Below are 72089 nucleotides of genomic sequence, written 5' to 3'. Positions count from 1 at the left end.
GTTAAACTGATAAAACCGCAAGAGGGAGAACTGAATCTCCACAGTGGCTTCCACAGTGATTTTCTGATCACTGCCTCACACTATCTGACTTGGGTTATCCACCCCTATCCTGCTATATTACTTGTTTTTTAAAAACAGGTTTTTTTAAGTTTATTTGCTTATTTTGAGAGAGAAAGAGTGAACAGGGGAGGGGCAGAAAGAGAGAGAGAGAGAGAGAGAGAAACCTAAGCAGGCTCCACTCTGTCAGCACAAAGCTCAAACTCACTAACTGTGAGATCATGATCTAAACCGAAATTAAGAGTCAGATGCTTAGCTGACTGAGTCCCACAGGCACCCCTAAATTACACATTTAAACACAGCTCTAAACTTGCCACTTTTCTCAAAAATGTCGAATGTGCCACCACTTCCCGCAGCCTAAAATCTTAACTCCTTACCTTGATATTTGCATCCTGGCTGCATCCCACTTCATCCAATTTCTCTTTCTCTGCAACTCCACCTCCCATGTACGAATGCCAGGTGGCCCAGTGTAAGACTGTCGTGATAAGGGAGCAATGCGCTGATTTACATTCAAGCCCAAGCTACTCTCATTGGTACACAGACCAGCTGCTTTGAATAGCACTGCCTCATACAGTTCTCTTTCCCTGGAATGACTTCCTCCACCAAAGGTAAGATCTTCCGTCCTTTAAAGCCCATGCTACCCCCTCCAGGAAGTCTTCCCTATTCATCCCCACTGAAAACAATCTGTCATTCATACTCCTTCTTATACTACTTTCTATCATGTCTTACATTAAAATGCTATATAGTCGTATCTTAACTCTTCCAATAGGCAACTTGATAGAGGGCTATGCCTTATATGCCTCTATTTCTGCCTCCCTCTCTCCCATAATCTGTACAGGTCCTGGCATACAGTAAGTGTCAATTAATGGCCTTAAGGCAAATTAATTGATAAATAAGTCAAATCTGATCATGAAACTCTCCTGTCTAATCTCCTTCTACTTCAATGGCTTCCACTGCACACAGATGAAATCCAAACTCCCTAACAGAAGCTATAAAGCTAGATATGTTTTGTCCCTGTTCACTTTTCCAGCCTCATGTGGCAGCACTTCTGCTTGCTGTCTATATACATATGTCTCCCCCATATGTCCCTTGAACACATAAAATTCTCTCTGCCCTTGGGGCCTTCATACATGCTCTTCCCTCCTTCTAAAACCCACTTCTTCCCATTAATCTTCCAGTCCACAATTTCTGACATTTCAGGTTTCAACGTAAGAGCCACATCCTCAAAAAGACCCTCCTGAGTATATTTTAGTCAGGTCCCTGGCAAGAAACAAATGTCACATATCAAGTGGGTGAAATGTTAATAAAGAGCCTATAAAACAAGGTATGGACAGGGTTTAGGGACCCCAAGAGATAGCACGGTTCTCCATGGCTAGTAACAGCAGCAAGCCATTACCTCACGTGGACCTGAAGCAGAAGGGGAGGGAACATGTACCAGAACCTGGAGACAGCAGGTGTAAGAAGAAGGCTACCTTACAGAAGTGGTGGTCTTCACTGGAGGCTCACTACTAAGCAGCGAGATCTGGTAGAAGAGGAATGAAGGAAGTAAATATCCCAGCCTCCTGCTTCTCCCACTATTCCAGTGACCAATCCCCAACTGGGAACAGAGGAGCCCTTTGAAAGCAGTCCAGCCCCAGGCCAGCCTCCCAGGTATGGTGGAGAAGTGTGGGAAGAAGGACGACAGAAGCTACCCAGCACACCAGCCATTCCCAGGTAGACCCTCCTGTTATTCTGCCTCAAAGCCACCTGTTCTTCTTCTCCTTAGTGTTCCATAAACGTTCACTCTCATATCTTTTTGCTGAAAGTCTACAAGCATTTTTCAAATTAGAGGTTCCATGGCTGTGAAAGGCATGAGTCTTGTTTGACGTGCTCACTGTAGCATTCCCAGAATCTAGCCTACCAGAGATGCCGGATAAACACTCGCTAGTAACTGTGTGAACATGCAGATCCGTCAGACATAGTGATACATGTAATTAGACACGTACACATCTCACTTTCAAAGGGAGAAACCTCCTCTACAGAATTAAGAAATGCCAGGAAATTTCACATCAAAGTCAATTCAATGAAAACAAAATGCTGCCTAGCATAGAAAATCAAACTCTAACTTCAAAAAGAAAAAAAGCTGATCATTTTCTAAGAAGAGAAGAAAAAAGTCTTTCCTATTAACCTGCTGTGAAAACACTCTGAACCAGACTAGATAAGCTATCGTTGTGTTATACCGAATTGTTCTCTTCCCCAGTCCACACTGCACATTTAAATAAGGTCAAGTGCAAGTATTCCTTCTTGAACTCTATTTCCGGCAAAACCATGGTGGCTCCCAAACCCAATTTATAGCTTCAAGAGAAGGAAAGTGCTAGTAACCTCTCTGTTCCCTCCTCCTGGTCTTAAGTTTTCATGCATCTCCCAAAAGCCTAGATTTCTCTGAGCTCTTGTGGTAACATTATGAAGAATACAAATACAAAACTTTAAATCAAATTTGACTTAAGTTTGTATTACATGGCAAGTGTATTTTATAGATGGCTGAATTTCATACCCAACCACAAATGTCTACAGTTGCCTCTCTCCTCTGTCCCCCAACACATTTGCACTTTGTTGAGGAGGGAGAAAGTCTTCTTCCTTACAGCATTTTACACAGTATGATTTCAAATACATCATTTTTCTTTCAGTTCCTCAAATGTGTCATGTGCCATGTTCTCCCCAGCCACAGGACTTTTGTGTTTGCTGCTCCCTTTCACTGGAAGATGCATCCCTCTTTTCTCCAACTAATTCTGCAAAAACAGGCTAATATTTAGACCTAGATTATAGAGTGGTTGTGAGGGCTCATCGAGATAATACTATAATTAAAATAGTACACATAAGACATGTAAAGCAACTCCCAACACATAGTATGATCTTGTTTGTTTGTTTGCTTGTGTTAGTAATCTCTACACTCAATGTGTGGCTCAAACTCTCCACCCTGAGATCAAGGGTCACATGTTCCTCCAGCTGAACCAGCCAGGTGCCCCATGAGCATGATAAATGTAATCATCATCAACATTAGAGATTACTTCCAAATTAATCTTCAGATCTGTTATCAAACTTTACTAGCTCAGGAAGATTTTATGTCCCCCAGATTAACTTGGGTATCTCAATCATGTCCATTCCTCTGACGGATATCTTATTACAACCCATAATTAGTTCAATTAAAATGCTCATAAAATAATATTTATATTCATGATAAGGCAGAAGAAAGAAATAAAGGAAGGAAGGAAGGAAGGAAGGAAGGAAGGAAGGAAGGGAAGAAGGAAGGAAGGAAGGAAGGAAGGAAGGAAGGAAAAGAAACTGTGAGAATCTATGCAGCAAGCAAATATATTGATCACCATTCTATCTCTAGTTTCGAGGAAAATGTTTCACACTTAGTGGTCAAAATACAAGTTAAATGAGATGAACAGACATCGTCTCCTTCTCTGACTATGGTACTATAATCACTGCATTTTTCCACACATTTCCTTCATATTCATTATTTCAAGAGCTTTAAAGGTAAGTATTTGAGGGAAATGCATGTGTCAAGAAGCCAAATGACCAGAGATAGAGTTCCAGAGTCACAGGTGGACCAAAACCCAAGTATCCATACTTCCAATCATATAACACACTGCATGCAAGTAGCAAATAGCAGAAGGTGTCTGTTATGGACTGAATGTTCATGTCCTCCCCAAATTCATATGTTGATGCTCCAACCCCTAAAGTGAAGGTCTTTGGAAATGAGACCTTAGAGATAATTAGGTTTAGATGAGATCATGAGGGTGGCATCGTCATGATGGGATTGATGCATTTATAAGAAGAGACCAGTGAGCTTGCTTTCCTTCTCTTGGTCATGTGAGATACAGTAAGGAGGCAGCCATCTGCAGCACAGGAAGGGAACTCTCACCAGAACCCAATTACGGTCGCACCCCGATCGTGGACTCCATAACCTTCAGGGCTGTAAGAAATAAACGTTGGCTGTTTAAGCCCCCTGGCCTATGGTATTTTGTTACAGCAGCCTGAGGAGACTAATACAGTCTCCTGTGGAGGACAGGAAGGTGTGGTGCTCTGCTGTAAGCAAGAGGCCCTCTTCTTTCTATAGTTTCCTATACAATTGTTAGAGCCAACTGTTAAAGATAGTTCTGAGAGAATGTGTGAAGAAAATGCTTATGTTTACCATACTATTTCTTCTTCCTGGACATACAGAAAGACTGCATTTTCCAGCCTCCCCTGTTCTTATATTGGGGTCATATGGCTACTTCTAGCCAATAGAATTCAGGCAGTTGTGGTATAAGCCATTCCCAGGCATGATCTATAGAATATTCCATGCACAATCTTCCACACTCTCTTTCCTCTCCATAGCCAACATGGAGGCCATAAAGCTTACCTGTACCCTGATAGACTTCACGTAAATGAGAAATACATTTTTGTTTTCTCAAGTACCTGATATTTCAGGACTAACTTGTTACCTCTGCATATCCTAGTAGTCTCCTGACTAATACAAAGAGGCAGAGTGGGGTGGGGGGTGGGGGAAAGGAAGGAAATGAAGAAACTAAGAGTTTGACATCAGCTTATAATATGATATTGGAAAGTTGTCTCTCTGGATTTGAATTTTTCATCCATGTTACAGAGAGATGAATGTATCACCATTGGATGGTCCTTAATATTGCAAATTACCTAGAGACTGGACTTAGTACTTCATATAAGCCTCTCTCCTACACATACACACACCTCTGAAACTGATGGGAATGCACACTGTTTTACTAAAGAATTGTTGGGCAATAAAATGAATTATACCTAGAGCGACCATATGTATCATGGTTTGGCTAGAACAGTGCCCAGTTAGACCCATTGTCCCAGTGTAATTCAGTGTAACTATTAATATAAGAGACCCTTTGACCTCTAAGGAGTCCTAGATTAGACAATAAATTATAAGTTAAGCTGGTTATATTACACACAACATATAGCAACTCTTACCTGACATCTGCACCCTGAAACTCTACCATCACCCACACAGCTCCCTGTAGTCCTTTCCTGGATCTTCTGCACCCAGCTCATTAGCTGATAAAGAGCTCAGAGAATTATACCAACTCAAAATTCCTCATCATATTTCATTGCTTCAAACTAGTCACATGGCTCCACCCTAACTGCAAGGGAGACAGATCATTATAGACTTCTTGGTCATCTTCTGTGCTCAGAAATAAAAACAAATAAGTAAGAATGAGTGAAAGTTTAACAAAATTCCTTTGCCTTCTCTTTAGGAAAATGACTATGGCTTAACCTCAAAGCACTATCCCCTAATAAAGGTGGGATGGTATGGCTAATGGGGAAAATGACCTCTGACTGATAAACGGCCTCTAGAGGGGCAAACTGTGCATGAACTATATATATCCAGTGGACAGCCATAGATCTTGGACTTGGAAGCTGTGAAAATAGATGCTGGTTCCAACAGTGCTTGGGGCTTTTAAAACAGAGTGGCCCATATACCCAATGGTATAGTCTGATTTTGAGGACTCCAGTGTTGGGGGGGGGAGCAGGGGGAGGAAAATAGACATTAGACTGTCATGAAGGTGCTTTCTTGGTGCTGTGGTCTTGGCCTGTTGTGTTTCCTCTGCTGTGTCCTTCAAAGGGAAGTCATGTGGGTTTGGTGATCTACTCTCTCTATGCAAAGTATGGTCCTTGGACAGACAACATCAGCATGACCTAAAACTTGTTAAAAACAATCAGCACCTACCCCCCCGCCCCAGACCTACTGAATTAGAATCAACATTTTCACAAGATCCCCAGGCAATTCCTCTGCATGAAGTTCAAGAGGCAGTAGTATAGATGAACCCAGGATCAGAACTGGTGGTCACTCAGAATGGGCAGAACAGTGGACACGTGCCACTTCTGCCGCTCTTACTCATTTCCATGTCAAATCAATATCCATGTATATTTTCCTCTTGGTGTTTCTAGGTTTTGCTTGTAATCACAAAATTACTGATTACAAGTAAGAGAGATTAGGTCCTGTTATTTTAATTTACAATTAATCAATTAGCCTTCGATCCCAATGCAGCCACAACAATAGCTTCCACAATGTTCTAAATGTATTAACTTTTAAGCATTATTTCCTCTCCCTCCAAAATGCCATCGCATTAAAGCAAGAGAAAGAGGAAAGAAAGGCAAAGCCATGTGGCCTCAGGGGTAGAAGCCAGTTTCGTTCAGCCCGTTCCTTTAAGGGACATTCACAGGGAAACCAAAGACAGGATCTCACAACAGGAGCTCAGTGCCAAGAGCACCTTGCCAAGCCATGTCTGAGTGCCAGTCCCCTAGGGCAGGGGACTCGTCTTCTAAGGTTTTACCAAATGGTGGCATGAGCCCCTTGGACTGAAACCTTACACTCTTTCAGTTCCCACTGAGGGTTTCCAGCTTGTCCAGCTATTCGTCAGCTATGCTCACATTTTCTGATGTGAAGGACAAAATGGGATATCCCAGAAAGCAACTTCACACAGCAAGGAGTAAAGGGCACACAGGGCTGTGTCAACCACTCTGTGGGCTGGTTTCAGATGGAGAGATTTAATTTTAATTCGTATATATTCCACATTCCCTGGAAAGAGGTAGTGAAAGGTAGTACATGATATTAAGACAAAGAAATAATAGATTTTCCTATGACCTATAGGAAACTACATATATTAAAATAGAAAACAACATTGCATGTGCAGTATCATCCCACAGTATTACTTGTGATCTCTCCTTTGGGTACAGATTCTAGGTTGTTTCTAGTCTCGTCTGTAGAAAAAGCAACACATATTCATTGTAAATAATTTGGGACAAACATAAACATATATAACATGAAAATAAAAGACTTAAATATGCTTACCGAGATTGTAGCTGGGAAGTCAACAGGAGGGGTTAGAAGAAGGAAGGTGGGAATAGGAATAAATGAGAAAAGATGGAGGGAAAGAGTTTAGGAGGGGAGACAGAGGGAGAATGGAAAGGTGTAATGAGGTCTTTGGTGAGTTGACCCCGGATGGAGGAGTTTGTTTGCCTAGATAAACTCAGTGGTTTATATATCTAGATCAGTGTACTAGCACTTCAAGGCAACAAAAGGAAGGGTCCCAATCCCTTCCACAAATGTAAACCAAGGGCTCACCATGCACCAGGAGGTGTTCTAAGGTGTTTTATTTTTTTTATTTTTTATTTTTTATTTTATTTCTAGGAGAGAGAGAGAGACAGCGTGAGCAGGGGAGGGTCAGAGAGAGAGAGAGAGAGATACAGACTCTGAAATTGGCTCCAGGCTCTGAGCTGGCAGTCAGCACAGAGCCCGACGCGGGGCTCGAACCCACGAACTGTGAGATCATGACCTAAGCAAAAGTCAGACGCTTAACCGACTAAGCCACCCAGGCACCCCTAAGGTGTTTTAAACACAATATCAACCCTTTGACCACCCTGAAAGGGAAAATGATTGCTGTCCCATTGCTGATGACAAACGAGATGGGGGGCCAAGCAGACCCCCTCCAAAAAGTTTCAAGCATTCACCTCACAGTAAGTGCTCAGCAAACATTTGCTTGAGCAGAAGGAAGAAGGAGGGATGTGAAGTCAGGTTTGTATTTCCAGGACACTGCTCTGAGCCCTTCTCCACCCGAGCATACTCTACTATGTCTTCACTGAGGGTATATTTCCCACCAAGGTGATCCACACATTTTTCCATTCATTAACACTGTTTGGGCTCCCTCTCATTGATTATCCCTCTTTGGACACTCACATCTTGGTCTTTCAGTCTCTCAATAAACCCCTTCTTTTGTACAGCTGAGAGTTTGATGTTAAGAAGGCAAGGTGAGATTGGGAATTTTTTGTTCTTCTTCCTAGTAAAAATAACAGCCACAGAAAGTGAATTGGTGCATTCTGTTGTGGTTGACATGTTTTCTCCTCTGCTTCGTGCTTCACAACTGCAAACATGTGGCATTGCACAGCTAACGCACCTGTTCAATTTGAGATGGTTTACTCCGGGAATAAATCAATTTTTACTTCAAAAGCAGGACCTATTGAGCTTCAAATTTCTTAGAAATAAAAAAGAAAGAAAGAAAAGAAAAGCTAGCCCACTTTAAACAGAAAAGAAAAGGTCATTTCCTGATATTGCTAACATCAGGAAACAACACTTTAGGACATCTTTCAGCGTTAACCTCAACCCCCAGCAAAGTCCATAAATCTAGCACAACCAGAAGATAGAGGTTGTATTCTACATAAAAGAAGTCTGAGTAACTCAGAAATGAGCCACTTTTCTCTCCAAACAAAACAGATCCTAAACTCCTGAAAAGTTTCCAAATTTCTTTTTCTCCTCTCCCTCCTCTTTCTATTTCTCCTTTTTTTTTTCCCCAAATAACATTTGTTCATCACCTTCTTTGCCCACCAATTACATTCCAGTCACTGTTCCAAGAAGACACCAATTTCCTTAGATATCTATGTGTCAGTTTGTCTGCCTCTATTTGAGACATGGGTGTGCCCTTCCACCTAGGGGCAAGGATAGAATAGGGAAAGAGACAGGAATTTGGAGAATGGAAAGCAGCAAGAGGGAAGTCATCAGGGAAAGGTTCTCTTTCCTGAAAGAGGCTCAAATTTAGCCTTCATTTAGGAAAATGGCACAGAGTCTTAAAACAAATGGTGTTTTTCCCAGTGTTAGGTATTTGAAGTAGATTTATTAGGTAAACGTACAGTCTGAACATTTATTGGGAGCGTGCTAGGTGTGGACACCGGCAAGCTTTTTATTTACTCCAGGGACATGCTGTGTCCTCAAGGTGATTACAGTGCAGCTGGGGGGACAGAGCCCTAGGTAGCTACCTAGAATACAGGCAGTGGGACCTCCTGGTGTCCATAGCAACCTGCGCTGCAGTCAGGCAGCTCTGGATCAAATACTAGCTCCATCGCTCAATACAGTACGAGCTTGGGACAACCATTTGGCAGCTCCCAACCTTAGTTGCCTCATCTGCAGGGGGGAATAAGAGCACTCATGAGATAATTGTACAAATTAAGTGAAACTATGAATGTAATATGCTTGGCACACAGTATGAGCTCACTTAATGTAGGTGGTGGTTGTAATCATGAAACCATTACTCTCATCACTATTGACAAGAGCTAGAAGTGTGCTCTGAAATCTTAAAGAGCAAAGAGAGATAGATTTCTTTCTTTTGGTCAGGGGTGGACGCTCAGAGAAGGCACGGTATTTGAACAGCAACTTAAAAAAAATGTTTTGAATTGCCGGAGTAAGAGATATAAGAAAGGGCATTTGGTGTAGTGGAGAGGATGTTGCCTGTGTGAAAACGGAGTCAGGGAAGGGGTTAGCAGGCTAGGGGTTGGAATAAACAGTGCACCTGGAGTGGGGGCTAGGCTTTTGGTGGGATCAGAAGCTGACAACGAGGCTTAGGAGAGGGCCAGGGGGGGCCGTGCAAGGAAACATGACTGGGACTCCACAGACACGGATGGATGCTGAAGGATTTTAAAGTGGAAGAGGAAGGGAGCAAAATGACCAAGTACAGTTTGAGTGGGTATTTATTAATTAAACTAATGTACACATCAAATATGTCAGCTCAAGGAAGCCTCCCTGGAGAATGATAGATGAACTGGGGTTTTCCCACCGTGCACATAGAATGCCCTGAATCATCTGTTGTTAATATCAATTATGTTGTATTGTAATTATGTATTTAATTGCCCGTCTCACTCCCCCCGGTTGTAAGCCTGGAAAAGTCAGGGATGACATGTGGCATTCAATGCTGTAGAACAGTGCCTAGCACATAGCAGCTCCCTCAGACGCCCAGTGGGTGATGTGCCATAGAACGAATCATCCCGTCTCTCCTTACTTATGTTTTATCTATATGGAAAGAACTTCCCCAGCTTTGCAAAAAAAAAAAAAGCAGATTCTCCTCTCTTCTTTGAATGACAACAGATTTCTTAAGGACCATCTAATAGTCTTCTAGTTCTTCAGCTCTCTTGGAAGCCCCTAGATACCAGGAAAGTGATGNCCAGTGCCCTAGTGTTTGTTTATCTCTAGTTCTGCATCACTGAAAATCATAAGACTATGTTTTCTTTTTAAATATTCCAGCATTTTCACTTGTTAAGGTTGGCTCTGATCCTGATTCATTGTGAGGCCATGCATTAAATTCATAGATTACCATCAGCCATTTCAGAATATGCTATATATTTCAAAGCACCTATACGAGCAGCAAAGCATCCATTTTTCCTTTTGAACTCATCTGCTTTTTACGATCAAAGAGAGTTATGCAACCCAATATGTTTTCTTCTTTGCCCTGGTTACCAAGAAGCTCTGAAGTATACATGTTGTGCTCAACCGCTGAAAACTCTCATCCGCCTGGGTTTCTTCATCTGTAACTCCTTTTGTTTTACCTTACCTTTCCATCTTGGCTCTTACCTTTTGCCCATTTTAATGGCTTCAGTTCTTATATATCTGTGCATTTAACTTGGCTCAAAACCTTTTTGAAGTGGGCCGGAATAACATGTGTGTGTGTGTGTGTGTGCACACGTGTGTGTGCATGTGATGTATATATTCATATACATATATGTATTGTACATATGTACATTACAGATCATGAATGAACACACACACATATTCCCAATGCTGTCTACATATTCTCCAGACCTCCTCTGCCACGCCTCTCTCTTAGCCCCTGTGCCCTCTCCAGGAGTTTACTTGGTCACACACAAATAAGGGCACCTAGCTCCTTTACAACTCATGAATCCCAGGAAAGAATCTTTTCACGTGAAAACATGAGTTGGCAATGTAAACACAAGTGCAGATGTTGTGGAGGAGTCTGAAGAAATGTGTTCTGTTCTTTTCTTCAAAACCCTTCTTTTGTAATCCTGCCTTCAGTTGAGTTTAATTTAATGCTCTAAATCAGGGGTCAGCAAGCTTTTTCAGGAAAAGGCAAAATAGTAATACTTTGGATTTTGTGGGCTATAAGGCCTCTGTTGCAACTATTTGACTCTGCCACTGTAATACAAGCACAGCGATAGGGATGCATCAACAAATGGGCACTCTCGTTTTTCAGTAAAACTTTATTTATAAAAATAGGTGGCAGGCTGATTTGACCCATGACTGTAGTTTGCCGTGACTCTAAACCTTCCACATTCACCGTGTCTACAGTCACTAGATTCTCTCAGTACAGTGTCACCCTGGCCAATGCCTATGTCCAAACTACTCAAGTTAGCTCCAGCTAAACAGAGGGCTGCCCAGTTACTGGGACCAGATCCTTCCTGAGTGTTTTACTGCTTGAAAATACCCTGGAGGAGTTTGCCCATCTCTCATATATACCAATAGTTTTTAAAAATATGTCTTTCTACCACATACAGTGATCACCACAAGATAACTTTAGATAAATATTACAAATTGTCTCCATCTGCAATAGTATATTTACACCCTACAGCCATATTTGAGTTTAGAAAGTGGACCCAATCAAGAGACAGAAAAATGAGTGTTCACGTCAACATTCTCCAGTGACATGACCCTGATCGCTAACTTTTCTATGCCTCAGTTTTCTCATCTGCACCATGGAGATAGGACTCCACCTGCCCAAAGTGCAGAGCTTAGACCCAATGATCCCTTATAGACTCTTTCCAGAATTTAGACAGATTATTTTCCTAAACCAATGATTTCCAAATGGCTTGAGGAATTGCAATTCCCTGGGATATTGTTAAAACAGATTGCTGGACCCCAGCCTGAGTTTCTGATTGAGTAGGTCTAGAGTAGAGCCTAAGCCACCAAGTTCTGCTAGTGTTGGCCCAGGGACCACACCTTGGGTCTGTATGATAGAGAACTTACAGTTCTTTATATGGGGAAACAATGATGGGGCGGGGTGGGGGGCAATCCTACAGCTGGCTCCTCTTCATCTATCCAAAATGTGGTTCCTTTTTGAAGGGATGAGAGATTAGATCTGTTTGTCCACTGAGTCTCAGATGCTACAGCCACACCTCAGCAACTAACTACAGGCTGAAAAGAGGCTGGTGATGACCCTAGTGGGGCCATGTTGGAACATAAAAGCTAATGGGCAGCCAGCTAAGCCCTGGAGAAGGACAGGGAAATATGGAACCATCACGAAGTGAGAGACAAATTTCCCATCACATGATTCCTTTGTAGAAGCCAAACTTCTAGAACCTTCTCTTTCCATAAACACAATATCAACACAAGCATTGACTGAGATTTGATCACACAAAGGTCCAACACCAAATAGTGCAGGGTGGGAGGCAAGAAATCTGGAGAAGACTGCCCTCAAGAACTCTTAGTCTTATGTCTAAGGCAAAAGTCACATGTATTCACACACTTGACAGAGGTCAAAACACGTAGATAATTGCATACAATGTTGTATGGCATGGCCATGGAGTGTTCTGAAGAGAGGTTGTTGGTAGGCACCAGAGACTTGGGCAGCCTTCCCCAAGGGATGGAGGCAAGAGGCAGGAGCAGGAAGGCTCTGAAGCAGTGGAAGGGGGAGGAGCCTGGCAAGCTGGTTGGAATATTAGCCAGGAGGGGATGAGAACAAGCACATGACTTTATTCCTCTCCATATGAACCTTCTCAACTCATCTCCATCTCTCTGCCTCCGTTTCCTGATTTGAGAAATAAGGGTTTTGAGCTAAATCACAAGCTTACAATTTGGTTCCATTCTGAAGAGACCCCAGGGCATTAAAAGGTAAATGAACATGCTGGGCCCAGCCCTGCCCCCAACCTTGCTGCCTCTGCATCAGCCGGAATAGCTCTGCTTTCTTATATCTCTACCCTCCCTGTACAGCTTTGCTTCCAGGAGGGGTTTGAGAGTCATTCTACGAGAAACTCTGTAGAAGCTCTTCTCATCTGTACATTGGGGCAGCCACATGGAAAGGAGAGAGAAGCCAGATAGCACCAGGGATGAGATCACCAGGTTGGCTGGGCTACAGTCTGGAGCTGCTGGGCAGCAAGAAGGGGGGTGAGACCAGTGAGGTGGGAGCCAGGGAAGGTCACAAGCTTGCGTGTGGCAGAGAGGCACGGGGACAGCAGTGAGACTGGGCCCACAAGCTGCTGGAGAAGCAAACGGATCTAAAAATCTCAACTGTTCAGAAGGTTCTGAGTCAAAACAAAGGGTGATTTTTTTTCCCCCTTGTCAGCCTTCCCTCTCAGGACATTGTACTATATGCAAAATGTGTAACTGTAAGACAAACATTTTTTTCCACTGCCCTTCTCAGCCCCACGGGCCTTCAGGAAGACCTGCACTTCAAGCAGAGACCTTTTATTTCTCAACACCTACAGCTTTCATTCCATAATCAGAAGTTTTCCACTTTCATCAAAGAGACTGAAGACAGGCCATGGGAGCACTTTGTTCTCAGCAGTGCCTGGCAGGTTACAGAGCCCCCCGCTACCCACTCATTGCCTGTGCTCACCACTGGGCACGAACCCTGAGGACACTGGCTTGCTTCACTCCCACCTCAGTGACCAAACCGGATGAATGCGTGCACCCACTTCATCCAAAACCAAGCCCAACTTGGGGTCCAGGGGTTGTCAGCTTCCTCGATTGCAAAATAGGTATACTTTATACCATTCGAGTTAGCCCAAGAAAATAATTTACCTCTTGACGGCTCTTCTAGCTCCAGGATCTTTGATTTTATAGAGTCACAGGGAAGGAATATTCAGGCCAGTCCCTAGAGCCTGACCCAATTCAGGTGATGCTCTCAGCAGTCTGGGATCACTGCAATTGTGGCAGTGGTAATAATCCAAGCTGGGCTTTGGATACAGGACATTTCCTTACCAGGATCTGGGATTTCTGCTGGCTCTCATAAATACACTGCAGCCAAAAATGAGCAAGAAAGGCAGAGGAGGGCGGGCACTACAGAGAATTGGGTACTTCCGAATTAAGTTTTCAAAGAGCTACCTCTGGAGGCACCAGCTATGCAGTGATTCATATTTTAAATGGAGTGTTGAAATGGAGATCCTTAGTAACCGCAGATGTGACAGCTCTGTCCCCCAGAGAATCTATCTCTTATAGCTGTCCAAATTCTAGACTCAGCCCCAAGGGACACTGGGAATGTTTAACCAAGATGGGCTAATGCCTTTGCCAAGTCTATCCCCATTCATGAGTTCCCTTACTAGACTATCTGATGTGATGCCTATGTCAAGGTATTGGGGGGAAAAAGGAAGGGCATTGGACCTGCACAAGGACCCAAGGTCAATAGCAGGTAGGGCTGAGCCCAGACCTCAAGTTTTCTGCCTTCAAGCACGGTGATGATTGAATGCTTTAGCGTGGGCGGGGGGCAGCCACACAGGTAGGGCTCTGCACCCAGGTGATTTCACCGATCAACATTTGCCACTTCGGTTGAGACCGTTTGCATGCTCTCTGATCCTCAATTTTCCCATCTGTAAAAAGGAAATCATAGCTGCATCAGAGGGCAGAGGTGAGGATGGAGTAAGGCAATGTGTAGAGTACTTCTGGCACAAGAGCACTGTGCCTGAGACAGTAGAGGCTCAGCTGTAGCAGGCACACACACACACACACACACACACACACACACCCCACACACAATATGCACCACACACCACGTGTGCACACCACAAGTGCACGCCACGCACAGACCACACGCCCAGCGCCGCGCACACACACAGCACCCAGAACATGCCCCTCACCATCTACAATGGGGCGCCTTCCCACCCCCACCCCCAGTCCCTTCCCCTTTCTGTGATTTTTTTTTTTTTTGCAATTCCAGGTTTATCGGTAAGCTTGACACATCCCAATCCAGTCGGCAGCAATTTTTGTTTAAAAGATCAGTGTGTCCAGATTCCTGCTCTCTTTGAATTTACCCCCACTTTTCACACTGCCAAGGTCTTGTCCCCTTTAGATAAATCTCCACACTTATGGGTCCTTCCTTCCCAGATATCCGGCAGCATTTCCAGTTTTCAGGAGAAGCTGATAGGGTCGAAGGGAACCCTTTGGAGTCAGTAGACTCCAGTCCAAGGACTCCAGCTTCTCCAAGGCCCCGCAGAGAGACATTTTCTGCTGAGCTCTTCTGAGCTGCAGGCCTCACCAAAGAGAGTGTGCAGCTTCTCAAGCAGGAAGACGTTTTGTGGCTGAGTCTAAATGAAACAGAAGTTGCTTTGTGCACACACACAGGCACACACACACACACACACACACACACACACACACCGGAGTAGGGAAACCGTCATTTTCCTACTCGCCCTCTGACATCAACCACCTTCTCTGTCGCTACAGTTTCTCTGCACTCAAATTCATCCCTGGTAATGAAAAATGAGCCTCTCCCTTACCCCTGCTGCTGCCTTTCGCCTCACGCCCCCAGAGAAGAGTTTCTTCGTGTGGCAGCCGGTGAAGGTTTTTTTCCAAGTCACATGATCCAGGATGCAGGGGAAGAATCCTTCTTGGAACAGAGATGGGCCCAGAACCGAATGAGATGAGGAGAGATAGGGTGTGCTGTGGGAAGACTATATAAGAATGGACCCACGGCTGCAGCAAGCACTCAACCGAGTGGCCCCTTCTCAAGACACAGCCATGCATGTGCCAGAAGGCTCCGTCGCCAGCCACTTGGGAACCACGAGCCGTGGTTATTTCTATTTCACCACGACCGCGCTGGCTCTGTGTCTCATCTTTGCTGTGGCAACCATCATGGTGTTGGTAGTTCAGAAGACGGTAAGTGGACTTCTCTTCATCCCCTTTCCTTTCTGATTTATGTCCAGTTTTCCCCAGAGAGACAGCCTTGAGGATAAAGTAATATATTAGTTGAGAAGAAAAAAAAGAAAAGTATATTTATCGTGTAGAAAGAGGGAGAAAAGAAACAGGAACTTAACTCTCGGAAACAATTTGGCTTTTAAGAGAAAATGTGTTCAGCCATCAGCTCAAAACTTTCCAGACTTGTATGGGCCCTAAAGAAGAGAGAGGAGCTATTAGCATTAAGAAATTAAGATTTAAATTTTGCTGGGCCAGAGATGTATCAAAGAAGGAAGCGATAAGGAAATCTGATAACAGATTTGCGCAACTTGTTACCATGTCTTCAAGGTCTTCAGACCCAATTGTAAGGTTCTATATTCTCAGTACAAATGTTCCTGAGATCTCTGGGGCCTCCTCCATTGCCAAGAGCTTTCTCAACAGGGAGCTAAGTTTCAGAAGCCAAGGTGCAAATGGGAAGGAGCAAGACAGAAACCAGGCTTAGCTCCTCAGAGCTAATTAAAGCCCACAAGACAAGTTCAAAGCCAGCTCCCGAGCCACTGCTTGGAAGGCCTTAGGATGTCTCAAAACACATAGAGCAGAGGTACAGAATATAAGAATGTTCTTAACACCTGTTCCCTCTGAGACTGCTCTGAATACTAAAACTACAAGCAATTATGGGTACCCACTGTAGAGGCAAACTGCCTCAAGAAACTTACTTTCTTTGGAGGAAATGGTAATATTTGTTGTAAAAACAGAAGAGACCAAGGAGGACACTTCTTCCCATTTTAGGAAATTGGTGTTTACAGACAGTCCGCTAGTGTGCGGTTGGTAGAAAAATACCGTATTGATGGTATATGTTGCTCACGAATTTTTTTGATCAAGTGAAGTTTTGGTCAATTTTGATAATTTGAAACCCAATCCCTCTATACACCCTGCCAGAGTGAGAATGTTTCTACTTCTTCCTTCATAGCTCCTATTTTTCAGGACAATCCTGTGGAATGTGTTCTGGTTTTCCTTCAGTTGTCTTAGGCTGAACTTTCTATAGCTTATAGATTGATGAAAAGAACTAAGCTTTAAAAGATTTCCGTATCTGTTTCTCAAATGTCATCAGTTTTCAAGTTTAAACGAAGCTTTGAGGCTCATCTCTCCATAAAGGTGAAAGAAAACAGAATTGCCAACACTTGATTCAAATAGTAGAATTTAAGAATAACACTCTTGAAAATATTCTAGGGCATTTTTTAAATAAAAGCTATATAATTTCTGTAATTCTAACTTGAGGTAAACCAGAAGTGTAACATTTTATAGCAAGGGCCAAAAACAGAAAAGAAAGAAAAAAGAAACTGAAGTGGCCTTTAAGAAGTTTTTAGTTAAATGTTGCAGCTAGAACTGCTAAAAAGGAGGGAAGGAAGGAAGGGAGGAAAGTAGGAAGGAAGGTAGGTATTGGAGGTGATGGGGATATATAAAGCTGGAGAGAGTTCTTAAAGGGTCCTTATTCAAGTCCATTCTTTCTAGGAAGGAACTAGAGCGGATCTTTCTGCCCCATTTTTGTGTATGTGGAAAATCAGGAACAGAAAGGAGACAGGTCTTGCACTAAGCCATCCTGAGAAAGTAATAGAATCAAGATTGTGCTTGATTGTTTAATGAGACCAGCATTCCCTTGGCCAATACAGTCAACCACAAAAGCACTAAAAAACTTTGTTCCTGCTCTTCTCTTGAGAGCTTTATCTCCTTGTGCTTCCATTTCCTTGGCTTACTCCTCATATTAGGATATGAAAAGATTCACTTCACAATCTGATTTGTATGGTGTGGTGTGCTGTAGTTTTGTAGCCTGGGGAACATCAGTTACTTGCTTAAAAGCTAAGGCTTACAATACTAATTGTGACATTAAGTTTTAAGTGTTTTGAGCATATCATTTCCAATAAATTACTCAGACATTAACTCTTGCAAGAGCTAAGGAAAGTAGCCAAGGAAGGCTTCCTGCAGGAAGAGGGACTAGGGCTGACTTTAGGAAAGGTAGAACTTAGATAAACAGAGAGATTCTAATAGGACCCTTGGTAAAGAAATCAATGGGAGAGGCTCAAGAAAAACTCACATCCCAATTATCAAAAAGTGGAATGAGTTGATGGTTATGTAGCCTTCTGTGTGAGGTTGGATGGGGGCAGGGATGGAGTACCATGAGAATGGTTTCACTGGCCTAGAAAGTCACAGTTCTAGGTAAGAAGCACATGAACAGACAAAATTTAAAACAAGATAAGTCATAATTCGTAATAAGTGTTGGAAGATGGCCACATAGTGTTTCCATGACACCACAAATTAAGGAGACAAAGTGTTTTCCCAGGTTTAAGAAAAACTGCATTGGAGATTGGAGTTCCAGACTGGCTTAAGAAACTTAAAGCTGATGGGTAGGGGAGAGGCAAAGGCGGGTAATGGGCATGGAGGAGGGCACTTGTGGGGATGAGCACTGGGTGTTATATGGAAACCAACTTGACAATAAACTATTTTAAAAAAAAAGAAATGTAAAGCTGGTGGGGAAGAGGATATGGAAGAGAGGACACTCCTGGCTAATGGAATAGCGTGAACAAAGTGTTGGAGAAGGGAAAACCCAGGGCATATTGGAAAACTAACAAAGATTGCCTTAAGATTTAGACTGAAGATCAAATAACTCCAAGGTCAAACTCCTTGGGAGAGACATAGAAGGAACTTAGGTTTCAATCTCAAATATTTATTGGGCATCATCTATATGCAGGACATTGTTCTAAGCAGTGGGGATATAGCTTGAACAAAGCCAACAAAACTTGTTTTTGTGTTGCATGTGCAATTTACCATCTACTAATGTCTTTAGAGTCCCTGCGATGGCCTTTCTTAATCTACCTTTAAGCCAGTGTATTTATTTTCAGATATTATATTCCTATGGCTTAAGAAAAGTAAACAGTTATGTGGAAACCAACTTGACAATAAACTATTAAAAAAACAAGAAAAGTAAAGTAAACAGTACATAAGGGAATAGAAATTAAAACTCACTCACACCCTGCCCACCCCACCACTGATCCCTCTTTCCTAAGATAATTACCATTAACAGACTCTTCCATGTTCTTCCAAAACTATGTGCATCTGTAAATGTACCACATGTCATTATAGTAGACTCATGATTTTGCACTGTGTTTTATTGGTTTGACAGTCTATCTGGAGATCACTCCATGCCAATACATGAAAGTCTGTCTTATTCTTTGGGAGAGTCACATGGTATTCTATTGTATGACTCCTTTGTAATTTATTTTATCTCTGTCTAGTGAGGGACACTTATGTTTTTCTTTAGAAGTGTTACCGACCGCACACGTCCGTAAGTATATCTGTCGGATAAATTCCTAGTGACGAGAATAGAATGTGTATTTTTCACTTCAGTAGATATTGTCAATCAGCCTCAAAAGACATTGTACCAATATACTCTTGAGAAAGTAAAAGTCCTACCAACAAAGAGACACCTATTGACAACCATATGGAAAGACAGAAAACTGATTTGTAACATTTTTTTAAACATTTATCAGTTTTTGAGAGACAGAGTATGACTGGGAGAGAGGCAGAGAGAGAGGGAGACACAGTTTCCAAAGCAGGCTCCAGGCTCTGAGCTCTCAGCACAGAGCCTGAAGTGGAGCTCGAACTTGAGGACCACGAGGTCATGACCTGAGCCGAAGTTGAAAGCTTAACAGACTGAGCCACCCAGGTGCCCCGAAAATGGATTCATTATTAGTAAACACAACAGAGTACATGCATATGTCAGGATGAACTATTACACAATTTATATAGCAAAACAAATGAAAAAAAAAAACAATGAAATTTATCTTATCCCCTCCAGAGACAAAAGGTTATATAAGGAGATAAGCTGTACAGTTGACAGTTAGAGGTGTCATTTGGAAAAGCTCTGAAGTCTTCAATCTAAAGCCATCTCTATAAACCTGGAGACTGGACTTACCCAGTCCCTGAAGAGATTTATTTACATTCCAAAAGGTTAGAACAAGGGCTCAGGATTATTAGGTTTTTAAGGAAACTCTTTCTGGAAAGAAGAGAAAGCTGCTGCCTCCTTTCCCTTTATAGGTAAAGATACTTTCTTCTTTTTTTTTTTAATCTTTCTTAAATGTTTTTATTTAATTTTGAAAGAGAGAGAGAGAGAGAACATCTGTGGGGGAGGAACAAAGAGACAGAGGGAGAGACAGAATCTGAAGCAGGCTTCAGGCTCTGAGCTGTCAGCATAGAGCCTGATGTGGGGCTCAAACTCGTGAACTGAGAGATCATGATCTGAGCTAAAGTCGGATGCTTAACCGACTGAACCATTCAGGTGCCCCATTTCTTTCTTTTTTTTTTTTTTTTGATGTATCTTTCCAATGTCACTCTGCCTGCCTACCAAGAGTGGACTGAGCATCTGGTTAGGAGTAGTGAGTGCTGGTGACAGTGGTATGGTTTTTTGGTTTGCTTTTATGTTCAGATACAATATAGGGGTGAGTTGAAATGACCCATGATGCTTGTCTCTACCCCTGGTACTCTCCCCAATGCATTCAATTCATCAATTTAAAAAAATCCACTGGAAGACTTCTCAGGGGCAAGCCCTGTGCTAGGGTTGAGTGGGGGAGGACCCAAGTGGACAGGGGAGGATCCCAGTTTCCTCAGAGTTCTCTAAGTGAGGCCCAAACACCCAAGAGCTTGAGTTCAGGGCAGAATGGCACAGAAGGCCATACATAGGAGGAGAGGAAGAGTTTCTGCTTAGGATGAGGGCACGGCCCACAGAAGAGCTAGAACAGAAGCTGAGCCTCCTCATCACCCATATAACCTTTCACCTAAATTGGCCGTGTTAACATTTTGCCCTATTTGTGCTTTTTTATATGTAAGATGCAGACAGTGTGGCCTTTTACCTGCATATGCCTCAGCACCTATCTCTTCCTTACTGCAATGCCACTATCACAGCCAAGAGAGTCAATGTCAACTCAGCGATATCATCTACTAATGATGCACAGTCCATATATCAGTGCCCCATCCTTGTCCAAAAATATCTTCTACAGCAGTTGTGCCTTGTTTTGCTTGGGGATGCTAAATCCACACTCAGGTCACACACCACATTTGGTTATGTTTGTTTCACTCTAGAACATGGCTGTTTAAAGGGTGGTCCTGAGAGCTTGTTGGAAATGCAGAATCCCAGGCCCCATTCTAAACCAACTAAATCAAACCCTGCTTTTTAACAAGCCCATCTGCACACTAAAGTTTGAGAAGCAACAGGTAGAAATCTTCCCTGCCTTTTGTTTTTTGTTTCTGAGGACGTTGACTTTTTCAAAGGGTCCAGGCCAGTGATCTTGTAGAATTGGCCAAGTTTTGGATTTGTCTCAGTGTTTGTCAGAATTATATTCAGATTAAACTTTAGTGCAGTAAACAATAGTTCATAAGCAGTGCTACATTCTTCTTACTGCAGCATACCTAGAGGCACGTATTAAGTTGTCCCATTATTGGTTATGGTGTTTAGTTCCTTCATTAAGCTGGTGACCACTGGTGAACACTTTTTTCCTTCTTATTAATAAGTAATCTATGGAGTAATATGTTAAAGACCTATAAATATCTTTCACTCGGCAGTCTGAGCATTCCATGATGATCCTTGTCTGAATCAGGGAATGCACTGAGGGTTGAAGAATCATGGCTGCCTAATTCTATCATTCTTTCCGTACTTATTAACTGGCATTCTTCAGTAGACAAGAGCTCTCCATTGGAAGGATGCTGGCAGGAGGAGCTGGGGCAGGGCTTTCCAGGTGAGGCAAAAGAATGAGCAGAGGCACAGCCCAGAGAAAGGCAAGTCCAGGTGTCAGGAAAGGAGTGGCAGGGCCAGAACTGAAGTCAGCCCACACTGCACAGGAAATAGCAGGAAGTAGAGGCAGCTGGCAAGAAGGATGGGTAGAGGTAGATAAGAGAGTAGGATGTTACATCCATCAGCAGACAAGAAGATTTCCTAAACCCACGTATAAGCCCAGCCTCCCATAGCCACTCCCCATTCCTTGGGGAATGAAGACCTCAGGTGTTCTGATTGCCTGTTGAGTAATGCCTTTAAGCCCTGGGTGCCTGGGTGGCTCATTCGGTTAAGCATCCGACTCACCTCAGGTTGTGATCTCATGGTTCATGGGTTCAAGCCCCGTGTCGGGCTCTGTGCTGACAGCCAGCTCAGAGCCTGGAATCTGCTTCGGATTCTGTGTCTCCCTCTCTCTCTGACCCTCCCCTCTTCATGCTGTCTCTCTCTCTCTCTCAGAAAAAAAAAAAAATTAAAAAAAGGAAATTTGCTGTTCTAGGATTAAAAACTTAAGAGATAAACCAAAATACAATGTGAGAACTTTAAGAAAAAAATAAAAAGGTGGGGGGTGCCTGGGTGGCTCAGTCAGTTGAGCGTCTGACTTCAGCTCAGGTCATAATCTCACGGTTCGTGGGTTCGGGCCCCACATCGGGCTCTGTGCTGACTGCCAGCTCGGGGCCTGGAGCCTGCTTCTAATTCTGTGTCTCCCTCTCTCTCTCTCCGACCCTCCCATGCTCATGCTGTCTCTATCTCTCTCTCAAAAATAAATACAAACACTAAAAAATTAAAAAAAAAAAAACTTTGCTACTCAAAGTGTGGTCCATGGCCCAGGAACACTGGCATCATCTAAAAGCTTATTAAAAATGAAAAACCTAAGGGTCCATCCCAGACCTACTGAAACAGAGTCAGCATTTTAACAAGATCCCTTAGGCAAAAAGCACTGCTTTAAGCCACTCTGGTCCAGTTCCCTCTTATACTACCCATACTAAACAAAGACTGCCCCTCAAAATTGTCTTTCTCCTGAGGACTTCTGTGACCTTTACTTTCTCACTGACTCTCAGGCAAATTTACTGCCCCGGCTTAATCCTGCCCTATCCTAGAAAGGCAGCACAGTATGGTACTAAAGAGCACTGCCTTCCAAGTCAACACACTTGATTTGACTCCCCTGCTATTCACCATTTATAGGATCTTCTGAAATCATTAAGTCACTTCTCTAAGACTTCATCAATCACTAACTCTTGGGGTAAAGACCAAATGAAAGAATGCATGGAAAATGTTTAGCCCTTGAGAACTAAACACCCTAATGAAGTGCCTACTCATGCTAGCTTGAAAGTAAGGGAGACATTCCTGGAAAAAAAAAAAAAATCTCCAGAGCTCACCTTACAAGACCATGTGAAGCCGGCAAGGAAGGGGATTTGGATCTCCCCAGCACATTCCAAACATTAGTTGCCTTTGGCCATTTTTAATCAGAGAAGACATCTTTAATCAAAAGCGCATTTGGGATCTGCTTGCTTCTGTGCAGCATTACTTCATGAAAGAAATGAACCTTTCAAGGTATTGGGACAAACTAAGTACATCATCAGGATCAAAAGAGTAACCAAAATAGCTACCATTTTCGAGTACTAGCCAATAGGTTTTATATAGTACCTTATTGTGTCTGCAACAACCCGGTAGAGGAAAAGGTGATTAGCCTTCTAATCACAATGATAAAAGGAAAGTAGAAAACAGAATCCTAGGCAGGGAACATAATTAGAACTGGGTCATTTCACCTGGGGACAAGCAGGTTAAACATGACCGTTCCTCCCTCCATCCACAGAAACATTGTTGGAAATACCCATCAGATACCTGGAGTCTGAAACTAAAGTACAATGAAAGAAGTGTAACTGGTTGGTAACCATGGAGATCAAGTTTCCTGAGCTACTCAATGGAGCTAAGAATGATAGCCTGGGAGGGTCCATTAGTTTATGTCTATGTCCAGCCTATGTGCTATTGACCTGAAAGGCAAGTCACTGGGCAAGATGGTCCACATTTCCCCAGCCAGGACCCAGAACACCAGGCAAGATTTGGGAGAGAATTCTGGGACTGAGAGGCACCTTTGCCAAAGAGGAGTTGATGGACAGCACTAGATCATGCCAAGGGCATAAACAACTCTCAGCACATTGTAAAAGTCACCATCTCTTTACAACTTGCCTCTCTATCTCCAAATGCAAGGATTGCCAAAGGGAGGGAACTAGAGGGGAGAATGAGGATCTCCATCCTTGGCTTCTGAAGCCAGAATCTCTCTTGGGGCAGTGGAAAGAACACCAGAGAATATCAATCCAAGATCTGCCCCTGACTCATGAGTATTTTGATTTCTTGTTCTATTAAATTAGTTTGATGGACTGAAAGATGTCTGTGTTCCCCTCTGGCTCTGCTTCTCTGATCTTTTCTACCATGGGAAGCCAGGGGAGCTATGGAGACCTCTTCCCAGGAGCTCTCCAAGATAAGAATAATTACACTTGTGTCTTGGATGCCCTGGACCCTGGATGAAGGGTTAAGCAATAGGATTCTTTCTTATACTAAGATGTGCTGTTTTTTACTTCCTCCTGCATAAAGTTAGGAAACCAGAAAGCCCTCAAATGACAGACAGAGGCCTCCTCTGACCCCCATATGAAGGAGGGCCTCCTCTCAGATATTATCTCTTACAACCCTGCTATGTACATGAAGTGTGTTCTGTGGACCAAGAGCCTCAGCATCACCTGAAAGTTTGTCAGAAATACAGACTTTGGGATCCAGCCAAACTCACTGAACCAGAATTTGCCTTTTAATCAGCTCTCCGGGTGATTCACATAATGCATTAAAGTTTGAGAAGGGTTATCTTGAAACACTCTCTTCCTTCATAGCCTTTGCCTCAACTCACAGTTCAATTATATATTTATGTGGATGTTTTAAGTGACTGCTTTAATGACTAAGCCATAAAGTTCACAGGATGTCTTCCAGTGACTAACGTAGTTCCTGGCACACACTAGATCGGGTGTTCATTCAACATGTGCTGAATGTGTGACTCTGGTATTTCCCGGACTACCTGTAGAGGCTGGAAATGGCCTCAATGATTCTACTGTGCCAGCCATCTCTCACTGTCCATGGATACTTTCCTGGATGGCCAACAAATTCAACTATCTCCGTATTGCATTTCAACGTAGGTGTTTTCCTTTGTGCATCTGCACATCACACTAATTGGTGAACATACTTGGTAATAAATTAGCTGTTCATTAGATTTCGAAATGTTATTTGCAACCCTGCAGAGACAACACAGAGGGGAATTTTGTGATGTCAGGTTTTCCTATGAACTGCATGCGTAATTTATGAGAGACCACAAATGTACTATTGTTACTTAGGTTAAGAGCTTTCAACTAAAGCACTAAAGTCACAGATTAATAGAGCCGAGAGGAAAGGATCTTCCAAGCCAAGTTCACTTCCTTTGCCCTGGAAAGCTGAAGCCCAGAAGTTTATACTGACTTCTGTCATCTCCAGACGAGGGCTAGGCCAGGGCTTTGCCTTCAGGAGACTCCCTCCACTCACTACGACCCACTTGGACTGGAGAAGAGATCCATTTATCAGAAGATGAACCATCAGTGGAAGGCAAAGGATAGAGCCTCCAGGGAAGTGATGGAATAAAAGGGAAACTCCAGAAAGTGCTAGTTGTTCAGACAGAACACTAAGAAAGTAAGATGTGTACAGCTGCTAACTTCTTGCTCTGGACAAGGTTGGGGAGTTATTTCCCCATGTCAATGTCACACCTCTGTAGGTCTTTGTTAATATTTTAATCCAGTGCACTACAGGAGACCCCCACCTGGACAGGTCAAAAGAGAAATAAGATAACTTATTCCTTCTTGACAAGACACCTGAGGTGGGGCTCTGTGGGTGAGGGGGGCGGGGAGGGAGACTAGGGTAGGAATGTCAGACTCTAAGGAATGTATTAGGAGTGAAAAACTGCCCATCTACTTCTTTTGCCTGCTTGCTTAGAGCACCCCAACAAGACCTCCTTATCATTCCCTCCAATCCTCAGCACATAGGACCTCCCCTTGAGAAGACAATCAGTCTGCCTCTATCAACCTCTTACTTACTGTATAAATATTTATGTATATGTTTATGTTTATTATAGAGTAAATAATACAAAATATANTATTTGGATAATCATATCTAAATTTATATATAAATTATATAATATATAATTATATTATATATAAATCATATATAAATTTATAATAAAGTCATGAGGGCAGGAACCCAATTTAATTATTTATGGTAGCGTCACAATGCTTGGTGTACAAACATTCAATTAATTCAGAATTTCCAACCACAGGAAATGTGTGTAGAAGAGATGTACCTTCCCAGGTATGTTTACAGCATACTTTCACTATGTGATGAATCAAATATGGAAAAAAAACCCACATGTATTTATACATTAGACTTGCTTGTTCTTTTGTTGGCCAAAGGGGGGAAAAATCAAATGCGGAGGCGAAAACAAAAGCCCTGGACAGGGCGGTGAGTTGTAGATTCTGGTACCTGAGCTGCCATAAACTTCTCATTTTACCCTGCTCAGCTCTGACTTCCTCACCCGTGAAACATGGACCGTAAACACTGGCCTCACCTTGCATTTCTGGTAGGCAAGCTATCAAGCAAATGGATGAGAAAACCTGATGTAAACTAGGCCCGTGAGTTTATTTTTTTCTTAACTTAAGAGTCAAGTGGAACACAGATTCTAAATTGCACAGCACTTTGAAGACCAGAACGGAAAAGAAAAAGATGAGTTCTTTCCGTTGGATGACACTCTCACACTGCCTCTCTTTTTCTTTCTTCTCTTCCAGGATTCCATCCCCAACCCACCAGGAAAATTCCCCCTTAAAGGAGGTAAGACCTTGGAATTAGGAGTAAATGTGTAGTGAATCATCCATGTGGCATCATAGCGGAGTAACAACCAGAAGCATCATGACATTGCCCCACAGAAAAGTGGGTGGAGGCGAAGGGGGAGGCTGCTCAGATCTGAGCTGGTACATCTGGATTCATCCGAGCAGCCTCTTTTCGGCACTCTGGCGCCTACAGCTCTCCCACTAATGAAAACTCTACCAGTGACACAGACTATCACGTGGACATGGATAGGAATGCTAAGCAGTGTTGTGTTACGAGCTTGACATCTGGAGTCAGGCGGGTATGAATCTTGGCTCGACATCTCACCTGGGAGCCTCAACTTTTCATCTATAAAATGGGAATAATAATACCTGCCTCATGAAAGTTTTGGGAAAGCCAATCAGATCTCATCCGAACATTGCTTGGGGTGGCCACTGGCATATAGTAATCGTTAAATAACTGGTAGTAGTCAAAATACACGATGAGGGTAGGATAGTAAAAACAGACTTCCTCCTCACCTCATATGTTTCCTATCATTGAAGTCACTAATTAATTCACTATCTCTACGAGTCCCAGAGTTAGCTTAACATTGAGGATGAAAAGCTTTGAGTTCATCTGGCGAATATTTTCCTTGCACAGAAGAGGAAAAGTAAGACCCAGTGAGGTGTCATATCCAAGGTCGTACGGAGCCAGACCCAGAACCCAGGTGTCCTCGTCTCTCATCCAATGGTTTTTCCACCCCAGAACATGAACCCGTCTCAGTCCTCTAAACTCTAGATCCTAAGTAGCAAGCACAGCTGGATAACCAGACAGCTCAGAGAAAAAAAGTGAAAGATAAAGGGTGGGACAGCATAGGCATCCAACTAGAGACACCAGGGCACCTGTGGGACCAGAGAACACAAGTGTCTGAATGCAGCCCCACATCCCAACACTATCCCACTAGGAGTTTTGTTCAGGATGCATCAGTAATGCCTTCTTTCTATCTGCCACACAGACATTTAGATAGTAGAAGCAAAAGCCCCAAACAGACAAGTATTCTGGACCTTTCAAGGAAGACTAATAATGACAGCTTTGCCAACAGTATGTTAAACTTGGCCAGAATTGCTCCCATAATGCCTCTGTAGTACAGAAGCAGCCACAGGCCATGCAAATGAGCAGGCAGAGCTGTGGAGCCATAAAACTTTATTTACAGAATGAGGTCCCAGAGTTTGGGACCCTGTTATAGAAACAGCACAGGCTTTGCCATCAGAGCATGTAACGCACGTTCTCACGGAGCCTTGCAAAAACACCAGACACACTGACTCAGTGTCATTTTTCCTTCTCTGCTCCCACCACAGCATCTACCCGGATCCTCCAAAGAAGACCAGAACTTCTCATTTCTTAAGAGACAGAGGTCATCTGTAACAGGAACATGATTCAATGACAAGGATAGTGTTGATTAGGCAATGGGAACTCAGCCATTCTGGATCTTGGTTTTTGTGCCTGTAGAGCACTGCAGCCACGGGGTTGCTGACCCCAGGGGGCTCTAACCATGGGTTTTGTCCCTATTATGGTTTTCACCAGTCCAGAGTGAAATAGGAAAAAGAAGAATGAGGTAGCCCCTTTTTCTCATAGCCAACTATTTTTAATGTAAGGGGCACTCCTTTTCTCTGAGAATACATCCTTCCCTAAAGCATTAAAATGTCCTTTCTTAAACAATATGAAGCTCATATGGATGCAAGTTAAGTTGAGTTGTTTTGTCTTGGTTTAGTGGTCATAATTGACAAAAGCTGTCTACTCTATTTTGGTCACTGAATTTTCATTTGGGGTAAATTTCTTTGGTCCATGAACCCCAAAACTGTGGGAGCCATGGACTAGGTCACTTATCAAATCCCTTCTTATCTTGGCCATCCCTGTTTCAGAATATACACTAATCCAAAATCACCCTCAGTTGGCAATTCCATGTTTCTGCAACCAGATTTTAGAAATGCTAATAATAATCCTTATCAGGGCTATGAAACTTTTGTTAAAGATCTTCCCATGCCTCCCCTGGGTTGATCTTAGCCTCAAGCCTGTGAGCAAACCACACGGGGGTTAGTATTTCTATATTGCAGGTAAGAAACTGATGTCCAAGCCATCAAGGTGACTTGCCTAAGGTCATCCAGGGAGCTGATGGCAGAGCAGGGATCAGAATCCAGGGATCCTCTCTGTTCCCTGCATGGTGTGCTTCAGGCATGAAATGTTAGTGACCAGGTACGCATCGTCCCTGACTGTCTCCTACTTGTAATGCACATCCACCTTTCTCTTCACTTGGCAAACTGTAGACACAGTAGCAGGGTGAGGTGGAAGGTGTATTACCATGGAGCAAGACGTGGGATCCAGAACTGATTTTCATCCCAGCAGGCTGTGTGTCTCTGGGCAAGTCTGTTCTCCTCTCTGGACCTCATCTGTAACATAACAATGTGCTAAAATGAAATGAAAGGGAGCTTCCAGCTCTGACACTTCATGATGCTCTGATTCAGTATATAAATATGTAGGAAAAAAGTCTAACAATGATCTTGAGGAAATCTGTAGCCAGAGCCTCCTATCTCCAGTAAGTCCCTCTTAAAAGATACAAGCAGCTCCTTCCTCCTTTTAAAAAGCCATTGCAAGATATCTGGCAGAGGGGAGCCATCTCCCAGAACCCCCTAGGAGGAAGCTCCAGAGGTGGCATGTGGTTTGTCACTGCGGTGGACAAAGGCAGAAGCCAGACACTTTCCAGAAAGCTCTCTGCCCACTAATGCACATCATACATCAGGAGCAGGAAGCCGGCAGCAGCCCAGTGCCTGGGAAGCAGGGCTAAGATACCTTAACACAGAGGGACACTTAGCTGCAGATTAACCATAGGAAATCGAGCCTTTTTGTAATGAAAGGATTTCTGAGTCCCAACACAAGCTTCCCATTACAGCCAGGATACTGGTCACCAGCAGAGTTCTGCCTCATGCTCATCCCGCTGTGCTTAGGACACAGCGGACTATTCTGGGAGGTCGGCAGGGACTGTGGGCCGGGAAGAGCACAGGAAGGAGAACCTTGGCCCACATCCTTCTCCTCTCACCTAGAAAATAGAGTTAATAAGAACCCACACACAGAGCCACCACAAGGGTGACATGGGACAGCAAATATGACCCTTGTCTGCTCCCTGGCTGAGCCTATGTCCTTTGGACACAGAGTCCACTATGTTCTTTCATCCCCAAATAAAATGTCTCTGTCCCATCTCACTAGGGTGAGGAACCCAGGTAGGGCTCTCCCCAGAGAGCTTCTGGGGCTTCTGGGCTTCTTCTTCTCATTTCTTGTTCCAAGTGTCTGCTTCTGCCACATTCTGAATCTCGCACATGCTCATGTTATGTGGCATATTTGCCCAAATCACAGAACACAGGCATCTTTGCCTTGAGGTCCAACAGCACCCCACCTTTGTGGATAGTTAGGTTTGCCGGACCATCTGGGGTACGGAGAGAAGACGGTGGGGCAGTGCTTTCCGTCACAGAGACGACTTAAATTGAGTACTAGATCCCTCTGTTGTTGTAAGACTTCTGCCACCCCAGCCCCTGGGAATTTCTCAAGGGACAGCTCTCCCCCTGGGGTTCAGCCCTCCACCCCCTGCGTTCTAAGTTCTCTCTCCTTCTCCCTGATTTTTCCTCCCTGTTTTCACTCCCACCTTCTCCCCTTCTCCTCACAAACTCTGTCTTTATTTTGTGCATGTTTTTGGCCACCTCGGGGTCAGCCACAGGCTTTCCCAACAACCCAACAAATACGTGACCATTCTTCTCAAACCACAGAAATTCTGTAGACAACTTTTCAACCAGTTTTTCTTTTATTCCCTCACTACATTCATAGGAGGCTCAGGCAGAGTGAAAACCGCGGACACTGACGGGGCACCCGCCTTGTGCTTGGGGCTGAGGGCTTCGACACTGGGAAGTCCTCACAACAAGCCCCAAGGATATTACTCTCCCTGTTTTATAGGGACGGAATCTGGAGCACAGAGGGGTTTACTCACTTGCCTAAGATTGCACAGCTAGTGAGGAGTAGAGCAAGACCTCAAAATCCAGGCTGCCTTGCCTGGTGCTTTTGCTTATCCAAGATTACATTGCCAGATGCTTAGTAAAACTTCACTGTGCTTCCTGCCGGCGCCCTTACCAGTTCTCCAAGGCTGAGCTCCCTTCCAACACGATGGCTTCCTCATCACCTGTTCCCACAGCTGTTTGTTTTCTTGTTATGGGGCTCTGGAGCTGTGGGGAGCTAAAAGAGCCCATGGCAGGGAATCTAGAAGCCAAATTGAACCCCTAGCTTTGCAGCTGAAGTGATATGAGGCCCTAACTAGTTAGAGTTAGGGTTCTAACTAACCCTCTACTTAGAAGAAGTTGGCCTTTCCTGTGAGTGTCATGGGGGCCCCTCATATCCAGAGATTCCTAGTGGCCCTGAGGAAGGGGAAACAGTGGATATACCATATGTGGGTCCAGACAGCCCCTTTAGTGCCTTCCCCACCCTCATCCGAATACCATCTCCTGAATCCCGCCCCCAGCTGGAGATGGGGCAAAGACAGAGAAGGGGGGTGCACTTTGGAATATGCACATTCCTGTCCCAGGACTTGAAGCAACACACTTTCCCTCCAGGGAGCTGGAGTTTCCTGTTGTCTAAAATATCAGGAATGAGGGGAGAGAGCCAGATGACCTGACCCTGGCATGGATTTTGCTTTGAGTGTGACATTCCTGGAATTAGACAAATTGACGATTTCACCATCCTAACAATTTACGAGTTTTACATGGCTTGGCACACTACCTTCCTCCCCATTCCCTTTGCTAAAGAGAAAATGTGGGCATTAAAAAGGATCAAGCAGGTTTGGCTTTTTAACTGTACCTCGTGAACCCACCCGCAAAGAGACAATAAAAGCCTCCCATTGGAGGCAATGAAACCAAACCACTGAGGCTGGCTACTCACCCATCCCCCACCCCCACCCCCAGCTGTCCCTGATGCCATATGGCTATCTATGATCCAGGTGGTCACAGCCACACCCGGACGCTGCACCAGCAGCAAAAGAGGCAGGTAGAGAAGCAGCAGCCTCTCCCATCCCCCAGAAAGGCTGAAAACAGCAGAGAGCTCACTTCCATCAAATAGATTGATCTGGTTCTCAGTTGCTCAATTCAGCACTTGTGGTGTACCTTTTTGTTTTGCTTTGTTTTTTTTAACTTCTCACAGCAAGAGGGGGTACTTCTGCTCAGGGAGCAAATTGCTTTTCAGATAGTCATAGTCCTCAAAGAGCCTATTTGCTTCTCCATTTACTTTAAACACACACAAAACCCACTCTTAACACTGTCTTTTTCTTAAGGCAGAGCTAACGGGAATCGGGAATCTCTCTACAAGGAATAAACTAGAAAATGAGCCACTCAGAATAAAGTGGAGTAGGATCCTACAGAGGCAATCAGAGTGCTAAAGCCACTTATATATAATCTCTACCCCCCCCCCGCCCCACAAAGAAAAGGGAGGGGGAGGAGAGAGGAGATAAGGGTGGGTAGGGGGGAGAGGAGGAGAGACAAGAGGAGAGAAGAGGGAAAACTATTCACATCATTAAGAAACATTAAAATTTATACTTGAATTTAGCACATACAAATTACAAGCCTCTAAATCTAGAGGAAATCCTCATCTTTCCAATACTTTGGGGAAGGAAAAAAGGAAAGAAAAAGAGGTAAAGGAAAGGAAAGAGGAATAGAGGGAAGTAAGGAAGGAGAGAGGGACAGCAGGACTTGGGTGATATATTCTATCCAAACTCTCTGGATGCCACCTGTGTTGGCTTGAACTTCTACAAGCCCAGCAGTGCGAGCCCTGGACTAGGGAACAGGAGCCAATCATCACCTAGCATCCTTTGAATGGTGGACGCCAAGCTCATGGCTATACATTATCTCATCTGACCTTCCAGCAATTCTTAAAGGAAGATTGTAATTATCCTTGCTTTGAGGAGAATTCAAGGAGGCTGAGTGACTTATGCAAAGCCACATAACTTAATAAAGTAGCCAAGGTAGAATTTGAACTCAAGCCTCTTTAAGCCTTTTTTTAAAAAATTTTTTTAAGTGTTTTATTTATTTCTAGGAGAGAGAGAGAGAGACAGCGTGAGCAGGGGAGGGTCAGAGAGAGAGGGAGTCACAGACTCAAACAGGCTCCAGGCTCTGAGCTGGCTGTCAGCACAGAACCCGACGTGGGGCTTGAACCCACGAACTGCGAGATCATGACCTAAGCAAAAGTCGGACGCTTAACCGACTAAGCCACCCAGGCGCCCCAAGCCTCTTTAATCCTAAGCCTAACTTCCCAAGTGTGCTGTCCTACTTCTAAATAGCTAGGAGATGTTTTTAAAGTTATTTGAAATGTTAGCAAAGTTCACCACGTAACTTCAGATTCACCTTGCCATTAAAAAATTGTTTTATAATGTTTATTTTTAAGAGAGAGAGACAGACAGAGCATGAACAAGGGAGGGGCAGAGAGCAAAAAGAGACACAGAATCTGAAGCAGGCTCCACACTCTGAGCTGTCAGCACGTAGCCTCATACAGGTCTCGAACCCACAGACTGTGGGATCATAACCTGAGCTGAAGTCAGAGGCTCAGCTGACTGAGCCACCCAAGCACCCCTCACCTTGCCTTTTAAATTATAGACTTTAAAGATGCTTATTCAAATACACCCCAATAACATCAATTTCACCTGCATTTAAATTAAGTGAGTTCCAGGAAGCCCACACAGACAGTCAGATAGGTTTACCTTACATACTGCAATGGGATTAAAAAGACACCAAAATTCTAAAAAACTGTCAAGAAATTCAAATGAATTCCAGTTTGATCTCGATTTGTATCTACTGGTCACTTTTTACGGGCTTAACACCAAGCATGCCAGGCCGGGATAAGTGTTCTCCAAATGCTATTGTAAATCCATTGTCACCTGTTTGTTCTCTGTTTAACAAATAACCCATCTTGGACCTTTTCCACTAGTTGGCTTTGTGGCATCAAGGAAATGGTCAAGCTGAAGCCAGTTGAAATGACCCTTAGGTTAAGGATTCACTTTGATTCCAAATTGTACTGATAATGGAGAGACTCTCCCCTAGATGTCACTGTTGGGACTCTCTGGGATATTCCGCCAGATGGAGGGCCTACCAGGACCTGGTAGATGCAGTCATTGAGATAATGCCTCTCCTTCTTGGAAGGCTTAAAATATTTCCAACAGATGGAAGGAGCATTCTACACACTTTTCTGGAAGCGTCAGATGGCCTCAAACATTTATGCACATAGTTGAGAAACTTCAATCCATCAGCTAATGCCATGAGCTTTGCTTTAATGAGCATTTCATCAGCCAGCTCACTCTGCTAAGCAGCATGGCTAAGCCATCTTCTATAACCGGAAAAGGGAGTAGGGGAGGAAGGGACTACCATGTCCTGAGTGTCTCCTCTAAGCCACATGCTGCACTGGCCACTTGACATCCATTGCATCTTTGCAACAACCATTCCTTGGGGTTGATTGTTATCATCTGATTTTACAGATGCAGTAATTGAGGGTCAGTAAGGGAAGGTGACAGTTAAATGCCTTGACCAGAGCCCAGGTGCTCTTTCTGAGATGCACTGTGTCTCTGTCTGCCTAACATCCACCTGGAAGGTGCCTGGCACTCTGACCATGTACCATCTGGCTAGAATGGTTGGCGTGGTTTCTTTTGCTACCTTGGGCATTATTACATCTTGATAGAAGCCCCATCAAGGCTTTTGACTTAGGATTTGGCAGAGTTCGACACATGGGCCTGAAGGCACCTTCTGGCACTCCTCTGCAAAAGGGAACTCATCAGTGCTCTTCTCCCAATACCTCTAGATGTTTTGTCAGTTTTTAGTCCAGTGTGTACGGTGGCTGCAAACCCACTTCTTCCTACATTTAACCCTCACCCCTCCATGGAAAGACATATAAACAGAAGACATAGCCCTAGATTAAGAGTAAGGAGATGTGTGCTCTGGACCCAGCTCTGCCACTAATCTATGGTCACTTCTTGGGCCAGACCCTCAGTTCCTTTGGGTTCAATGTCCCCCATCACAGAACTAGGGTCTTGGTTAAGTTGGCATCAAATGGCTCTTTCTAGTCTAACATTTTGAGCTCTCAGCAGCGGGGGGGTGGGGGTCGGGAGGTGGGGGGTGGACAGTATTCAGGCTGCCATTATTCTGATTTCTAGAACATGATCCTTTCAACCACCTTAAGCAACATCTGTGTATCCCTAGTTCTGTCTAGGTGGTCAGTTTGTCACACACAAAACCCCTCTAGGCATCACATTCATCTGGGAAATAAATGAAACAGTGGTGTGTTCTGTTCCCTGTGCTCCCAGCATTCAAAATTCCAGGGATATCACAGGATTCCCACTACAGGTAGCACCACCTATTTACAAGTCACTCCTTCTTATCTTCATAAGCAAAACAGAAAGTCATATCTGGGACTCACAGGGTGACACACGGCTGGTGACCCATGAAATGTCCATCTGGCTCTTGACAAGAGCCTCGTGACCCTCAAATCAGCCCAACGTGTTTTCGGATAGCACTCGCTGGTCAAATATTTGAGCTGCCAGCCCTGTGACTTACAGTGTGATGTGTGTGTCTTTGGAGACGGTCTTCCCATTTCTTATCTTCCCCTTTCTCATTGGAGAAATAGCGACAAGGGCAGTGTTTGTTATTAGCCGAATACATCATCTCTTGTAACTTCCACGTGGAGCCGTAGTGTTTGGGCCCCACAGAGCAGGCTGTACGGCCTTCCTGCTGACAGCCCGTCAGATGTGAAAGGCCAACAACCGCCTTCCTCTGGGCTCCTCTCCCCATTCAACCACCCCCTTTCTCCAACAGCTCCCCCACTGTCCTGTTCCCCATTCCCCCTTACTTCAGGTGGCTCCAGCAATGCCAATCTTGAAGAGGATTGCCTGTGTTTTTCCTTTTGTTTGAAGCCATCTAAAAGATTCTTAAAGAAAAACTAAAACACACCTGGCCTTTTGACTTCAGGAAATGCAAATGCTTCAGAATGAGGTGTGTTGTTTTTTTTTTCCATCCTTGGGTTTCTCAGAATTAGAGCTGAGGTCAACCAACCAAACACACAAAGATTGAAGGGGAAAGGAAAAACAGAACGTGCATGTGTGAGAGGCCAGCCCAGGGTTGTACTTCTCCAGCCACCTGTTTACAGAAGGTTCCTTGACTAAGATGCCACCACAAGTGACATGATGTGAGGGGGCCTCCGACCAATGAGCAGAGCCTGTTCTTGTAATTCTGATTCTCGCAATGTGTGTTGGCCTCAGTCCAGGGCATGAGTCTTATCCTCCCATTTAATCTCAGCTCAACTGAAGAACTATGGGAGAATGAGGCTAAATGTCATTCCAGCCCCAAAGGGAAAGCAAGCCAAGCATCCCCATTCACCTCACTCCTGCCAGAACTCGCCTGACATCCACGGAGGGAAGTAAGAGGGACAGACTAGGTGATTCAATTCAACAAACATTTAAAGAGCATCTTCAGGGGAGAGCACTGGGGATATATAAATAGTGGTCTCTGCCCTGAGGGTTCACAGTCTAATGGAGGAGGCAAATAGGCAAACAGAGGGAAGGTCAGAGATGATTTCCAGGCTATGCATTAAATAAGGAGTAACCCCTGGTGAAGGGAGATTCCAGGGGAAGAGGCAAATTAACCAGTACGGTGGCCAGCAATCTACCCGGGAGTTAGAGTCAGATAGCCTAGGTCTGAATCTCACTCCACCACTGACTAGCTATGCAAATGTGAACAAGTCATTAACCTTTTAAGGCCTTGGCTTCCTTATATGCAAGACAGAAATCATTGTAGTACCTTTCTCATGGGGTGGTCGCAGAAGTGAGAGACGGAATGTAACACACTTAGCAGAGTACCTGGAAGATCGCCATCACTCATCTTGTACTAGCTATTGTTTTTGTCCACACTGCTACTGCCATCGGGATCAAGAGTCTGAGGGAAGGAGGGAAGGTGGGGCATGACACTTGAAAATGCAGTAGGGACAGAATGCTAGGAACCAGGAACACCCCGTGGAGGGTCTTGGCCCCGATCCTGCAGGCACAGTAAAGTCAGAAAGGGACTTTGAGCAGAGAAGAGACCCAGGCAGGTATGCCTGGCCGAAATTTTTTCCGACTTGATGTTCCACATGCCCAAGAAGGGGAGACTGGCCAGAGAGACTCTCTTAACGCACTCACAGTTCATTAGAAAATAAGCAGGCCTCATGCTGTCATTCTGATTCTAACACCTCAAGAGTGTGGGCTGTGGCGGAAACAGGCAGGACCAGAACACCAGGTAAGAGATGGGATCAAACGAATGGCAGCTGGCCCACCAGCCCTCATCACCAAGGAGAACTTTGGGCCAGAGCATCTTTATGGGTTAATGGCAGACAAGGATGAAAACCATCCCTTGCTTTTCTGGGGGGAGGGAGGTGTTATGTGGGGTTGCTGCTGGCAGTGAGCTTGTACAGACAGCAGAGGGACCTCTTCACTTAACTTTCAACTTTTCCAAGGCTCCATGGGGACATGAGGAAGGCCAGAAGGGATTTCCTTAAGCCTGGGGCAGAGAGGGAAACCTGGAAGATTGTAAGCCCCACAGATGCCAATCAGAGATCCAGGGAGAAAACACATCAGGGTACGGGCTACTTCAACTGAACAGGCCCATGGCTATCTAGTATCTGATGGACAGAATGAATTGGTCACTCTGGGGACTCCATCAAAAAGATGTCAGTGTCAGGTCTTAGATCTCCCAGTTTTATAATAAGATACGAAACCAAGATCCAAAGACAAGAAGGAATTTACACAGAGTAAGTTGAATTCATGAGTCATTGCAGGAAATGTATAACTTGGTTCTTTGCATATATAATAGTTTCTATAATAAGAAGCTGCTAAGCCAGCCTCACCAGTGAATATATTAAAAATATTTTTATTTCTTAAATACCATAATGACATAAACACTGTCATTTTCCCCTGCCAAGGGAGCTCCAGATAGCAGGCTTTCTACTTAGATCTCTTTAATTCTATATCCTCTTAAAATTGAGCACAAGACTGTGTTTATCGCCACTGTCCAGCAAATGATGTTGAGGAGGAAACCTGGCCTCTGGAATCAGACATGGGGATGAATCTCAATGTTATCACTAACCTCCTTGACCTTGTATCATTGACTATGTCTAGGTGTCAGGATCAGCCTTACAGAGTTATTCTGAGAATTACACCAACAGAATATATAAGAGTACACAGACCAGTATCTGTTGCATTCTCAAAAGAAGGATAGCAGTAATTACTATCAGTATTATCGTTCTGACCATCCCTGCTTGGCCGAGGGACATGGGACAATGTACTTAATCTGTCTGCTCCCTAGACTTTTTTCTATCTGTAAAAGGGACTTAATAATACCACTCTCATATAGTTGCTGCAACATGAATTGAAGTATGTAAACTGACAGGAATGGCACCTGGCACATAGGGGAACTCGGGTCTTATTAGTTTTCTTCCCTCAATTTCCAGTCTTTGGTAAATGTCCAAGTGGAAGGAATCAACTGAAAAGGATCTTATGGAACCTGATGGCAAAATGAGAAATAAACAGGTATCCTTTTAGCCCCCCAAATGGAAACAGAATACTAAGTGTCTCCATCAAAGGGTTATGAAAAAAGATCTGATGTCTCCAAAGTAGAGAAAGACATTTAATGTGTGATCTCCTTATTTTTAGGAAATTGCTCAGGGGACATCTCATGTATACTGGAAAAGGCTCCATTTGAGAAGTCGTGGGCCTACCTCCAAGGTCAGTAACTGAATCCAGGAACTCCAGCCACTTGAGGGCAACTTCCTGTGGCCTTTCTGAAACCTCTAAGCCAGAGGTCAAAGGAGAAGCCCATGGCTAAAGCTGACGTGCAAATGTAGTCTCTAGCCTGCATGCTATTTTTTATAATTTGATTTTGAAGGCCTTAGGGGGAGGGGGACCTGGATGGCTCAGTCAGCTGAGCATCTGACTCTTAGCCTCCACTCAAGTCATGATCTGAGATCGAGCCCCACATCAGACTCAATGCACTGACAGCACGGAGCCTGCCTGGGATTCTCTCTCTCCCTCCCTATCTGCCCTTCCCCTTCTCTCTCTCTCTCTCTCAAAATAAATAAGTGTACTTTAAAAAAGTGTTTAAAAAAGGCCTTGGGGGAAAAGGGGAGAAAGCCACAAGACTCCTCCTTTCTCAGTCTCCTTCCCATTTTCCATTACTAACTTGGCCTCCGAAGGCATTTGTGCCTCACCCCCACGCTCCCTCTCTATTCAGCCACCTACAAGTTTTGGGCCAAGTGTACAGTACTTTTTCCTCATGAAAGAGAAGCAGGCTTTTAGTCTCTGCCTCTGTCGAGTTATTCACAAGGGAGCCACAAAATTGCCTTGTCCCCAGATTGACAGCTTAATGAACATGCTGGCACATAGCCTATTTGCATCTTGCAGCATGCATCAGGTAAGAGGCCCCTTATAAAGGAAATAATACAAGGCACTTACATGGGGAAAGCCGAGATACGGAGAGGATGGCCAAGATTCTCTGAATAGCCATTCTGCCTGTTTTAAAAATTCAATTTTGCAGTTAGATTAGTTCTCACTCTTCAACTGAATCGCAACGAGGTTTAAAGGGAAGGCAATTAAAACAAATGCCAGCTTTCCAGTTCCCAAAGGCACCCTGACTAATCAGTGCTGATTTTCACTTGTTAGGACTCAGAGAGACTTGGCTTTCCACACGAACATGTCTGCCACATCATCAGCTTTTCTATAAATCCCCGCTGGGAAGAGCTCCTTAATGTACGCTTGCGTGATCTATACAGTTATGTTTGGCTGCCCTTTTAAAGAGAGGAAGACATTAAAAAATTCAGACAATGAGTTGTTAAAGACACATTTTAATATGAAAATCAACAGACTGAAATTCTCCTGGAAATCTCGATGCCTGAATTGGTTACGAACTGAAACAAACTATCATATCTCAGATACTTTATGCAGTGCCTACCAAATAGTACTCCCTTATTGATGAAGCATTCATTGATTGATTGGTCCAGGACTTGTGGGGAGTACAGCATAGGAGCTCACAGTCTCAAGAGGGAAATATAATAATTATAATAATAATAAAATAAAATATTAATTAAGTGGAAAACGCTTCTATAAGAGGTAGCAGTCCATTGCCCATGTGTGTTCTGACCCTTCAGCTTTAAGCATAGAACATCCCTTGAATGTTAAGCAGTACCTAGAATGAGAAACATGGAAGACATTCCAGATGGTTGGAACAGCAGGCAGTATAATAGAAAACACGAGTCTGGAATGGGAAACCTTGAATAAAAACTTCACATTTTCCAATCTGCCCCTGAAATATGCCCAATAACCCTGTCTTCTTGTCCTTCTCTTTATAGTGTCAAAGCATTTAAACAAATCCGAGTTGTCTTGGAACAAAGATGGCATTGTCCGTGGAGTCAGCTATCAGGATGGGAATCTGGTAATCCAGTTCCCAGGTTGGTACTTCATCATTTGCCAGCTGCAGTTTCTCGTGAAATGCCCAGAACATTCTGTTGACCTGAAGTTGGAGCTTCTCATCAACAAAGATGTCAAAAAGCAGACGCTGGTGACAGTGTGTGAGTCTGGAGTGCAAACCAAAAATATATACCAAAATCTCTCACAATTCTTGCTGGAGCACCTCCAGGTCAATACCACCATATCAGTCAAAGTGGATAAATTCCAGTATGTGGATACAAACACCTTTCCTCTTGAGAATGTGTTGTCCATCTTCTTATACAGTAGTTTAGACTGAATGAACCACTTCTCCTGGCCTTCAGGAAGAAAGCCACTCTCTACCATACAGTATTTTATCCATCAAACACTTGGGCAAAAAGAAAACTCTAGACCAAGACTAAAACCACAAAGGGTATTAAATAACATGCTTCTCCTTCTTGTCTCTTGGAAAGATACAGCTCCAGGGTTTAAAAAAAAAAAAAAAAGAACAATTTTGAATGAGGTATCTTTCAAATAGAAGGCAGGGAAGCAAGGCAGTGAGTGTGGTGGGAAAAGTCCCACATAGGTGTCAGAAGGGTTGGATTTATGCCCTGGCCCAACCACTAACTCACTGTATAACCTGGAGCTATTCCTTTCCCCTCCCTGGAACTCTGGATCCATGTCTCAAAAGTGAAGGGGCTGGATTTGAATTTCTCCAAAATCTCTGCCATCTCAGAAGACCAGGATCTCTCACCCCAGACCTGTGACCTAAGATCCCAGGCAGTGTTCTAGAAGTCCTGCAATCAAAGGAAAGGCCCTCACACCAGTCTAAATCCAATGATACTAGAAGTATCTGGCTTCATGTCACCTCAGCACTGTCAGAATTTGGGGACAAGTCTCAGAGTACCTTGCCAGATGATGTGAGCAGTGAGATCTAAAATGTATAAAAGAAAGGGTTGCCCAACTGATCATCCTGAATCTAAGAGGCCTCCTGGTATTTGGAAAACTACCTGACTAGGCTTGACTCCATTCAAGTTAAGATTGACAATAACCCAACAACAGACAGCTTTTGTGTCTTTTTGGGAAGGGCTGTGCATTCTGCAAACACTCCAACAGTGGGCAGTGGTCATGGTGATGCAGCCATTTGGTCAGGCAATGCTGCCGCCATTTCTCACATGATCTCTCTCAGGGAACCATTTCTGTGGAGGGTTATTAAGGCCCCAAAGTGTTGTTGATAAATGATGATGTCCCTGTAAATGATGAGAAGGCCTTCTGAACAATGGCAACCTCCTCTCCTGAGTTGGGCAACCATGAGATTTCTCTAGCTATGTCAACCTACCTTTACATCCATCCATCATTTCCGAAGGAGCACCTTATCTGTTTGAAAGAAGGACTATTCAGCTTGAAGTATAAATCCCCAGAGCTGATGCTTCAGAAGAAAAAAGGGACCCTTAACTGCCATGCAAAAGACTGGAGCAAAATTTGCATTTTTCTCTAAAAAGGAGGAGGGAAAAGAAAAATGTTGGAAGTCGGGCATGTTTGTCAGAGAAAGACTAGGAAAAATTTAAAAGAAGAAAAGGAAAAAAAAAGACTCAGTAGTGTTGGTATGGATGAGAAGGACTTGGGAAAACAAAACAGCTAGGGAAAAATGTAAGTCATTTGCTGAGCCGCATGCTTACTGTCAGCCTCCTCCTAGGCCTCCTCTATGAAATATTCAGTAAAGTCTACATTTCTCATAACACTTTCTATGAGTAGATTCGTTGGGAGGAGCAGGCATTAGAAGAAGTGTTGAATACAGCAAGCCAAGTATGTAGTAAACAGAGACAGATTTTGAGGACCCAAAACTAGAAAGTAAGGGAGTATGTGGCATTTGAGTTATAACCTAACTCAGAAGGACAAATGAACCTTGCTTAAGCCAACTCATGCATTCTTGAAAAGGTATCTCCAATATATGCTGTATAAACTAACCAAATCTTCTACCATCTCATACTCAAAGTTCAGAAAGATCCCATTCCTTCTCTGAGCAGAAACACCTGACTTTTACACTGAGAGTGGCTCCTACTCTCAGTCTCTGTCAAGCAATGCTTTGAAAGCCAACAGCTGAAGACACAGGGGACGCAGCATTTAAAGCAGTTCTGTAGCAAGACAAAGTAATCATTAGTAACTCCACTGAAAATAATACGGAGTGGATAATCTGGAAAGTTTAAACCCAGATTCTCTTACTCCCTGAAGGTTAACCAGCCCCTGGGAATGTGGTAGCATCTATGCAAGTAAAACAAATAATTTTTCTAACTAGGAATCCAGGCTAACCAAAACATATGCCCCCTTGGGCAAAACCAAACTGGAGCTCACACATACATACACATACACACACACACACACACACACACACACATACACATAGCATACATGCAGAACTTGTATAGAAGAGAGATATGTGAGTTGGTAAGAAACAATCAGTGTAGACTAAATGTGTTCCTACCCTTGAGGAATTTATAAGACTTTCTTTCTCCACATTTGGTAACTTTTTCTTCACCCAGTCTACCACCCACTGATGCCTCCTCAACTTACCCCAGTTCCCTCTTAGAATTCTCCAGTCACACAAAGTTTGGCCCAGAGGAGAGCACAGCAGCCCCAGGAGGGATGATAGGAATAGTCTGTAGAGGGAGGAAATACTGAGGGAAATTAGGCAGAATTTACCATACAGGAGAGCCTTCCAGAATCCCTGGAATACCGCTGATTATTCTGGCACTGGGGGACAAAGCCCTTAGTTAAGAGGATTGATAAGTCAGTCCCTGTGGTCCCTGGAAAAATCCTGAGTGACAAGCTAAGCCAGTGTTAGAATGCAAGCCCAATAGAGGGCAGAGACTTACAAGTCCTCACGTGTGGTTAGTAGCAGAGCTGAGATCAGAGCTAACAGCTGAGCCCAGCCTCCTGACTCCCCTGTCCATTATTTCCTACCACCCTTGATATGCTTTGTCCTGTAGCCTTTCTGTAATTCCTCAGGTCACATGTTTCTGGCCCTGCACCAGGGTGGTCCCCAGCATTCAGGGCTTCCTCTGTTCTTCTTTGCACCACTTGGATCCTCCAGACCCATCATTCAAATGTGAGACACAGATAGTCTATAGATTCAGTACATGATCAAATCACAGAAAAAGGTCAAGGTCTCATATAGAAAAGTATAATCTCCCAGAAACTGGAAGAAATAATTTAAAAATTAAAAGCTTACTGTTTTAATTTGAAGCTATGCATGTGTGTATGTATATGTGTGTGTACATATATATACATATATACGTGTCATATACATGTGTGTTTTATATGCATGTATGTGTGTGTGTGTGTGTGTGTGTGTGTGTGCACCTGCTTTGCTCTAGTAGTTATTTTACAGATTATCTGCTTAACCTATTGTCAGAGGAGGAAGCTTGATTCTTGCTCTGGGCATTGCAAAATGTGTATACACTTCTATTTATTTTTAATTATGAAAAGAACAGAAAATAATTTCTCCCAGTGCCTCCTTGCTTATTTAATAACTATTAATATTTTGCCATGTTTGCTTCTGCTTCTTTGTAAAAAGAAAATACTGCAGATAGAGCACTCTCACTCCCCCATCCTTTTCCTTGTAGCCTCTCCTTAGAGAGCTTCTGCCCTGAAGTTGTGTGCCCCTTCACTTACATAATTTTACAGTTGTTTTCCCATAAGTATATATAGTACAATTTTCTGTGGCTTTAAAAATTTCAATAAATGATATCATGCTTCATATCACATATGTGACTTGAAATTTTTCATGTAGTGTTGATGTTTTCAGATTGATACAGAATGACACATGTGGATCTGGCTCACCTGTTCAACTGTTTTATCGGATTTCATTGTTTGACTATGCCAGATGCCCTGTGCTCCTATGAATGAACATTTAACTTGCTTCTTGATATTGCTACAATGAACATATTTCCTTGAACAGCCCCCAGTCCTTACTGCTATTTTTCTATACAGCAAAAATTATAAATAGTATCTTGACACTAGTGAGTCAACCTTGGCTAATGAGGTTAGACCCGTCTATGGTCACAGCTTGTGAGCTGGAGCTTTGGAATCTAAAAAGCTCTCTCCATCTTTCCTAGAACTTCTGTGCTCTGCACATCCATTCCACACACAGCTCCTGAGCACCAGCGTGGTGTGGCGCTAGGACCCCATGCCAGGTGCTGGGTTATGTCCCTGCATGGGATGAGCCGTGGCTCTGCCAGACTGCTACAGAATCAACCCCAATTAACATGGGGTTTGAAACATACCTTCACAAGGCGCTCTGGGGCTGCCCTGGATCCAGTCTTCTCTCTAGAGAGTAAATAAAAAATACCACAAGGTATGAAGGATGAGTGCAACAACACCTGGAGGAAAATTCTCCCCCAAGACCAAATGTCTGTATTCCTTGGGGTCTCTTCCAGATCTCTTTTCTCTTCACCCTCCATGCTGTCTCCCTGCATGGCTTAATCAACTCCCCCTGGTTTCAATGGCAGCTTCTTGCCAATGACTGCCTAACTTATATCTCCAGCTTTGATTTGCTCCTAAAATTCAACCCCACATATTCAGTAGCCACTGGGCTCTCTACCTATTAGTTCTTTCTGAGACCTTGCAATGGAAGATTGGCACTCCACATCTAATATAGTGACTTTCAAGTGTGTTTCCCATGACTCAAGAGACGAAATGCTCTCCTTTACAAACAAAGATAATTACACACACACACAACCCTAAGACCAAGGATACATTAAGCAATACTGACCCTAGCTACTCATGACTAAGAAAAAAAAAATTCCTGTTGTGACCACCTGAATAGATTCGATCATGCTGTCATGAGTCACAACCCACAGTCTGCAAATATTATTCTAGCATGACTTTCCTTGCTCCACAAGTTGGAAGGCTCAAAGTATACTTTGCTAATTCTATTGCAGCTTGAGTTCTAGAAGAGTGTAAGTCCAAGATGGACAAGATTTTAGAATGTGGTCCACTCTGCTAGCAAGCAGACGTGTTGGGTTTTCTGCAGGTGGCATTTGCAGAGGCTGCAGTATTCATATGTGAGATGGGTGGGTGCAGTGAGTCTGAGCACAGGGACGGGAGCATCCATTCTGCTGACGTGTTCTGGTGCAGATTAGTGGTGGTTCTAGATCTGGCAGCAGTAGCTGCTTCCTGATTATGGTGGTTTCCTGTTTGAAACAGTGGTGTTGTGGCTCTAGAAGGGTACCTTCCTGACTGTAAGGTTGTTGAAGAGGCAGCAGCCACCCTAGCAGCCCTGTTCTGTGGGGAGGCATTCGAGGTTGCTCCCGAAAGTTCCACCTAGATTCTGGGTCTTCAGCCCTCTCGGCGAGTCTGTAAGCCACTTGACACTCCGTGATAAATACCTTCCGGCTAAGCAAGCTGGAGTGTCGTCTATTCTCTGCAAATGATCCCTGATGGATACAGTCTCAACATGGAAAGCTGACTTCACAATACCCAAACTTGTCACTGTTCCTATGTCCTAAATCTCAAGGACAATCTGAGTCTGTCATGACCCTCCTTTCCTATTATCCATCCAATCAACACCTGTCCAGTTCATTAAGCTCTCTTGTCCCTGCCAGAACCATTGCACCTGGATTACCCTTGTCACCTCCTAACTCACATCCTGGCTCCTGTCTTCCCTCTTACAAATCCCATCTCTAGATAGAGAGCACCATCATTCCGGGGGCTGAGTAATAATGACCAATAATAATGATGATCAAGCTCTTCCATGTTCTGCATTTTTCACAAACACACTCATTGAATCCCCCAAACAGCCTTGTGAGGCAGGTATTTTTATCCCCACATCGCACACAGTGACATTGAGACTCTGAGACATCAGGTAGCATGGCCACTAGATTGTAGAGCTGGAATTCAAGCCCTCTTGTGTGAATGTCCCCCGCTCCAACATTCCATTTTCCAACCACTATGGACCCAGCCTTCCTAAAACCTAAGTTCCCTAAACCAGCTCCATCCCCATCGAGATCTTTCTTTCCTCTCTCACTTCATGCCATCTCCCACCTTGTGCTTGATACAAATCACACCGAACTTCTTCCAGTTCTTCAAACCTTCCATGCTCAGCCTTGCCACCAGGTGTTTGCAAGTGTTCTTCCTTCAGCCTGGGGAATATTCACTTTGCTCTCTTTGCCTGGCTAACTCCCATCATTGTTCCGATCTCCTTAGAGAAGTCTTCCTGGCTCTTCTGGCCTCACCTAAGTCCCTGCTGTCTTCTTCCCTATTTGTCCTGTCCTTATGTGCATGATGCTCTTTACCCTGGCTCTCTCTCTATATTTCCTCTCCAGCATCTAAGTCCCTGGAAGACAGATCCTATCAATCTTATTCAAGCACTGGGTCCTCACAGCCCAGCACAGCCCCTAGGATATAACAGCCATTCAATGACTATTTCTTAAATGAATAATCAAAGAAAATCTCTTTAAACACAGGCCATATTCTAGGGGAAAGTTAGCAAACAAGCCATCCAAAAGAGAAAAAAAGGACTAAAAGTTCTTTAAAAAGTATGGAAATGTGAATTGAAAGCCACTTTTTCTCCTGAATGTTTCTCAGCACTCAAGAGACGGAAGAGAGCTATTAAAGAAAGGGGAAGTGTCCAAATGCCAGAACTCATCTGTGCCATCTGAGAATTTGGAAGGCAAAAAAACAAAAAACGAACAAACAAAAAAACCCAAGATGTTCACTTGGTTTATTGAACCCTCTCTATGAACTAGGTGTAGTATATTTGCTGTATAATCTATCTCCCTTCCTATCCCTATGAGATAGCTATATGCTGTTCTAATCGTTTTGTAGGTGGGTATACTCACCCTAGAGTATAAATCAAATTTTGGTGCAGCTTAGAATTAACTGAAAGACTTTTTTCAAAAAAAATATAATGCTTATTTGTTTTTGAGAGAGTACAAGCAGGGTAGGAGAGGAGAAAGGGGCCAGAGGAGCCAAAGCAGGCTCTGAACTGACAGCAGAGAGCCCATTGCAGGGCTTGAACCCACAAACCATGAGATCATGACCTGGGCCAAAGTCGGAGGCTTAACTGACCGAGACACCCAGGCACCCCTCAATTAAAATACTTTTTAATGTCTGATCTCCAGCCCACAGCCCAGGCCAATAAAATTAGAATCTCTGGGGTTGCCACTCAGGCATCAGGATTATTTTAAACTCCCAATCTTTAAGTTAAGTTGGAGAGTTAGTGGTTTAAATCCTAACTATCTGTATTGTGCCCTGAACCCACACCAGAGGGCTTGCAAAAAATACAGAATCTCACATCCACCCAGACCTACTAAAACAAAACCAACATTTTGATAAAAATCTATGAGACTGTCATTCAGGGACACCGAACAGTTTGAGGACTGTTCGTTCAGATGACTGTCCCTGGTAAGTGTAGAAGAGGTCTCTGAATCCATTGTTCTTCCCCGTTTCCCCCCAGGTGATTTTGGGAAATGCATCCTCCCTCCCCTTCTGCCGTTTATGCAAATATGAGGGTCTAGACACTACCAAAAACAATGTTAAGTCACCATGATGGTATTCAATTGTAATTATCACTGAGTTTTAAAAAAAAACTGCTTTTGGTCCAGATCTTTCCCTTGGGTAGCTTGGGCAAGAGCTGGGACAGGATTGTAACCAATATGTTGAAAGCTTGGGACGTAGTCCAGTGTAGGGGATGTACTTTCCCTATGATGGAGGAAAGCGAGAACCAAGTGTGGGGGTGGCACATGGGAATGGACAGTTTGGAAACCTGAGTGTGAATCCTAGCTCTGGCAGTGATTAACATGAGGATCTTGGTGAGTCACAGACACTCTCTATGTTTCCTCAACTGTAAACTAAGAAGCGTAATCCTTTCCAAAGCTGTGGGAAGAACATACAATAAGCTTGAAAAGTGTACAAATGTGAGGTCTTTTATTACATTCAGTATCTGCAAAGGAGTTTCACTGTGGGAGAGGAGCAGGAAAAAGCTCAAGGGCAAGTATGAGAGCAATGATAGTTCCCTGAAACTCACTGAAGCCGTCTCCATCTGCATCTGGAAAAACCAGCCACTGGACCAACAGAGATGTTCATGAGGCAAACACCCAACGAGTGCTTTCATACTATAGGGAAAATTAGCCCGGATAAGCCTACTGAATATTTGAGAGATGGAACCTTGGGGGCCGCCTCCCTGTGTCTCCCTCACGACAACACTGTTCACATACTGGAGTGTTGGTGTTTGTGTGTCTTTTTTTGTTTTTTCCCACTTAGGATTGAGCATCTAGAAGCAAGAAATTTACCCCAATTTCCAGCACTTAGATCAGTGTCTAGCACAAGGTCAGCACTCAAGAAATGTGTGGATTCCCTTGCAGTGAGACAGGGAATTACCAGTTGAGGGTATCGGCTCAACTAGTCAAAAACGTGCTGCATTGCAGTCTGATCCAGCCTCGCGAACAGAAAGCTCCAAGTGAAAACCAGCTGACATATCTCATCATTTTGTTCCTACTGCTGGGGGCCCAGAGAACATAACTGCCATGACCTTTCTGACTTTGCCTTCCACTATCACAACTAGTTCCATTTTAACAGCTGGCCTGCTGCTCACAGCAACAGAGGCCCAAGTAGTCAAGGGAAGAAAGGCCATGACCCATCATGGGATTGACACATCAAGATGAAGAAAAGGTGAGAAAATGCTTAAGGAAGCTTCATTGCTACTGCCAAAGTTACTTGCATACACCAGCCCTGAACCGAATCTGACCTTTTCATGCTCCTTTTTCATTAGTTAGGGTGTGTTTACTTAAATAGCCTGATATCACATAAGTATATATCATCGCTAACACTGACTGAGTGCCTCTTTACCAGTTCCAGGCGTCATTATTGGAGCCCTCGATACTGTTATTTCATTCTCGTGCTGTTTTATGAGATAAAGGTTCCCATTCCCACGTTACAGATGAAGAAATGGAGGCTCAGAGAAATGCATACAGACGTCTAAGTAGCTCAGAAGCCAGGGTGTAAATGCTCACAGTCTGAGTCCAAAGTCAACATCCCTAACAACATTGCACTCCTCCCTCTGGGGCCACCTGACTTTGCACATGCTGATCCCTTTATCTACATGGTTCTTGTCTTCATATCTCTGCTTGGTTAATCTGACCTCATTCATAAAATCTCAACTCTAACCTTATTTATCAAGAACCATTCCCAGGCTAAGGTAGGCATCCAATTTCTGCCTTGACATCCCCACTTCTATCTAACTACTTACCATCCTGCAGTATATAATTGTTAGGTTGCGAGAACAACATTTAAATATAGTTCACTTTCTGCCAGTATCTACAAAATAAAGTAATTCTTGCTTCCAAACTATTTTGGTTTGATCCCACACCATTCACACTCTATTCTGGATTCTGGAAAGGACCTTGCTTTTTTGAGGCCAGCGACCCTACAACCCTGAGCCTTCACACAGGCCCCTCCCTCTAAGAGGGAAATCATGAACTTGATGACACCAATATGCCTACTTCTACATAGCAAAGAAATGTCTTACTCCCCCACAACCAGAATTACCTAGGCCTTTTCATGACTTAGAATCTTGGCCCAGCTCTTCCTGGCCCCAGAGAGTGAAAGAAGTGTGACCACCCCAACCCAAAGTGCCAACTCATTTCCTGCCCAGAATTAACCACTTCCCAAAATGAGTGACTATATGAACATCAATTCCCTTCAGGGGAAACCCCCCCTCCCACCAGGCTGTCATCTTACCTTATGACCCCAACCTGACAATCACCCAACAGCCTGACATTGATACCCTTCCCAAAGTCTATGTGACTCATCCTTACCTACTAACACCTTGTTGTTCTGGGACAGTTCTTGACACACAGTAGGCATTTGATATATATTTGTGGAATAAATGAATGATTGAATGAATACCATCTTAGATGTCTGCATACTATTTTAGACCTTATAAAAATTATTCTTTCAACAGACATGAGAGAATTAAGCTGTGCACTCAGGCGGTAAGGGCAGAGCTGGGTTCCCCTGGCATTATAATTTCTTGTCCAGACTATACTATATTTTGAGGTCAGCAAACTATAGCCTCTGGGGTGTCTGCATGTTTTTGTAAATAAAGTTTTATTGGAACACAGTTGTCTCCTTTCGTTTATTTACAATCTATGGGCTGCTTTTGTGTTATGGTGACTACAAATTAAGTAATTGTGCCACAATGAAGGACAGCCCCTATAACCTACAAAGACTTCATAGAAACTATTTGTGGGGCACCTGGGTGGCTCAGTCAGTTAAGTGTCCAACTTCGGCTCAGGTCATGATCTCACGGTTCATGAGTTTGAGCCCCATATCGTGCTCTATTCTGGCAGTACGAAGCCTGCAACCTGCTTCGAATTCTGTATCTTCCTCTCTCTCTGCCCTTCCCCTGCTCTCTCTCTCTCTCAAAAAAAAAAAATAAAATAAACCTTTTTAAAAAAATTTTTAAAGAAAATATTTGTGTACTCTACCATATATTACTGATGGCTCCATATGTGTTCAGATATGCACACTTATACACCATACATCATAAATTCACCCACAAAGAGAACCCTTTGGTGACTGCCTTTACCCAAACTTCTCAATGTTGTCTATGAGAGGGGAATGTGAAGTGCATTGGAATCATATAGAGACCATGTCTGTAAGTCGAGTAAGAGGTTCTGTGGACAAATGCATGGGCTTTGACCATGGTAGTATCTATTCTAACAATATGAAGAAGTGACAAACTAAAAGAAGGTCTTAGACTCAAGTCTACTCAAAACAGTGACAAGGGATCACTTCTAATGAAATGGGACAGAAGAACCATGAAAAACAGAATAATTTTAAAATCACAGCTTGGACCCCTTAGCTGGAGGAAATTCCTGCACACCATTATAACGATCCAATTCAGTCTAGTTGTACATAATACATAGATGAATATGAAACAGGGTTCCTGTAGTAGTAGGAGTAGGAGTAGTAGTCATCATAGTAGTACTTGTTAGTATTTAATAGTAGTACTGAGTAGCTTTTAATAGTAGTACTTAGTAGTATTTAATAGTAGTACTTAGTAGTATTTAATCTTGATGAAAGCTGCCAGGAGCTTTCTGATCTCAGATGCTTAAATTAACTTTTGAGGACAAAAAAGGTTTTTCTTTGTGTTTTTTTTAAAACACATTAATAGACATTTTAGTTACACACACAAAAAAGTGAAGATCATGTTTTAAATAAGAGTGGTTTGAGATGTGAGAAGTTGAGCTACTTTATAATAATGAAAAGATTATTAATGGAAATGTCTCTTTCTAAAATGTGGACTCAAAATGTACTGCTCCATGACAATTTTTTGTTTTTATATTTATATAGTTTTCTTTTTAAAATACTTTTTAATGTTTATTTCGTTTTGAGAAAGAGATAGAGAGACAGAGCACAAGTGGGTGAGGGACCAAGAGAGGGAGACACAGAATCGGAAGCAGCTCCAGGCTCCAAGCTGTCAACACAGAGCCCAATGTGGGGCTCGAACTCACAAACCATGAGATCTTAGCCTGAGCTGAAGTCAGCTGGTTAACTAACCGAGCCAACCAGGAGCCCCATAGATTTGTATAGTTTTCTTTTACCAGCTACCCAGGTGAGTGTGGAAGCAGAGACAAGATGATAACTTGAGGGTCTTCCATTTACATTAGTAAAGGGAACTTAAGTAAATTATCTTCGAATTATGGAACCCCATATACAGCTATTTTCTAGACTGAATTACCTAGACTTCCAGAAATACACTGTCAGGCATGGGATCCTACACAACATGGGGCCAAACCCAACACCATGGATGGTGGAACATTGTAAGTGCCCAAAAGACAAGTTATCATTCTTCTTCTTCTTCTTTGAATCACATGGTAGATACTTACAAAATATTTATTGATTTGAATAGAAGCTAAAATCACCTTTAAAAGAACTTGCTATAGTGAGTTTTTCCCTTTTAGTTCAATATCTTTCCAACTGGAGATGTTCTATCCAAATACTCATTACATGAGCTATATGTGCATATATCTTTTTTAAATAATTAACTCAAGGCTCCTTTTACATCTTTTAATTTTTTAAATGTGTATTTATTTTTGAGAGAGAGAGGCAGAGCAGGATCAGGAGACAGTAGAGAAAGAGGGAGACAGAATTTTTAAGCTTGCTCCAGGCTCTGAGCTGTCAACACAGAGCCGGATGCATGGCTCGAACTCACGAACTGCAAGATGACCTGAGCCAAAGTCCGACGCTCAACCCACTGAGCCACCCAGGTGCCCCTCAAGGCTCCTTTTAAATATAGGACTAGCAAAAATAGCTTTCTGTTTGAGAAGACATGTGGTATAGGGAAAAATTGTGAAAGACTGAAATTTAAACAGAGTACTGACTAGCCCATGAGTTCAGATTATTTTAAGCTTTCATTGTCTCTGAGATTTTTTTACCACCCTGATATTGTAGAAAATTGATAGTAATGCAAATCATTCTTGTCCATAAAGATGCAAATTGTGCCCTGTGCTCTGTAATTGATTATCATTCTGTAGATATTGACCAGTTTTGAGAATTTTTCATTTATTTGTAACCCTCTCCCCTACCCAGAAGCATCTTATTGGTGTCTCCAGAGAAACTTCTTTGATAAACATTGGCCTATATTAATAATGCCAGATATAGATAGATACACAGATAGATGATAGATAGATAGATAGATAGATAGATAGATAGATAGATAGATGATATAATACACATACAGTAGTAAGTGCAGAACAGATTTACATATTCTAGTGGTTTAGCTACTTTTAAATATTTTTATTGGAGAAATATGATCATTTTAGCATTTTAATCCAAATATCGAACTATGGAATAAAGCTAAATGTTGCATTAAAAAGGAGGTATTACTAGGCTCATTTTATTGACATAGAAAAATTGAGACTCAGAGATGAAAATCACCTAGCGAAAAAATAAGTGGGAAGACCAGGACTCCCACCCAGATATTCAGAAACAAACTAGTTTTTATTCTATTTCTTGAAAGCTTACTTCATGTCTTTCTCTGAAGACTTAAAGAAAGTAAAATCTCTGCATATTAGAGACACATCCATGATACCCAAAATATCACTGCTTCAAAAAAGATTAGGCCAATGCTGTTTCAGAAATACAGTGGGAAAAGATCCCAGTATTAATATTTTCGGTGCCATTGCAGAAAGTAAATTTGATTAGCACAAAGGAAATGTGAGGAAAGTACAAGAGCCAGATTTGCTTTTATAGAGCTCAAAAACTAATGTGGACAATAAGCTGTATGTCTCCAAAATATCCTGATTAAAGTATAACATGATATATTGAAAAGCCCAACAAATGCAATAAAATCAACTAATAATAATAATATCTAACACATTATAAGATCTTCCTATGAGCCAGGCACTGATGTTAGTGCTTTTACATTCAATAACTCTGTTATTCCTCATAGGTATCCCATGTGGGTGGCCTTATTACTATTTCTCACTTAAAGGTTTGGAAACAAAGCACGGAGAGGTTCATTTACTCTAGGGCCTGTCTGGAAATGTCCAACTAATGGATGGAACACCTATGATAACTGTGAGGTTTGGCTTTGCAGAGCCTCACCCTTGGCCCTTCAGGGAAGAAAGGGGATCCAGAAGACAAGTTAGCGGTGCATACATTGTGGTTCTGAGAGGAAAGCTAATGTCTTCAAGGAGGGAATGGTGTTGGACAGCTTCCTGTTGGGGGGTGAAGCCTGGTTAAAGCACAGCAGGAAGCTTGTGGCCTGGGCAATGGTAATAGAAAGAAGAACAGGATAAGCAGAATAAGGAAGGATGCTTAAATGGCTCCTAAAGACCATACCTTGAAAATATCTTGCTTTAACAGAATTTCTTTCATTCATTATGACAAATTTGTTTTATTTACAACTAATGCGACAAATTGTATGGTGATAGATGGTAGCTACACGTGTGATGAGCATAGAATAATGTATAGACACGGTGAATCACTATGTCGTGCACCTGAAACTAAGATTGTGTGTCAATTCTATTCAAATCTTTAAAATTAATAGAAATACAAATGATAAACATAATGCAATAAAAAGTATTGCTTGATACCACTATTGAAGTTCTAAGGTGGAGAAAGATAAAAAGTAGCAAGCCTTTTTTTTTTCTGCATCCAGGGTCTGAAACAAATTGAAAATTAAAGCAGAGATTAGGTAGACAGGAAATTAAAAGATCAACTTTATGATTCCAAAGGGTCAGGTTGGGGGACGTAGCTTAGTTTGAGAGCCAAATGGGCCAGCCCTTCTAGCTGAATCCCAGATCTAGACATACTGGCCTGTCGTAGCCAGTATGAATCCTGGACAAGAGCAAGGGTCCCCCAAGAGGAAGATAAAGAGAGCAGTCAAGAGGAATATACCCACTGTAGTCATCCCAGACTTGCCAAGCAGATGAGCCACGCCACCATCCTCATGGTAGGATGAGTCAAGAAAAAAGAGAGACATGAAGTTATACTAACTGAGTTTCCTTCATGAGAAACACCTGGAAAAGAGATGAAGGGTTCCTCACTGATACCCATAATTCTTTTAAAAATTTCATACTAAGACACAAAAGAATTATATTTACAAATGCCCACAATTAAAATAATACTCAGTGGCGAAATAGTAAACATGCGTCCACTGGTTGGTAACCCATTAGGCAGGGAGGCCCATTATTAACACTTCTATGCGATACTGAACTGGAGTCTTGGCCAGAGCAGTAAGGGAAGAAACACACACACACACACACACACACACACACACACACACACACACACACACACACACACAGAGTAAGACCTTGGTTTGCGAGCATAATTCATTCTCGAAACATGCTTGTAATCCAAAGCATTCATATATCAAAGTGGATTTCAAGAACCATTGGCTCAGTTATGATCATGTGACATTCAGCATCACGTACTACTCGTATTGCAAGACACTACTCGTTTATCAAGTTAAAATCTATTAAAATGTTTACTCATCTTGTGGAACACTCACAGAACAAGTTACAATCCAGGGTTTTGCTGTATATCTTTTTTACTGTATGTATATTTACTATATATATTTAATGTCTTAAATGTTATTATTAAAATGTTTTCTACAGTATATCAAAGACATGATCATAAAAGAATGATTAATCGTCATTCTTCTAAATTAAGAACTTCTATTAATGAATAGACACCATTACGAAAGTGAATAGAAAAGCCACAAATATTTGGGAAGGTGTCATTTATATATGTGACAAAGGATTCACATCCACAATATATAAAAACTTCCATAAGTCAACTAAAAACACAAACCAATCTAATTTTCAAATGAGCAAAACAGGACGTCAAAAAAGAGAATATCTGTATGGCCAATAAAGATATGAAAGGTGTTTGATATCATTAGTAGTCAGAGAAACGGAAATTAAAACCACCATGAGATACCACTACACATGCATCAGAATTGCTAAAATTAGGATGACAGAGAAAATCAAGTGTTGATGATGGTGTGAAGCAACTGGAAATCTGATAAGTTGCAGAGGGAACTGAAAATGGTAAAACCGCTGTGGAAAATTATTTGGCAATATCTACTAAAACTAAACATACATTTGCCCTATGATCTAACTGTTCTATTCCATTGATCTAAGTGTCTGTTTTGGGGCCAGTACCCTTCTGTCTTGATGATGACAGCTTTGTAATACATCTTGAAGTCCAGGATTGTGATGTCTCCAGCTTTGGTTTTCTTTTTCAGGATTGCTTTGGCTATTTAGGGTCTTTTCTGGTTCCATACAAATTTTAGGATTGTTTGTTCTAGCTCTGTGAAGAATGCTCATGTTATTTTGATAGGGATTGTATTGAATATGAAGATCGCTTTGGGTAGTATCAACATTTTGGGTAGTATCATTTTAACAATATTTGTTCTTCCAATCCATGACCGTGAAATCCACATATTCAGACTCGAATGGAAGAAATATTTTTTAAAAGAAGGGAAAAAACTCCTTTTTCCTGTGCTTATACATTCTTATCTTTCTTTCTCTCTACTCATCTATTTACCTACCATATTTCATCACACCCAAACTTCTGTCAATTGCAAAATGTGCCACCAATTTCTGTACCGCCAAGAAAGAAAGACCACTATCAATTAAACTGTAATACATCACACATTGTAAGAAACATCCTGATTTCAGAGACATGAAAATTGAAAAATGTAAGTCTTAGAATTGGTAATATATATATAAACACACACACACACATATAACACATACACATTTTCTTTTACAAAAATGCAGTTATCCTATGCATACTGGTCTATAATTTACTTTTTTGCTTAAGCATATAGCAAGATATCCTTTCATGTCAGTGCCTGCATGTCTGTCTTTTCTGCCATTATTCCTTATTCTTTTGAATGACCATCTTGTATTTCTTTGTGAAAAGGTAATTTTCAAACCATTTCTCCATTGATGAACAGATTGTTTGAAGATCTTGCTATTTCAATAGACCTGCCATCAACATCCCTGAAAAATACATCATTATGTACCTAAAATAGAGTGAGATTTTTTTATAGATTAGGTTCCTAAAAGTGGAATTTAATGTCAATGGATATGGACATATAATATTTTAAGATATTATAAGTTATCATTCACAAATTTTAAACCGATTCACTCTCCATCCAATAGTGTAACATGGTACCCACCTCCCTCACTTTCATCAGTCATGAGTACTACCAATCTTTATTATCTTTGCTAATCTAAGGGGGCTTATATGACCTTCTATTGACATTTTATTTGGCATTTAAAAATAACTTAGGGAGCGCCTGGGTATCTCAGTCAGTTAAGCATCTGACTTCAGCTCAAATCATGATCTAACGGTTCATGGATTTGAGCCCTGCATCGCGTTCTGTGCTGACAGCTCAGAGCCTGGAACATGCTTCAAATTCTCTGTGTCTCTCTCTCTACCCCTACCCTGTTCACGTTCTGTTTCTCTGCCTCTTAAAAAAAATGAATAAAACATTTAAAAAATAACTTAGGCCCATGTCTATACTAATATGAACTAGACTCTAGAAATATTGCCATATTAATTAAACATATTTGATCATAAACTACTGACTGTGCTATAGAGAGGGCTTCTGTTTTGAAAAACTGTTGGGATTAGATGGGGTTTTCTATGGAAATTCATTGCCCTCAGAGCACTTGCCCTGTCCTTAGCTTTTGTTGAGGGACATAGTTCTAGGTACCTACTTAAGTACAGGAAGCCACATTCTGTACCCAAGTCATTGCCAATTGGCAATTGGGGAGTTTGAGTAGGGACAGGTTACCCCTTATTGAGCCTATAGAATGGCCAGTTCCCTATGGTTTGCAAATTTGGCTCTGCAGAGACAACAGGGAGTAAATGGGTGCACATCTCTATACTTTGTACACCCTCTAATCTCCGTCAATCCATCCCCCAACAAACCCTTCCACTACAACTCTCTAAAAATCCTACTCTGGAGTCAGCAAATATCCATAAACCATCAACTTTTCTTGGTAAGTTCTTTTTGCCTTTCTGCCTTAGCTGAAATCTGGCTGTTCTCTGAGAGGCCATTTCTCCTATAGCCTCTTGAATGGAAGGTGCTTTGTTCTCTGAGAACCCACACCATCAGAGTCTTAAGATGGGTTAGGTGTCCTCCTTGTTTCTCATTTCTCCCTCTCCCTTACTCATAAAACACTCAGTCTCTGGTGAACGCACATGCTTATCGATATTATCTCCTGACCTCCTGACCACTCCCTTTAACCCTTAAAGAACTGAGCCCCTGACTGTTTTCCTCTTCACTCCAATTCCTGTATCATGCTCACTGGTCTCAGCATCCATACATAAACCTATCCAGCACTTTGGTCTCTTGCTCCTTCACCTTTTCCTCCCCCCATCTAGGCTACCCACTGCCACAGTCATATCCTCAATTTCCCCACCAACAGAAACTATATTAGATGTAAAATATCAATGTGGGGCACCTGGGTGGCTCAGTTGGTTCAAAGTCTGACTCTTGATTCTGGCTCAGGTCATGATCATACAGTTTGTGAGATCAAGCCCCATGTCAGACTCTATGCTGACAATGTGGAGCCTGCTTAGGATTCCCCCCTCTCTCTTTCACACACACACACACACACACACACACACACACACACACACACACACACCCCTGCTTGTGCTTTCTCTCCTCTCAAAATAAATAAATAAACACACTTTTAAAATAAAAAATAGGGGTGCCTGGGTGGCTCAGTGGCTCAGTCAGTTAAGCAACAGACTTCGGTTCAGGTCATGATCTCATGGTTTGTGAGTTCAAGTCCCGCATCAGGCTCTGAACTGTCAGTACAGAGCCTGAAACTTGCTTCAGATTCTAGGTCTTGCTCTCTCTCTGCCCCTACCTCACTCACACTCTGATTCTTTCTCTCTCTCAAAAATAAAAATAAACATCAAAAATTTTTTAAGTAAATAAAAAATAAGTNCCCCCCCCCCGCCCCCCCAAAATTCTTTGACTTTATCTTTCAATCCTTACCATTTTCTCTGCACCCCTTAGTCTCTCCTGACTTCTCTTCTTGCCCATCCTAGATTGCATGAGCATTTGTTTTAATTAGTTCCTGGCAAATCTCCTCAGCTTCCTTGCCCATGGCCCATCCATCATTTTGGCCTTCACATATCAACCATCCCCCCTTCCTGAGGTATTCCCAACCAGCTATATGTTGCTGGAGAAAACAATCACACAACTGGACTGGCAGGGTTCACATTAATGTCATGGTCCAGGTATCAATGGGCTTTCACAACTACCCAGAGGGCTGACCATCATTCTCTCACAGGCTGACTTTCCCACTCACTGAGGTGAATAATTTCTCTCTCCTCATGCCTCCCACACCTCTTCCTCCAACCACAGTTTCAGCTGATACCTTGCATCATACTTACTTGAGAAAAACACAAATCACCAAAAGCAAACCCCCTCAACTTCTCACCACCCATGCTCAAGCCTACAGTATTTGTACTCATTCTCTCCTTCTTTTAGCCTACCATGATGGAAAAAGTGTCCTCAAGCCTAATAAAAGTCTCTTGGGCTATGAATTCCATCCTATGACTTCTCTCTCAGCTCCCATTACACCCTAATCGCCTGAGATTTTTCTCCCACCTCACTGGGACATTTTATCCAGTCTTGGCTGGCTCCTCCTCAACTTCCTGAACTTAGAATTCTTTGGAAGATCTTCCTGATTTCCTTCTACAGTCTTCCCCTCCATTATCTCTTCTGTGACCATGGCTACAAGTGCCATCCATATGCTATGACCACTACATTTATATCTCCACTTCTGAGATCCACTCTTACAAATTCAACTATTTAACCTATTCTCCCTGCTTTTTCAAATATAAAATGTTCCAAACTCTACATCTTTTTTTTTAATGTTTATCTATTATTTTTGAGAGAGACAGAGCACATGCAAGGGAAGGGCAGAGGGAAAGAGACACACAAACAGAATTGGAAGCAGGCTTCAGGCTCCGAGCTGTCAGCACAGAGCCCATTGTGGGGCCTGAACTCACAAACAGTGAGATCATGATCTGAGCTGAAGTCAGACACTCAATCGACTGAGCCACTGAGGGGCCAGTAAACTCTACATCTTCTACTCCCCATACCACCTCCCACTCTCTGGACTTCTTCAGAGTTATCCCATTAACTCAATTGCCCAAATAAAAAAATCACCCTTTTGTTAATATCCAACATCCAAGCAACCAATAAGTGTCTTGTGCTACTCGCTAATTAGTGCTCTCACTTTTCCTTTTTCTTCATCTCTACTATCAGCACTGTGATCCAAACCATCATCCTCACCTCCATTACTAGAATAGGCTCCTGCCTGTTCTCACCTCTTCCTTGCTGCTTCCTCACCACCTCTGATGCATTCCCCACCCATGAAAAAGGATCTTTATTTTAAAAAATTGGATTCTGCTTGTTTATTGGTCTCTCTCTCACTCTCTCACCTCCCTCCCACTATCTCATTAAATTTGGAAATTCCGGAACCTAGCCCAATACTGGCACTTAACAGTAGGACCATAAACATTGGTTAGATGAATCAATGAAGTGGAACTATCAAGGAAGTCTTATAATTATCTGAAACCCAGGCATAGTGAGCTGAGAAATTTGTAACGGAACCAGAAACCAAAGTACAAATGTAAAGGAAAGACAGCCCAGAAGTAGCAGACAATACGAAAAAGAGAGATCATCAGAACTGGAAAATGTTTGGCATAGTGCCTGACCCTTAACAGGCATGATTATTATTGAAGAGAAATTTGTACATGGTAGCTGAAACAGTGGCAGTAGTTAAGGGCCATGGGAAGGTCCTGAACTTTCCAGTACTTTCATGATGAGCCAGTCTTTTGGGAGTCAACTGTGTTACTGAGATTCTATTCTTCCTTATTCCTACGCATATAGCTGCATTAGTCTGAGGAAACTCCTGAGCTTCCTGACTTTGAGTTATCTATCCAAGTATTACTCTAACATTGAGTATCTCCTGAGTCAACCTGGGAAAATTCCTTATTCCTTATTCCTATGCATATCGCTGCATTAGGCTGAGGAAACTCCTGAGTTTCCTGAGTTTGAGTTATCTATCCAAGTATTACTCTAACATTGAGTATCTCCTGAGTTGACCTAGGAAAATTCCCAGTTACAACTGGAAAAATAACACACTAATAAGATCTATATGGTCCTTCCCAGAGTTACGGTTCTGTATTTTTCACAACTTTGTCCCTGGTGTCAGTGCACAATAGGAGCCTGAAAAGTATATGTCGAAATGGATTCAACTGACTAGAAAGTCCCAAGACATGGATTAATTCTGGATTTTCATATAATTTCCCCCTTTCTCTTAAAATGAAAGAAGGAAATGAATGCTGGCAGTTTATTTTGTAGCTAATGGAGCTTTAACTGCAATGAATCCAAATGTGAAGTCACTCCAAATGTGAAGTATTCCTTGGACAGACAACCCAAACTCCAGGGAACTCTTAATGGGAAAAGAGGAGTGCCCCTACATGTGACTGCATGTGCTACCATGGTAAGAGGGCTTTTCTAGCAGGAGCAAATAATACCCACCACATCCTAGAAAAGCTGACCAGCCCAAAGTACCTCTCATTGCTACATTCTGAAAGAGGCCGTGAACAATCACCTATTGTTGTTTTTGTAAAGAAGGAGACTGAAGTTCCTAACACTAAACCAGGATATGCCAACCAAATCAAGACAAATGTGATGGTTTGGGTTTTTCAATTCTCTCACTTCCAAATTCCTATCTTATACCCTATGGACTTTCAATCATGTGATCATTTTATGGAACCAGTGTCAGGAACTGGAAACAGTATGGACATTAGAGCCAGAATCCCAATCTCACATTTACTACTTTGCTTTAAGGTCTTAAACAAAGCCATTTAACATGGCTGAGTTTGTTTAGTTATCTAAGAAGTGGATATAACTGTGCCAAACTTGTAGCGCATTTGAAAGGATTACAGATAATGTGAGCTCCTGCAGCTAGCTTATAGTAGGCACTCAATACTAAGAGCAATTAGATACCCATTGCACAGTGGTAGGTTTCTTTCACTAACTTGACCGTAGACCTCTAAGACAACATAGTTTTTTTTATTTTTATTTTTATTTTCTTTATTTTCTACAACGTAAGTGTTCAATAGCTAGATATGAATCATGGCTACTAGACTGGGCAGCCCAAGTCAATACTATTTTTCTTTGAAGAAATGATTGGGGTATTTTTAGGTTTAAAATCTTGATGAAGTTTTGTTCCATAGATGATTTTTCAAAGATTTGTTCTTTGTTGGTAGAGTTCTTTGTTTGTACACTGGTACTAAAAACATCTTCCGAATTATGTCCACATCCTCTTTATCTTTACCTTTGTGTCTGCTGGATCTGCCAGCTTTCCAAAGAGGTGGAACAATTTTCCCACTACAAATTTGAGTCTGTCAGGATTCTTCCTTCCTTCTCTCTCTCTCTCTTTTCCTTCTTCCTCCTTTTCCTTCCCCTTCCCTTTCTCCTCTCTTCCTCCTCCTCCTCCTCCTCCTCCTCCTCCTCCTCCTCCTTCTTCTTCTTCTTCTTCTTCTTCTTCTTCTATGTATTTCCTGCAGATTTCCTTTTCTATATTTTACTCTGATGCATAACTATTCATGACAGTGTATTCCCTTATGGACCACATACTCTATCATTACAAAAGGTTCCTGTTTGACCTATTCACCGTCTTTTGCCTTGAATTACACTTTCGTAACATTAATTTTGAGATCTCTCTGTGTTCTTTCAGATGTCCTTGATTTGTATGCCTCTGCTCAGCGTTATAATTTCAATTCTCCATGTCTCTTTATTTTAAATCTATTCTCTGAAACTGAGGGTTGATGGGGGTGGGGGAGAGGGGAAAGTGGGTGATGAGTATGGAGGAAGGCACTTGTTGGGATGAGCACTGGATGTTGTATGGAAACCAATTTGACAATAAATTATATTAAATAAATAAATAAATAAATAAATGAATAAATCTGTTCTCTGAGTCACTCAGAAGTGAGCTCAGAAGTGAATCTGTAACTCTAGAAATTCTGATGAAAGAATCTTCTACAGCCACATTATCTATCGAGCTTTGAAGAACCATGAAGCTCTTTAGCATGTTCTTAATAACATTAATTTCCTATATATTTATAGCACACTGTGGCCTCAAAAGCACTTTTTACTTATTACATTTATAATCTTCACAACCATCGTTGAAGTAGAAAAAGAAGACATTGTCACTCATGGTGATTCTAGACATAAGGCAGTATGAGCTGCTCAAGCATTTTAGTAATGAGTGTAAATTAGCTCAGGTGTTTCCAGGACAAACAAACTCATTCAGTGGAGGATGATAGGACAGACAGACATGCAGATCAGGGGAATGAGGTGACTCCTGGAGAGTTGTGCCTTTGCACTTTTTTGTTAAGTACAGAGGTTTGGTCTTTTATTCATTCAAAAAGTGTTTATTGACTATACCATATACTAGAAACTATGTCAAGCAGTGGGAATACAAATATTATGTCTTGAATAAGACATAATCCCTGCTCCATGACACCCACAGTCTAGTGGTTCTTAAATTTAGCTGATTAACAAAATTGACCAGAAAGAACTTTTTCATAACAGAGTCCCTTGGTCCCTCCTTCCAGGCACACTCAGCAATCATAGGGCTGAAATCTAGTACATGTTAAAGCTCTACAGTCCCAGACGGAGTTGAGAACACTAGACCTTCAAGTATACAATCAACTATTGGTGCACTTAGCAATTCCTATAACTTCATCCCTGCAATGGCTCATACCATTTCATTTGAGTCTCAGTGCAACACAGTGAGTCAGAACTTGGTTATATTCACTTTATAAGTGTGAGAATTGAGAAGCAAAGTGGTTTTCCAAGTCCACAGCCAGGGAATGACAAAGCTTAGTCTGGAACTAAAATTCACTGCTCTAAAGTCCTACCTTCTTTGATCTCCCCCAATGCATCATGAACCCAAAGGAAGGAATGGTAGTACCAAATAAATTCACCTATCTTTGCCTTAGGCTTTGTTTTCGGAGGGAGGTATCATGAACCCAAAGGAAGGAATGGCAGTACCAAATAAATTCACCTATCTTTGCCTTAGGCTTTGCTTTCGGAGGGGGGTAGGGCAAGCTCTAATACTAGATTCTTTGCAAGTAGCCCTTAATTATGTACAAAGATATCAACTTATGGAAATTTGTGTCATTCACTTCCAAAATGTAAAGAAAGACCTCACATGTATTTCTGTCTGAGACTTTCAGACAGACCCTCATGGCTCACTTCAGACCTATAGACCACACTTCCAGAGCCACAAGCCTGGGTGACAATCCTGTGAGAAAGAAAACTTGCTTGGATTCTTCATATTCCAATAGGTGGGTGAGTCAAGCCACATACCATAAATGGAAGACACCTAGGATTTTATGTGCAGATACCTTGGGTCAGAGGCAGTGCTTCACCAGAACAACCCATCTTTGACTTTTATGAACCAGAACCTCTGAGAGTGAGGTTGGGACCTGTGTGTTGTTAACAAAATTCCCTCAGGTATTTCTGTGCATCCATTCACACGTGCCCATTTATAGGTGCAGATCCCGAGAGAGGCAAGAGACCCCTTCAAGGATCCATGGAGAATAAGAAGCTGAAAAACTAGCACTAGATCCCAAGCCTGGAGTCCCAGGCCTGACACGCAACAGCTATGTTGCAGCTGTGAACACCTCAGCACCACTGCTCCACTCCAAAGGACTGTGCTGGCAGGTGAAAGGTGGAGGGGAAAGAACAGAAAGCCTTGATTGTTGCCTTACTCTGGGAAGCTGCCTTTCAGAGAACCTGAATGTCCTTTAACTCATGTCAATGATTTAAACAGGAAGTTTCTAATCAGGAAATGATGATCATAAAGCACAGTGCTGGGGTGTAGGGGGGTAACACGTCATCCAGAAACCTGTTTCCTTTCACAAACCTTGCGACTCTACCTCCATCTTTGTTTGACAGAATAAAATACTGGTAGTTTGTCACCTGCTCTGACTCTTAAAATCAGGTATGCTATTTTTCTTTAAAAAAATTGACTCCTTCAGGGATGCCTGGATGGCTCAGTAGGTTAAGTGTTTGACTTTGACTCAGGTTATGATCTCACAGCTCGTGAGTTCAAGCCCCGTGTCAGGCTCTGTGCTGACAGCTCAGAGCCTGGATTCTGCTTTGGATTCTGTGCCTCCCTCCCTCTCTGCCTCTTCCCTGCTCACAGTCTGTCCGTCTCTCTCTCTCTCAAAAATAAACATTAAAAAAATGACTCCTTAAGAAATATTTCCTTTTTTCCTTTCCCTTAGGTGAAGCAAGCCCAAATAATGGAATAGAAAGGCAAAAAGGATGCATTAACAAAGTAAATTTAGAACGGTTCCAAGGGATACACCAAGGAAAGGAGAAAACACCCTTTAGGACCAAAATTATAAGGGAAAAATAATGACATCTAATTGTTATTGAAACCTGAAGTATATTATTTTATCTACTTGTCAGAACAACTTCATGAAACAGATATTATTAGTTTTATCCCCATTTTATAAATGAAGAAGATGTATTCCATGAGAATAATTAACAAGCCCAAGACCATACGACCCAATAAGGTGTTTAACCAAAAAGGCCAAATTTCAGACCCCTTCTTTCTTCAGAGTATCAGAAAAGGTTTTCTGAATGCTACGAGTATTTTCTAGGTCTCTGAGAAGATCCTGTTCAATTTGGCCTATATAACAAATATAGTTCTTTCTAGATGCTGTGGAACCTCTATAAACTAGGTTGTCCTTTGTCTTGGAAGGTGCCAGAACAGTGTCACGATAGAGTCTAATATTTTTGCAAAGTTCCAGCTGGAAGGCTCAACAAACTAAAGCACATCTTTCTTTGGACAAATGGGAAAGCTGAGGCTCAGAGAGGGCAAGGAGCTTGCCCCAAATCACACAGCAAGCCAGTGCCAGAGGCAGCTCAAAGTTCACATCTCCTGGTACCCTGTCCTGGCTATGTGAGGAAAGAGAGAGAGAGAATAAGCAGTAGAGCCAAGTGGCCTCTCAAATGCCTTCTGGCTCTGCACCTTCCCAAAACTTGGAGTCCATGATTTCATAAATGGAAAAATACAAACCCTTTCCCCAGTAAGAACAGAATTGATTTTCCTGTGGGATGAAACAGCACATGCTTTGCATTTACTCAGAAAGTTCTCAGGAATGATGAGAACTCCAGTGCGATTTTTGTTCTTCTGCTTCATCCATAGGTTCCAGCGAAGTGGTCTCAGTGGGCTACTCTTAACACGTGCTGTGACCTTAACAGATCCTGAGAGCCCAGGGGAGCCATGAATATTCTTTTCTGTTCCTCCGAAGCAAGCTATGTCACTCCCCACCTACACCACCACCAGCAAGCACACCCTAGTTTGAAATGCCATATTCTCAGCATCTTAGAACAAGAAAAAACATGTGTAATGGAGCCAGATGTGATTTTCCTAGCTGATTCTGGGCCTATGGAGAATATAGTGCAACTGAAGGAACAATTATAGACCAAAATCACTCATAATTTCATTCTGGTTCTTGTTAGCTATCTTGATTTTTACCTTTTTTATTATTATTATTAAATTAGGTCACTGACAGTAAGGCCTGAGCCTTACTAAGGCTTTTGTTGTGTGGTTTTGTTTTGTTTTGCTTGAGCTTCCCAATATGCACCTTTAGGACTAGAACCGTTAGTAATGGGTTGAGTTATATTTTCCAAACTTAGCTGTAATAAAAAAGAAAAGAAAAGAAAATCACCTGACATGACTGATAATGCTACAAAAACTCAGGCCCCGCCCTGGATAAGTATACTTTGGATGGAACCCCGGAATCTGTGTCCTTAACTAGTATTTCCAAATAATTCTTGTTATTTGGGAAGGTTTAAGATCTGGAAAGTTTGGGAAACACAGAATGAGGGCATGGACTTTTAATCACACCCAAGAGAGACATTCATTGACCAATAGTTTAGAAGACATAGGAACTTTCCATCAGTACAGAAGAAAACCCAGTCTTGGACCAAGAGATCATACCATAAGCCTCTTTCTCCATGGAGGCAGACCCTTGCCCTTCCCTACATCGTATGCAGTGAACAATGACCTAACTCTGCAAGCCTGCTCATCTCTTCTTCCCCCACCCATTCTGGCCCCTTCCACTCAACTCAGTTGTCTTAAGTCTACCTGTCCTTCTGGGTTTAAGTCCAGTACAAGAATCCCTTATCTTACCATCCAACACTGATTGAACCCTCCTCTGAGCTCCTGCTTCATGAGAACTGCTAATGGTGACGTCTTAACTCTATTCATTCTTTTTTTTAAATTTGTTATGTTTTTTATTTATTTCTGAGAGAGAGAGACAGTGTAAGCAGGGGAGGGTCAGAGAGAGTGAGACACAGAATCTGAAACAGGCTCTAGGTTCTGAGCTGGCTGGCAACACAGAGCCTGACGTGGGTCTCGAACCCACGAACCGTGAGATCATGACCTGAGCCAAAGCCGAATGTTTAACTGACTGAGCCACCCAGGCGCCCCTTAACTCTATTCATTCTGATTTTCTTGAAGATCCCACACAGGCGTCTTGCCTCCCTTGATTATAAGCTCTTTCGATGCTGGACATAGACTGAGTACAGCTGTTAAAGGGAAACCTACCTGTAGGAAAGAAGGCCAAGATTAGGCTCTGGGAGGGCAGACTGTCTCCCCCACCAATGCACACCCGTGCTTTACCCAGCAGCTGGCACAACAGCTCTTCAATAAATATTTTTTGAATATATGAATAAATAAATAAATAAATATATTTCAAGCTATAAATACTTGAGCACATGCAAAGTTGAAATTAAGATCTTAGAAACTAACCTAGATGCAACTCATGATTTGGGTTTGTTCTAGTCTATGTCAGAGCTTCTCACACTCTTTGGTATCAAGATCTTTTCATTCTTAAAAATTATTGAGGGTCTTAAAAAAGTTTTTGCTTATGGGAGTTAAACCTATTGATATGGGCTGTATTAAAATTAAAACTGATCATTTAAAAATATTTCTTTTAAAATAACAGTAACAAACCCATTGCATGTTCATGAATTAGCACAAATATATCTTGATGAAAAACAATTTTTTTCTAAAACACAAGTAAATTAATGAGAAAAGTGGCACTGTTTTACATTTTGCAAATCTCTGATGGAATCTCAGTGGAAGTCAACTCGATTTTCAAGTCTGTTTGCATTGAGACTGTTGCTTATGGAAAATTCCACAGTGCACACTGTGTCACTGAGAGTGACAAAAGAAAATGATATCTTATTATCATTATGGAAATAGTCTTGGCCTTGTGGACTCTCTTAAAGGGTCTTATGGGCCCCCTTTGAGTCCCCTGACCACACGCTGAGAAACATTGCTTCACACATTTCCTAGTACAAGTTCTACACACAGGAGGGAAAATTGATCAAAGGTTCTGTTATTTACTTGGAAAGGCATTGAAAGGTTTATCTCACTAAGATAAACCCTTATACACTAAGGTGTCATAGCAGAGAGATTCAAATGCACATTCTCTTTAAATAACTAAAACACCATAGATGATAGGGCACCTGGGTGGCTCTGTCAGTTAAGCATCTGACATCAGCTCAGGTCATGATCTCGTGGTTCAGGGGTTTGAGCCCCACATTGGGCTCTGTGCTGACAGCTCAGAACCTGGAGCCTGCATCGGATTCTGTGTCCCTCTCTCTTTTTCTGCCCCTTCCCTGCTCATGCTCTCTCTCTAAAATAAATAAACAAAACAAAAGCAAACTGATATGTCATTTCTGGGTCAAAGGCTTAGGAGCCAGGGTGCAACTGGCCACACTCTCTTTAAGAAAATATAAAATAAATAAAATACCACAAGTGATAAAATTCACAAAAAGCTTATCTTCATGAAATAAAATATTCACAGCAGCTGCATGAAATCATAGACTCTACAATGGCTCTTCTAACTTATACCTTACCATCTTTCTGCATCTTTTTCTGAGCCCTCCAAATCATCAGGTGTTCTAGCATAAGATGGTGGATGAATATGGCTTTTAATTCCCATCAATGTTGATGGACCCTAGAGTTTTCACCATCTAGCTCTTCTCTGTTCTGTCCTCCTCTCCCTTATAGCCTAAGGTTGTTGAAAAGTAAATTTATATTGGATGGCCTCAAACGGATTGCTTATCTCATTGGTGGCCAGTTAAAATACAGCTTCTGAATGCAAGTTCAGAATTCTAACAGCCCGGATTTAATTCCTGGTTTCTCCACTTACTAGCTGTGTGAATTAAAGCAAATTACTTAAGCTCTCTTGCCTCAGTTTCCCCCATCTAAGATGAAAATGATCATTGTACCCATTTCTTAGAAGTATTAGCAGGATTAAGCAAATTAATACACTAAATTACTTCAGAATAGCGCATGACAAATAACAAATTGTCAGGAACGATTGGTTATAATATATCTTTAAAGTTTCCTAAAGGGAACAGGAGTAAATTTTTGTGATTAACCTCATGCCCCATAATTTAGCATCACTGTTAAACATTTGTTTGTGGTAGTAATTTTAAGGCTGAATTCACTTAAAATAGCTTTACCCTAAAAAGATCAGTTAACTGAGGTACGATTATGAAGTCATATGCTAACAAAATTTTTAAAAAGGGGTTTTAAAATCCATACTACTCCAAACAAACTGTGAAAAATACCACCTTTCCCAAAAGCATCTTTCCATTAAGTGGACCCTTGGGTTAACTATACACCAAGAGGAATTGTTAATGTCATGCATTTACTGTGACCTAACTGATTTAACAAGTACACACTGAATATCACTCCACAGAAACTTCAGAATGTGATGAGGACACCTTAGAGCAGCTTGGAACAGACAACAGTCCCGCCCTCAGAAACTGGTAGAGAGCTTCACATGTATGGAAATGTGATACAAACAAGATGTGCTAAATACTCAAACACAGTCAATAAAAAAAATGCTTACAAAAGAAAAAGAAGGTCATTTTGACTTGAGGAATCTGGGAAGACTTTGCTAAGGTGGTATCTTTTGAGGTGAGTGTTGAAAGATGGGAGAGATTTTCACCAAAAGCGTGTGAGAGAAAGGGAAACTGCGCAAGCAGAAAGCATGAGTTCGCATGGCAGACTGATATAAAAAGATCATAAAGCAACAGTGAAAAGGGTTGTTTGGAACTGAATGGAGCAGGTCTTCTAAGCAAGGCTATGAAGTCTAGACTTTACTCAACAAGCCAAAGGGCAGCCTAAGCAACAATGGGTGTGAAGCTATGTCACCTACATCTTGTTTTTTGTCACCGATCACTGCAGGACGGGTGGAAAGGAAGGCACTGGAGGAGAGGAAACCAATTATGAGGCCATGGCAACAGTCCAAAGGGAAAAGTGGCTGGGGTATTTGTGAACGGAAAGGAAAAGAGGATGTGACATTTATTTTAAAAGAAGAATCCAAAAGATTGGGGACTAATTAGATGTCAGTGGGAAGCTATTCTATGCCAGACCAGGGCCATGTGTGTTATAAAAGGAAGAATTTTTGAGACATCTCCAAAAAGGTACATTTGGAAAGTCTATTGGACTGAAGAAAAGAAAGAACTCAGGATTACCTGATTCAGAGTAAAGAATAAGGAAGGAAACAATACCACTAGAAAAATAATAAAGACTCTCATAGATCAAAAGGAAAAATGAATATATCATTAGAAAAATATGCCATGAGGATTGCCATCTCAACAGTATTAAACCTTCCAATCCATTAACATAGGATGTCTTTCTATTTACTTAGATCTTTCTAAATTACTTTCAACAATATTTTATAGTTTCAATGTATAAGTTCTGAACTTCCTTTGTTAAATTTATTCTTTATTTTGATTTTTTCATGCTGTTCTAAATGGAATTGTTACCTTAAATTCATTTTTCAAGCTGTTTATTGTCAATAATAACTATATATATAATTATTATATATACAATATAATTATATGTATTTGTATATAAATACAACTCATTTTGATACATTGTAAAAAANCCATGGATATGAACAGGCAATTCATAAAAGAAGAACAAAAATGGTCAGGAAATATGGAGGGAAATGCCTAGCTGAATTAAGAAGCAAGCAAATAAAAATATGAGAGATTGCTTTCTGTCTCTAAGATTTGAAAAAATATATATATATATATAAATATTGGTAAGAGAGACTACCCAACAGCATCCTTCCTTACCAAAAGAATGTTAGGTTTTCTCAGTTAGTCAGACTTTTCCAGTTATCTCTATATTTCCAGATCCTAGTCCAGCTCCGCCCCATTAGGGAAAAACCTTGGTTAGTCTGAGCCAAAATTGGTGATTCCATTCTGAATTGGTGATTGGCTTGACAAGGAACATACATTTTAAATCCAGCTAATGGTATGGGACAGAAACATATTGAGATAGATGAGCAAGGTCCTACATGGATGGAGCCAGAGTGTATTATGCTAAGCGAAATAAGTCAGTCAGAGAAAGACAAACACCATATGATTTCACTCACATGTGGAATTTAAGAAACAAAACAGATGAACATATGGGAGAGGAAAGAAAGAGAGAGAGACCATAAAAAACTCTTAAAGATAGAGAACAAACTGAAGGTTGATGGAGGGAGGGGGTAAGAGATGGGCTAGATGGGTGATGGGTATTGAGGAGGGCACTTGTGCTGAGCACTGGGTATTGTATGTAAGTGATGAGTCACTGAATTCTACTACTAAAACCAATGTTGCACTGCATGTTAACTAACTAGGATTTAAATAAAAATGTGAAAAGAAAAAAGATAGAAACGTCTTAGAAATAGTTTCTTAGATCTCAGAAAGAGAGCTGGAGGCATTTCTGTACCCACTTTATTTGCCCCTAGATACATGAGGATGCAATGCCTGGAGCTTCAAGAGCTATATCAAGAAAACTAGGAGACCAAACTAACATGCTAAGAATGGCATGGAGGAAAAGGAAAAAAAAAGTTGGTATTTGATGTCTTTCAGCATCAAAATTAACCTATTTTGGGATCTTCTTAATTTTGGGATATCTTGTTATATAAGATTATTTTTTTGTCTTATTATTTAAGTCACTTTTATTTGGGATCTTAGTTTCTTTCTTTCTTTCTTTGTTTTTTTTTTTTTTTGATGTTATTTATTTCTGAGAGAGAGAGAGAGAGAGACAGCGTGAGCAGGGGAGGGTCAGAAAGAGAGGGAGATAAAGAATCTGAAGCAGGTTCCAGGCTCTGAGCTAGCCATCAGCATGGAGCCCAACATAGGGCTCGAACCCATGAACCATGTGATCATGACCTGAGCTGAAGTTGGACGCTTAACCGACTGAGCCACCCAAGCGCCCCTGGGGTCTTAGTTTCTTGAAGAGCCCTCAATACCATTTGAACTACTTGTGACAACAAATTTCTACCTAAACAGTAGCCGCTTGATAAGTAGTTGCTGAATGAATGAATGAATGAATGAATGAATGAAGCCTATGAGAATGACAATGAGAAGTGCCCAGAAGAATCATAAACTTCAAGTTGGGAAGGTCTTGGAGATCCTGTAGACTTTTGAGAAATCCCAAGGAATCAGTGAATATCAGTGAGAAAATAGAAACTAGAGCAGG

The 72089-nt window shown here is 42.2% G+C and overlaps 1 protein-coding gene across 1 annotated transcript; it reads left to right on the top strand.

Moving 5' to 3' along the window:
- Positions 1–15250: 15250 nt before the first annotated feature.
- TNFSF8 (TNF superfamily member 8) lies at positions 15251–43692 on the top strand. Its single transcript, XM_077769923.1, has 4 exons — positions 15251–15709; positions 26396–26438; positions 38164–38235; positions 39855–43692. The coding sequence occupies exons 1-4, from the start codon at positions 15515–15517 to the stop codon at positions 40247–40249; spliced, it is 705 nt and encodes a 234-aa protein (XP_077626049.1). The 5' UTR covers positions 15251–15514; the 3' UTR covers positions 40250–43692.
- Positions 43693–72089: the final 28397 nt, after the last annotated feature.

This window comes from Crocuta crocuta, unplaced genomic scaffold, assembly GCF_008692635.1.
Source record: "Crocuta crocuta isolate KB4526 unplaced genomic scaffold, BGI_CrCroc_1.0 scaffold95, whole genome shotgun sequence".
Lineage (NCBI taxonomy): Eukaryota > Metazoa > Chordata > Mammalia > Carnivora > Hyaenidae > Crocuta > Crocuta crocuta.
Note: the sequence above shows the minus strand (reverse complement) of the source record. Positions and strands in the feature narration are given on the sequence as shown.

Coding starts and splice junctions, on each gene's coding strand:
- TNFSF8 (XM_077769923.1), top strand. CDS start 15,515: ATGGACCCACGGCTGCAGCAAGCACTCAACCGAGTGGCCCCTTCTCAA. Junction 15,710..26,395: donor TGTTGGTAGTTCAGAAGACG/GTAAGTGGACTT, acceptor CTTCTCTTCCAG/GATTCCATCCCCAACCCACC. Junction 38,236..39,854: donor GTCGTGGGCCTACCTCCAAG/GTCAGTAACTGA, acceptor TTCTCTTTATAG/TGTCAAAGCATTTAAACAAA.